Here is a 72,089-nt window from a genome sequence, read left to right as displayed (position 1 = left end):
AAACAACAACAAAAAACACCATTTGCGCTTTGGGTAATTGTGCTATTAAATGCAATTAATCTGCATTCATTAATTACAAAGCCTCTAATTAATTATTAATTTTTGTTCAAACAAGTCCCACCCCTAAGTAATAATAGAAAGAAAAACATTCAACTGTCTGTCATCTTTTAGCAGTAAATAAGAAAAAAAAAACGCTGTGCTAGACATGGATGGATCACTAATAGTGGGATTCAAATCTGAATTGCTGTGTGTTGCCCAGGGCGGTATCGGGGTGGGGGCGGCATCATGGCATTGGCCAAAAAAAGTTCTCAAAAGTTAACTTGGCGCAAATAAACACAACTAAACTTAAACCAACCAAAATGAATGTCAAGTGCACTCAGCTACACTGACCTGGTCCTCTACCCCTGAACAACGGAGTTCTTCTGTTTAAATACTCTCAAGCTATCCCAACAAAATAGTCTCCAATGGAATATTCCATACAGTGGGTAAAACAAAATAATAAAATCATCCACTTATTGATACTGCTTTATACCAGCAACAAATATACACTTTTAAAGTGTAGCCATTGCATTTTACAATAATGCATACAAAAATAAAGCAAACAAAACCCTATATTTGACTTTTATTAAATTACAACAGATTTCCTCCTCCTCTTCACCTGGTCCCTTCCTGTGTCATCTACAATAAATCAAGGCAGCACTTCCTCCTTTTGCTCCTGCAAAACAGGTTCCGAAGAAAAAACACTTCTAAAAAACAAATAAAATCTTGACTTAACAAAACTTGTCAGAGTTTATTTAAACAAACATGTTATATTAAGTCATCTGTAAAAGTGCAAAACATAAACAGACGCAGGATAGCAAATGTTTGCAGACTACAGAATAAAGATAAGCAGTGTTGGGAAGGTTACTTTTAAAATGTATTCCACTACAGAATACTGAATACATGCCCCAAAATGTATTCTGTAACGTATTCCGTTACGTTACTCAATGAGAGTAACGTATTCTGAATACTTTGGAATACTTAATATATTATCATGCTGTTTACAACTACATGAATGTCCTATTGCTGTGATTTATTACTGTTACTGAAGGTACGTAGTACGAAACGTAGTAAAGGGACCTCTGGCTAATACGTCCGGTTCCGTGTCGGGCTGGTAGCCGAAAACTAGCTTTACTTTGTTGTCTGGGTCAACTTTGCTTGCGGGAGACAGAGAGAGGCGTTGAAAGGCTGCTCCAACGGAACTTATTTTTTCCGGAGGAAAACACGAACACAGTGTACAGTTGAGTCTTAATAGCTTACTTACAAATGGGCTCCTCAGGCACTCTTCTTGGCTGCAGTGGTTATTATTATATTTACATGCTTCCAGCTCCCGTTTTTGCTCCGTGACAGCTCGGACTTTTCCTTTCTCTCCCTCCCTCGCTCACAGACACATAACGTGTATGGTAGTCCATTCTCCCTGCAGCACGGACTACACTGCCCATCAGGCTACATGCTTTAGAGCTATGCCTGTAGCATTCTGCCTTTTAGCTTAGCACAACAACAACAACAAAAAAGCGCTCTCTCACCCAGGAAACACGCAGAGAGAGAGCGTCACCCTGTAACCATGGCAACCGTAACGCTGCTGCCTGGAACAACAGAACGTAGCTGTCAAACAAACCCAAATAATCCTGACCCGCGACAATATGAAACAGGGAAGTACCGCCGTGTATTCCATTTATTTCAACAAAGTAACTGTATTCTGAATACCACCTTTTTAAACGGTAACTGTAACGGAATACAGTTACTCATATTTTGTATTCTGAATACGTAACGGCGGTACATGTATTCCGTTACTCCCCAACACTGAAGATAAGGTATGGCTAAATCAAAAGTAAAAGACTAAACCCTCTAGGCAAATGGTGTTCTCACACACTTAGTCACATCCACCCTCTTAATTCCTGTGGAAGCATTAACTGTGCCCTTTATTTTTCCACCCACACCGCTGATTATATGTTGCCTTCATTCTTGTTAAATAATGAGACAGTGTAGTATGCCACTTGTTGTTGTTCATTTGGCATTGTTGTGTACTTAGTGCTAAGACATGTTAAGCACCAGAATTTTTATGATTATTATTATTTTGTTATCCATCCACCCATCTTCTTCTGCTTATCCGGGGTCGGGTCGTGGGGGCAGCAGCCTAAACAGAGAAGCCCAGACCTCCCTCTCCCCAGCAATGTTCCCTCTAATTTTTAATGTGTCTGAGCGAACACACAAACTCCCTGAGCGATCCCTTGGACCACTGTGAGCGACATCAGATGTGTGCACTGTGGTCACGCCAGCATCTAATCCATCCAAGTTACATGGTTTATTAAAATAATCAAATTACAGCATTTACATTTATGTTAGACTACTTTTAATTAACTGCTTTAGCCCACTTACAATGAAAATGTAAAAAAATCTAGTCATTGACGTGTGCCGTATGTTAACACTATTGGAAGTAAAAATAACTTGAACTCCAATTTTGAAAACACAACTTTTAAAGCTCTGACTTGTATTATGAGTATGAGTCTGTGGTCTGGGAGAGAGTCCTGTAACTCTCTGTCTGCAAAATACAGTATATAATGACCAATGTTGAGCAATTAATTATATAGTTACTTCTTCAAAAAAGTAACTCAGTTTGGCAAACAACAAAGTTTTTTGCAGCTATTTATTTTTTTAAAATGCAGCCAAAGTGGTTTTTTAAACAAACATTTCAAACTATTTACAGAACAATCAGCTGTTCTGCATCAAATTTGATGCCACACAAATTATTTGTGCCACTCCAAAAAATAATTTCTGTCCACTATGAGATAAAGGAGAACAACAGCCTGATACCTGCAGGCCTGACAACAGGAGATGTATCACTCCTGTAACACCTGTAACATTCAGCAGTCGCCTCATTGTTCTGACACACACAACAAAACTACTGACTACACTACACACTAACTACACAAGATTTGCGCTAAACGTCTCAAATCTCACATCTCAAAACACCGCTGTCACTCCTAAAACTTCCCCCCGTTTCTTAACAACTAGATGCCACGCTGCCATATCATTTTTTGATTGGTCGACACGGTACTTTTTTCGACCAATAGGAAAGGGTGGGGGGTTTTTTGGTTTTGTTTTTGCTCACAGGTGGAGAGTGCTTTCGAGCGTTTTCCTTATAAAACGCCGTTTTTACCGTTTCTTCCCGCAGTAAATATAAACAACGATAGTATTCAGGAAGAAAACCAAACATTGCATATATTTTTATCATAACTCTGGTTTTACGTGGCCTATCAACACAATTTAAAAACTGGTATAAAGTCCACACTTTTTCCATCAATTGTTCCGTCTGTCCTGCTCACATCTCCAATAGTTATACACGTTGTCATTAACGTGGCTTCACTCCACATCAGCCACGCCGCTTTGCTAGCTAAAACACCGGTGTTGGCACATAAGGACACTGTCATAGCCTGTCAACCACATTGATTAGCTGCGTATATACGAATGTGAATCGCATTATTGGCTGGACTATGGGATAAGGTGGCATCGTTCTAATCCCATACAGGCGCAGCCAGTCACTTACTGACTAACACTGCAAAACAGAATTGTTGAAGTTTTAATTTCAATTCAGGTTAGATTTTTTTTTGTGCGCAACGCAGATTTTCTGTGCGCAGAGAAGGTGCCAGCAGTGTGCAATTGCGCACGTGCGCAGCTTAGAGGGAACATTGCTCCCCAGCTACCTTCTCCAGCTTATACGGGGGAACACCAAGGCGTTCTCTCCAGCGTGTCCTGGGTCTGCCCCGGGGCCTCCTCCTGGTGGGACATGCCCGGAACACCTCACCCAGGAGGTGCCCAGGAGGCATCCTTATTAGATGCCGGAACCACCTCAACTGGCTCCTTTCGATGTGGAGGAGCAGCGGCTCTAGTCTGAGTCCCTCCCGGATGGCTGAACTTCTCACCCTATCTCTAAGAGAAAAAGGCCAGCCACGAAACTCTTGCAATGGTTGTATAAGGATCAAATGGCCTGTAGCAATGGGCCAGACACCCCATAGTCCCTTATGCATCATAACTCTTTTGTTATGATGCATAAAACTTCAGAACTGAAAGGTATTGTTATTTCTTTTGAAAATGACTTCATATACAAATACAACATATAACCTGTCTGTGTGTTTTTATTACAAAGACTCAGTTTTGACAGAAGATCTAATATAATGGAAATTTTGAATGACTTTATGTCAACATAATGTTCACTCTCCTCAGTAAAGTATGTATAATATTCAGCTTGCAGAGGGTTTCCCATTTTTGTTACTTCAAAGAGATGAAAGAGAACTTCAGAGTTACATGTTGCTAGTACCGGGGTGGGCCCTCTTTTTGCCGTTAGAACTGCCTTAATTCTTAATACGATAGATTCAACAAGGTGCTGGAAATATTACCCAGAGATTTTGGTCCATATTGACATGACACCATGGCAGTGGCACATCCCAAAGGCGCTCTGTTTAATTGAGATCTCATGACTGTGGAGGCCATTTGTGAACATGTTTAAGAAACCAGTTTGAGATGATCTGAGCTTTGTAATATGATACATTATCCTGGTGGAAGAAGTTATCAAAAAATGGGAACACTGTGGTTATAAAGGCATGGGCATGAACAGCAAAAATATTCAGGTAGGCTGTCATGTTTAAATGATGTTCAGTTGGTACTAAGGAGCCCAAACTGTGTGCCCAAATGAACTCATAAACCATCAGCAGGAGCCGAACCACTGATACAAGGGAGGAGGGATCCATGTTCTTATACTGTTTAGGTCAAATTCTGACCCTACCACCCAAATGTCGCAGCCGAAATTAATCTTCATCATACCAGACAATGCGCACATACATTTCATTTCATTTATTTATTTTTTTCACACATGGTTCGACGGTATTTCATATCCTACACAAAAAACCATCATTCCCATTAATATCCATGACTTCCTCAAAAATAACCAAAAGCGAGTCAGCCAGGGAGAAAGTTTTTGATCTTTATAGGTCAATGACTTCATGTCCCTGGTACAGACAACATTTGATGTGACCGTGTTTTAATCTTTGCTGTTTATTATGGAAATTTTGAATGGCTTTATGTTGACCTTTTGATTTCATTTAATTTTCTGGTAACACTAAAAAAAATTTTTTTTCCACTAGCAAAAGGTGTTGAGTGGAAACCCAGTGACAGCCCCACAGGTTTTTCTTCTCTGTTTACACTTAATGACACCATGGCATGTGTTTTGTTACAGCTTCTTTCATACATTTTCTTAATTTAATTAGTGGCTGTCTTTACTTAGATTATCCTTTTAAACAATGCATTCTGTGGAAATGCAGTGTATAAATGCTGAATGAATTAGTCACCCACTTAAAACCCACACAATGTATTCTGGGTGTGCTGTCTATTATCAATAGCAGTCTTCAGGCTGGGTGTGTCCCTGCTCACTTTAAACATGCCTATCCTTAAAAAACTAAACCTGCAGTCAACCGTTTTAGCCAACTTCAGACCAATTTCTAAATTGCCCATTCTTCCTAAAGTCCTAGAGAAAGTTGAACTTCTTCAGTTTCAGACCTTTTTAGATCAAAATGGTATTACTAACATATTTCAGTCTGGTTTTAAAGTATACCACAGGGCTGAAACTGCTCTTTTAAACATTTTAAATGACCTTTTAACTTTTACCAATTTGGTAGATTCTGCCATTTTAATACTATTAGACCACAGTACTCATTATCCTTATTTCTCAACTGGAGCACTGTGTCAGAATGAAAGGGACTGCATTGGAATGGTTTAAATCATACCAACAGAAGTTTTTCTGTCAGACTGGGACAGAAACCTCACTTTCCTGTGGGGTCTGCCAAGGTTTCATTCTTGGCCCAGTCCATTTTTCAATTTATATGCTTCCGTTGGGCTAAACTTTTAAAGAACACATGGCATCTCATTTCATTGTTATGCAGATGACTCAGACATTTACTTGCCACTGAAAAGTAAATCTATGAGTCCTCTGAAGGCTTTATTGGACTGTTTAGAGGATCTTAAGACATGAATGGCCTTAAATTTTCTTAATTTAAATGAACGGAAAACAGAGGTCATTGTATTTGGCCCTTTACAAACCTATTAAAAAACCTTTTGAGGGACTTGTTAGGGGTTTTCTGATAGTACTCTAACTTTTAAAAGCAAATCAATGCTGTCATCAAAGCTAGTTTCTTTCATCTCGGGCTACTCGCAAAAGTGAAGCCACTCCTCTGTGTCAGTGACTTTGAGAGAGCTATCCATGCCTTCATTTAGGGCTGGGCCATATCATACCGTTCACGGTAATACCGGTGTAATTTTGGGTAACGATAGGAAAATGAAATATCGCGATAGAATATGGGTAAAACGCGCATGCGCAGTGCCTATGTTTACATACGCACATGATGGCGATGCAGAATGAGAAGAGCGAAAGTGGATCGTTAAATGAAACGGATGAACCAGAATTGGTTTGTAAAAATGCTGCAACTTCGGTGGTGTGGAACTGGTTTAGCTTTCGTCCGTCAGATACACAACAAAGTACTATTTTTGGTAGAGCATGCTAGCGGGCCGTCGTTATTACCGTGTTTTTTGGAAAATACGGCGCACTTAAAATCAATCCTTTGATTTTTCTGAAAATCGACAGTGCCCCTTATAATCCCGTGTGCCTTATGTATGAATTCTGGTTGTGTTTACTGACCTCGAAACGATTTTATGTGGTACACGGCGCTCGAAAATCTGTCAAATGTTTCAGTACGACTTTGCTAAGCTACGAAGCCGCACCGCTTGATGGATTGTCGGAGCATTGTGGCTATCGTATGCAGGCGCCTCGCGGAGTGATACGTACTGTGCTTCAACATAATATTACCGTATTGTGTGTGTATAACCTCTTTTTAAGTTTTGTGGATATTATACATGGTTATGCTGAGGATATGTTGGCCAATTTCCACTGGAAATGCCTTTTGGTTAAACTGTCAGCAAGGATTTGCATTTGCACTGTTAATTTTTATATAACTTTAATGCACATAAAAAACAGCTGCTTGTTTAAGTGAAAATACATTAATGGGGTTTTTTGCACTAATAAAGTTGTGGAGTTGTAAAATATTTTGTCTAGTGTCAATTATATCGTCAGTTATATCGTTATCGCAAATTTTCAAATGTATATCATGATAAATATTTTTGGTCATATCGCCCTGCTCTACCTTCATTTCATCTTGAGTTGACTATTCTAACAGTCTTTTGTAACCAACTTTAGAGATGTAAAGGTGAATTACAGCACAATTACTACTTGGGCTCGTAATAAGACCCTGACCAGAATCAGAAGGCACCGAATTCGTGAGGAGCCAAAGTATTAAGCAGCAATAATGACTCGGAGACTGTGTAACTTTTGAGTAGCCAGTCTTGTATTGTTACAAAGTGTAAAAAATTAGTGTCCAATTTATACAGGACAAAAAAAATATAAAATAAAATAAATAGTGTGCACACTTAAACAAAATAAAAGTACTCGTTGGGGCCCTTTAAGAATTCAAGTTATGTTGACAACAGCCAACTTCAAAGGTCCTTGTGAGTGTAATTGGAACGTGTGTATCCTCTTTGGGGTGGATCGTCCTCAAAGTGGTTGGCTCGCCATCTATCACGACTGGAATTTCGTCCTGGTCCTCGTACTTTCCTGTCCTCTCCAAAAACCTGACCTATAACCCAGGTCATAAAATGTACATTCTAATCAGTCTTTCTTTCAGATGCATTGTTTAAGGTTAAAATGTAAAATGAAAATATTGCATCAATCTCGTATTCATTGCATCAACATCTTAAATGTTATCAAATCTCACAGTTTCTGTTTCCTTTTTAGTTGTACAACATTCAATTTTCAAGTATATCAAATATGAGAACTAAATATCTAAGTTGCTCACATATTTCTCTACTCATGTAAACATTAATTAATACTTATGGTAAGTAATCATTGACATTCAAAATACAATATACCATAACAATTTCAGAACTATGTGCAAATAAGCAACAAAATACAAATGTGAGTTCAGTTCAGAGGTATAAAAGCAGTGTGCTTAATTTCTCCTCACTATAGGCCTATTCGTGAGAGAGAAATGCACTAAAAATTACCCTCTAGGTTACTTTAAACTCACAGTGAACTGACAAAAAAATAGCTTCAGAGCGGCTAAGGAACATATTGCTCACAGTTGCTCTGTTTCACAAAGCCGAACACACACTAGTGTCGGAATTGCAGCAGCTCTCCGGATGAAAGGTGAGTGGCTAGCCTTTGAAACACCGAGCTAGCATTAGCATGATCATGACGGTAAGTCTCTACAAGTTTTTTTTCTTCAGAATAACACTCGTCTAACCGACGTTGCTTCTCTCCTTCATCCAGCCACTTGACTCTGGACCTCCAGCAGGTAAGTATGCTGGCTTTCCTTCCTCTCAATTCTGAGTTTTTCCTGTCTTTCGTCCCTGCGTTTCTCACATGCCTCCACACCTGTTGCTGAGATGAGAAAACCCGGGAGAACCACGCACCTTCACCTCACTTCCTGGCTGACAGGGTCAATGCGGCCTGCGTAGGCTCTGATTGGTCCCTGAGCTAGGTGAGGTGCATTCAAAGGTCATAGGAAATATGTCTACAAAAGTAAACAGGAAGTGAAGCTGGGCAGAGTACACTGCAGTTGTTTTTATCGAAACTGTGTGTGACGTATAACAGAACTATATCATACGCATTCGGCTTGTAATGCTTCAGATCTGCAGAGGATTAGCCTCAGGCACATCTCTTTCCGGAAAGTAATGATTGAATAAAATAATTATAATACTTTGACCAACTGAGTCATGTTTTCTCTGACCAGTAAAAGAATAAAAGAACCGGATACTCTCTCTTCTCTATCATTGGTGTAAATGTGTTTTTTTTTCATCTGGGCTACACTTTATTCAGGTGTCAGTCTGTGATTGGTTTGCCAACTGCAGCTGGTCCAAAATGCTGCAGCATGGTTACTAACTGGTACACACAAGCGAGACAACATATCACCAATACTCGCATTGTTACATTGGCTGGCAATCAGTTTTCAAACTGATTTTGAGGTTTTATTATTTGGTTTTAAGGTATCGCATAGGTTAACGCCCTCAAAAACTGTGTTTTTCATGTCATTTGATAATTTTAGATGTACAGCACTTTGGTGAGCAGCTATTGTTTTAAATAGAACTCTAAATTATCTTAAATTTGACTTGACTTAAATTATGACAGAAATTTCATATGACACCTTGGGAAGGGCTTTTAATTCACCTTTAAATACAGAAACATATTTTTAGCTTTCAGTCATATTAACTATGTATATTTGGTAAACAAAGGTGTCCTTGCAGTGACAAAGCAAAATCTGTTAATCAAATCTTAAGTATTTAATTTTAGGAACTCAATTACATAGCCAAGTTTAATTCTTACATGGAAGGTGGCACCATAGCAATTATGGTGCCACCCGTTTCAATCAGAATCAGAATCAGAAAGACTTTATTTATCCCCAAGGGGCAATTAACAATGATTGATTGATCAATGATTGATTTTCCAATTAAAATTGATGTTAGCTTGAATAATGCGATATCGATTCATTAAATCCTGTATCGATTTTTTAAAATAGAAATGTATTTTGCCAGAAATGCCAGAATCTCAGGTTAAAGATTTCATTTCAACAACCACCAAACAGCTAACACAGCAAATGAGAGCAGATAAACAGATTACACACAAAGACGTAAACACAAAGTGCCGACCCGATGCATCAGAATCAGTGAGATGTTGGCTTTCTCACTCAACAGCATGTATCCTACAGGACACACCGTCGGGGCTGAAAGCCGATATATCACAGATTCTGATGCGGCAGGTTTTGTCACCCTCCGACCAAAATTCACTGAACCACAAGCAAAAGAAGATCCAAACATCTCTCTTTGCTGTTTTGCTTCCACCACGATAAAATCACACTTGCAAAGCTCTCTCTCTCTCTCTCAGTGTACTTCAAGAACAGTTTCCCATCTAAAAATCTGTTTTTTTGCATTATTTGCTTGCTTATAATATATATGCTGTTCAATACTGAAGAAATTTAAACTTTTTAAAATTATACCAAATTGCAAGACTCTTAGCTGCGTCTCTAATAAAGCCTCTGTAACTTTGCTCTGCTTCACTTCAATAGCATCAGGTAATGTTCATATGTTGATTCATGGTTTTCTTCAGTTTATGATCTACTGCAGAATATTTTAAAGGGGGTTATCTGCTATTAAAAGCCAGGCTAGGAAAATCTCCTTCGTGTTTTTCTGTGTTTTATCCTCAGTTACTTTGACACAAAGGCATCTGCTGTGATGCTTACACCTCTGATGAAGTCTCACAAGTGTTGGTACTGATAAATGATCAGAATTATAATATTTTTGGCTGTCTGAGGCAAAATTTCGAATCGAATCCGGCCTTTGTGAATCGGAATCAAATCAATCATAGAAATCAGTGACGATACCCAGGCCTAATTTATGCGTTTATGCATTTATGTTTTTGGCCTACATGAAACATCTTAATTGAAATAAATCATGGACTGTAATTTATTTGATCTTGATGTCCCAAAGGAAGTACAGCTGGGCACCAAACATTTTAGACAAGTTAGACCATATAAGGAGTTGTGAACAAGGAGTTTGTCACTATTAAAATCATTATTAAAATCTTTATTGACGTATGTAATAAAGATAACACTATGATTATTTACTGGTTTGTTTTACTGGTTTGCCCACATAATAGCTCTGTAAAAAGATAGGGCAGTCCATGGCAGTGTGGGAACTATGTACATGTACAAGAAAAATAAAAACTGTGAGACAAAGAAATCCCATTGCTCTACCACTCCTTAATGTGTCACAGTGTTATGAATAAATCTTCTCTCTTTTTTTGGTACCGGTACTGGTTTTATTTTGTTGTATTTATCCGTGACACCTTAAAGGTCGGTCCGTGAAAATATTGTCGGACATAAACCGGTCCGTGGCGCAAGAAAGGTTTGGGACTGCTGGCATAGTTGGTAAAAGCTGAAAGTGGTGCAAGGGGTGACCTGACACACACATAGATAGATATGCACACACACTGACATGTGGATTGCAGGGTTTTATTAAGTACAATAATAGAATACAAGCACACACATGCACATAACACGGAGCCAGTATAATATTTGAAACAAATGTTTAGCACTTCTAATTCACTACTTACTCAACCTGCTCTTCAAGTGCTATGAAGGGAATTAAACTTTAAAATTCCTCTGTGGGCATTATTAAACTAGGTATGGGGAAATTAAGGTTGGGTACAGTGATAAGTAATTAACTCTTGGATAACACTTGAACCTAGACAATTTTAAAATTCCTTACTCAGGCCTTTGTTACATTATTAAATCTCCTTTTTAATTAATGAGCACAATAACCCAGGTAAGCGTCATTATTCTATATGAACAAAAGTATGATTCATTGTTATGAGGAAACAAATGTGCTTTTAGACTATGTTGTGTACCTTACAGGTAAGACCAAAAACATTTATTGGAACTGTGCCAGTGCTGGCAGTACAAAAGCATTGCTGCATGGAGTCATGCAGCTTCATCTAGCTTCGTATTTGAGCCAAAGAAGAAGTGACAAGGTAATTCAGTTATTCTATTTAAACTAAAAATTATTTTCAGACTTCTCTGGGAGTGTTTTTGTTAATATATTAAGTCTATAGTTATGTTAATAAAGCCATGTTTAGATTTTACTGACAGAAATACAAATATTATTAGCTGGGAATATTTAAATAAAAAAAAAATTGTGTACATATACATGGTGTATGCCCGCTTAATGCTTTTAATATTTTATTATTCATTTTAATTTATGTATATTCATTCAGCAGGTTTGATTTTGAGCTATGGCGGGTCAAACCTTATTGTTTTTGCTGCTTTTGGTGATTATAGGTGAGTATTAAATAAAATCAGCCTAATAATTTATTGTTGTTGTATTGATTAGCTTATTGCTTTTTAACGATGTGAGGATTCTCAGATTTGTATTCAAACACATGTGTTTATTGTGATAGGCCATGTGAGTCCTCAGACAACAAGTACGTGAAAACTTTGATCACCTCTCTATAATTTATTAACATTCTCCTGGAGATCTATCTGCTATCAAACAATATAATTAGTTATTTGATCATACTTTGAGATTATACCAGTGGATAACAACAGAGACAAACTACTATAGTCACTGTTTTTTAATGAAGTAGCTTTAAACTCATGATTTATGTATGTACACTTGTATGTTTGTATTCATTTTTTATTACAGATCCTGTGACATCAGGTGAGTTAATATACTACTTTAAATTATAACTTAAGTTACTGAGTGCATAATTACAATATTGAGTAGCCTTAAACTTAATTCTTTTGTATGTATACATGTATCTATGTACTTATTTATCTGTCTGTTGTAACAGGTCCTGTGACATCAGGTGAGTTCATATATAACTTAAGCTCATGAGCTGATTGCATTGTTGATTCCAACAATGAGTGCCGTCAGAGGGAGCAATGTGTGTATTGGACACTTATAGTGTCTTTTTTTATTATTAGTATCAACTATATTACTTTATATTTATATTATATAGCTGCCACTAGACAAGCATGTAAAAAGAAGTGCTGTTCTTATAAACCAAGCAACCTATCATGTTATACAAGAACTCTATTATAGTAATCTACACCAATGCTTGGTATCACTGGAAATGTCACTTTTTTATAAACAGAAAACACTAAGAGATTTCTTTACTAACAGTAATCCAAACTTTTTCCTCTGGCATCAATGTTTTAGCTGCAGATTATTTTAATATAAGACTTACCTCATCAGGTGACTTTTTAGAATAATCTGATCTGAGTTCAGTCTGAGGCCACCACCTCCTTGTTGGTTGTAGTTTTCAGCTCTATAGTGCTCTGTTTTTGTGTTTCGATTTACTCTTCCTGCTATGAAAGGCCAAAATGCTTTTCAAAAGGATCCCCCCAAAAAGTGTAAAATCTATAAAAATCTAAACAAAAACTAAATGTGCAATGATCTGCAAAGTGTTCCTCCACCTTTTTCCTTTTAGGTACCAATTTTTTCCCCAGGCATTTGCTGCCAATGTCTCAAATTTTCTCAGATGTTTTGCTGCCATCAAATTTGAAATGAACCAATATATATATTTTAATGATAAAGTTCAAACTGTTTTCTATGTTTAATTTCAAATACATTGTAGGTTTCTCAGATTTGCACCCCCCCCCCCCAATTCTGTTTTTATTTACATTTTCTATAGTGTCCCAACTTTTTTGGAATTGGGGTTGTATTTATTAAGAAAGGAATCTGTAGGATACAGTGTTTAATCTTAAACTGCAACATAATTGGGAAAATCCTTTTTTACTCATTTAAGGTACCCTCTATTCAATATCTGGAACAACAAGCTCTCGGTCAGACGATGGAAGTTCTCCTCTTATTGTCCTACAGCGTCCTTTCCTGTATTTTGGACAGTCATATAATCAGATTTATGTAAGTAAAATATGTTTTGGAAAACTAAGGCTGTTACAAAATGCAGACGTATAAAATGTTCATTCTCCAGTTTGCAAATCAGTTACAACAGAATTGAATTGTACATGCTTAAAAAATAGAAAGATTTGCTGTTATGAAAGTAACAATTTATGTTCAATTTCTACATAATTTCAACATATGTTGAATGTTAAAAAATTATTAATACTGATAAGAGGCAGAGTACATTTAGGTCCCACCCACTGCTAACTACTAGCCTACTTGGTCACGGCTGGAGGCCGTCAGGCAGAATGCACTCAAGGTGCAGATTCAACACACAGGTACTCGAAGTGTGACGTGAAATAATTTATTTACAGTGACGAGAGAACACAGGCGAGATGTGCAGGGAGTTATTTGCAGGGGAGTGAGTGAGGGGACTATATACAACAGTGAGACAATACTATTTACAAACGTGGAAAACTATAGCTAAACAGCGCAGACCATAAACATGAATGTGAGCTGGGATCAATGGCTAATGAACACAGGTTACATGAACTTGAGCGGTGTGGACATGATTATGCAACAGGGTTCCAGGAAGTAATTCATAGTGCTGACATGATTAGGCGGGTTATGGGCCGGAGGTCAGAAACTTTGTTTGCAGGTGGAGGTGTGAGCAGGGGGGGAGGGAAAGACAGCTTCAGTGTTAAGGATATGATCCGATTCCAGTAATCCAAGTGAGTTGCCCTAGAGGCAGGTAGGTGAGAATGAAACTGGAGTCTGTGCAGAAACTGACGTAGGTGTAGCTATTTGCTAGCAGACCAGCAGCCAGGCTATGAACAGCTGTACTGGCCTTAAATACTGCCCAAGCTCCAGGCACATTTTCAGAGAGGAAAATAGGTCAACTCCACCCAGGGGAGGAGACACAAAAAAATACTGCCACTCACCCGGACCATGACATACTTGTCATTTCCATCCAAAACCAAAATATATAAAAAATAGTTGAATGTGTGGTGGAGTGTAGGGCCAATAATTGCTTATAAGAAAAATGTAGCTATAGAGCAGTGATGAGTTATCATAGACTCCAAAAAAAGATGGCTGGATGTAGCTTTTGGGTATGAAAGTGAAGTCACTGCAATATGTTCCTTAAATATATGTTTTTTTCTAATGACCACCAGGGACGACTCACACGGTTTCAAAAGAAAACAGTGTATTAAATTTTTTTTTTTAAAAACAACAACTTTCTTTTCCCTTCATCCGTGGCCACAGTAAAAACTTTCCTCAATCACTAGTTTCAAGTCTTACTTAAGAATTGTTCCTGATTTTGTTAATTAGCACATGTTTGTGTTTGTTTGGTAACATGTTTGGAAATGTGATTGTGTCAAAATATATCATTTGTAATCCCATTTTTGTGAATATAAATGAGAAGTTATTGTTGTGAAATGAAAATTATGCTTATCTAAGGCACTGTAGGGACATAAACATTAGAAATGGACAATTATAGCCCCTTATTAGACAGTTTGTAGGCAACATGATGACGTTAGAATACACCATAAATAATGAAAGTTTTGTGGATATGAATTATATGTGGCTGTTGTGAAATTAAGATCATATGTTTTTAATGAGGTTTTATAGATGAGCACAGGCTCAGCTACTAAACGTAATTTTAGCCTGCTGGTGTCTGATTGCTATACAAAATGATCTTTTGATGATATCCGAATAAGGGGTTTGTGGGCAAACGAACAGAGACTTTGTGCATTATAGCAAGATTTCTGTCCCAATAAAAGTGAAGAATAAAAAATTCATGGTATTTTTTTTAGATAAGAATTATATAATATTTCTGGTATGATCAACTGATCAACAACTGTGTCTGAAGTGTATTCCTGCCCACAGCTGATACTTGATTTATACTGATTTTTGCTGACAAGAATGTTTTTATTTGCTAGGTAAACCACAATGGGCATCTGACCTTTGATGCACCATGGTCTAGCTTCACCCCTCAACGGTTTCCAATACATGGATCCAGAGACATCATCGCTCCATTCTGGACAGATTTAGACAATAGACAAAATGGTCAGATCTCCTACAACCAATACACCAGTGGCAGTGTTCTCCGGCAAGCTACACAGGACATTAATCAATACTTTCCAGGACTCAATTTTAATGCAGACTGGGTCTTTGTTGCAACTTGGTATCAGGTGGCATATTTTAGTGCCTCTGGAGCAGTAAGTCGACTTCGAAATTATGCAATCAATATTAAGTATTTGGGTATGATACATATGAATATATATACTTTAAAAACAAGATTTTTTTTTCAGCAAACAACAGCCCAGGCAGTCTTGATATCTGGAGGTCAGTACTCATTTGTGATGACGAACTACGGAGAAATAGCCTTCACACAACAATCTGTACAGGTTGGTACCACTTAAAATATCTTAATATACTAAAACATGTTTGTTGTGGCCATCTCTTACTTTAGGTGAAATGCATGCATATAAATATATGAATGCAAAATAACCATGCAATTATTTTTAATAGTGTGACATGTCATTTTCAGGCTGGATATGACACAGTCCAGTCTACTCACCATTTTTCCATCCCTGGATCATTCTCACAAAACGCAACAGGAGAGTTCTCAAATTTCCGTCTCAGCAGCAATGTCCATGTGCCCGGTCGCTGGGCCTTCAGGACGGACCGTGGATCAAGAGGCTGTACTTTCGATGGTAAGGCCTGAACACAATAGCCAGCTGCAGAAATGTACTTATCAAAATTCTCTGAAAACTCCATGAAAAGAGTATTGTTATACAGTGAACAATAATCCTCTTCTCAGTCCCTTCATTTTTAGTGTCTCTCTGTGAAAATAATAACAGAAAATTCATTCAAAACCTTAAAAATTAAGACTGCTTGAGTAGTAAAAATGTTTTCAAGTGGAAGTAAAAACATTTAAAGTAGTTGTTTTTCTATTGTTTCAAAGGTTTACCCGTGCAGCTTGGTGATTCCTTCTGGAGTGACAGGACCTGTGCACAGAAGTGCACCTGTACCGCATCAGGCCTGCAGTGCCGCAACCAGCCGTGCTCCTTTTCACAGATCTGCCAGCAAACTTCCTTCCAGTTTTCTTGCCAGACAGTGCAGAGACGCACCTGCACCATAAGTGGTGATCCCCATTACTACACCTTTGATAACCAAGTGTTCCACTTTCAGGGCACCTGTGCTTATGTTCTCTCTGAGCAATGTAACAGTGGACTGCCCTACTACAGAGTAGAGGGCAAGAATGAGCACAGAGGCAGTACTCGAGTCTCTTGGACACGACTGGTGAAAGTGCATGTCTACAATGACACAATTGAGCTTGTCAAAGGACGTCGTGGTGAGGCGAAGGTATGGAATAAGAATCAAGTTTGTACTTACGGTGATATGCGTTTGTGACATGTATGTTTTACTCTTTCTGTATGCTGGTGTTTTTACAGGTTAATGGGAACTTTGCATCCACTCCATTCTCCCTTAGCAATGACACCGTGCAGGTTTATGAGTCAGGTTTTTCTGTGGTCGTCAGCACTGACTTTGGCTTAATGGTGTCTTACGACACGAATCATTACGTCCAAATCAGCGTGCCCTACACTTACCAGAATGCAACATGCGGCCTTTGTGGAAACTTCAACAATCAACCTCAAGATGACTTTCGCACACGCCAGGGCGAGCTTGTGAGCTCTGATGTGGTTTTCGCTGACAGCTGGAGAGCATCTGAGGATGATGACCCTGGCTGTGGGCCACAGTGTGCAGGTCTGGCCTGTGCTGGCTGCACTGCACAACAGACAGCATTGTACAGCAACACTGACCACTGTGGTATCCTCAGCAGTAGTTCTGGACCTTTTGCAGCTTGCCATCAACAACTTCCTCCACGGTCCTTTGTGGACAGTTGTGTTTATGATCTGTGTGTAGGAGGAGGGTACCAACCCATTCTCTGTCAAGCCTTAAGTGTGTACGCAAGTCAGTGTCAACAAAATGGTATTCAGCTGCAAAGCTGGAGGAGACCCGGCTTTTGTGGTATGTTAACCAATTATTTAAATGATTTCAAAATATTATTTTATTAAAATGCCACGAATGCTAAAATCAATTTTTTTTTCTGCTCTCTAGAAATCCCATGTCCAGCCAACAGCCACTTTGAGTCTGAAGGCACAGGATGTCCAGCTACTTGTATCAATCCCAACTCCACCCACAACTGTCCTCTACCTGCGCAGGAAAGCTGCATCTGTGATTCAGGCTACATCCTCAGTGGTGGGGTCTGTGTCCCTCATGCTGAGTGTGGCTGCAGCTTTGAGGGCCGTTACTACCGCTCTGGACAAACTGTAATACTAGACGAAAACTGTGGGAGGCGTTGTAGCTGCAGTTATGGCTCCATGACTTGCCAGCCTCATGGTTGTGGGTCATTTGAATCATGCAGGGTGGAGGATGGAGAAAGAGGATGCAGACCAAATAGCTATGAAACATGCTGGATCAGAGGCCCAGGGTCATATCAGACATTTGATGGACTGACATACCAATATCCTGGAGCGTGTCGATTGACACTTGCCAAAGTTATGGGACTGTCCAGTCACCCACACTTCATGGTGACAGCAGAAAAAGTGCCAAGAGGCCAGCAAGACTTTTCCAATGTGCTAAAGTTTGAGGCAGAGGGGACACAGGTCTCTGTTGAGATGGAAATAAATGGCAAAGTTCAGGTAAATGACAGAAATACAACTGAACAATCATTTTAGATTAATGTGTCATAATGAAAACAAAAATAAACCCCACAAAGACTTGCTTAGAGAAAGAATGAGTGGGAAACAAATCAGGAATGACCTGATCAGATAGAGTTGTATATAAGTACCATTAATAACTCTGTAAAGTAGAAAATAATGATTTACTTAAAAATACTTTGGAGATAGGGTGCTATAATATTGAATTATTAAGTAGAGATCAGTCTGTAATTATTTGAACATTATTCTACATTGTTGTTTTCACTGTAATAACTGAATGTTACCCCAGAAAATATGAACTAGGAAAGGCTACCTTTCAATACTCTCCTTTACCTTTTCATTGTTGTTTCTTTTCCCCTCAGGATGAATTCCTTGTTCTTTAGTATACTAAAGTTAATAATAGTAGAATTTCATTTTACGTTTATTTTCATTTCGTAAAATGTTATTAATTAACTGTTTTGTTTTACTGATATACTGCTTCTGCCCATCACATCATAAATACACAAATACATCAAATGTTAATGGAGCATCACGGTGGTGCGTTGATTAGCATTGTTACCTCACAGCAAGAAGGTCCTGAGTTGCATTCCAGCCCCCAGTTGACCCTGACAAGGATAAGCGAGAGAGAATGGGTGCATGGGTTAATTACAGTGGTGTATAACGAAGCAGTTGAAACAAATAGCACTTTAAAGCATAATTAATGAAAACAGTCAATATGTAAGATAAACAGAAGAGGACAGGGAGGCTGTTGCAGTTTTGAAACTCCATTAAGGAGAACCAGTTAGCTCTAAGAGTCAATCTGGAAAATGTTCCAAATAAAAATGATCTAATATGGTATCTCCCAACGGGTTCTTTGGTAAATAATCGTTATCCACAATAAATACTAAGATTAGGACTTACTGTGGAAATACAGATGAGCACTTCATTAACAATCAGCAAACTCATGATTCATTCTTTATTTGTTATGTAGTACCTAATATGGTCCTTACTTGAAAGTGTTATTATTATTATTATTATTACTAGTATAACTATTTAAATATCTTTTAGGTTAATGGTCAGCTGATCAGGCTGCCTTTCAGCACTCCATCCAACCGAATCCAGATCTTCCACAGCAGCATTTACAGTGTCATCATTCGCACTTCCTTTGGTGTAACTGTACAAACAGTCTGGCCTCACCTTGTCCGTGTCACTGCTCCTGGTGTGTACAGTGGTTCATTGGGTGGACTCTGTGGTGACTACAATGGTCATCCACACGATGACTTCCGCACACCCAATGGTGTCCTGGTCAACAGTTCTCAGGACTTTGGAGACAGTTGGCGAGATGGCTCTCTGGCTGCTCACTGTGTGGAAAGCATGAACCAAAATTCTACAACTAATTACAATTCTAGAGAGTACTGTGGCATTCTCAGCTCACCAGATGGGCCATTTGTACCCTGTTGGTCTGTGGTTGACCCAAGGCAGCAGGTGGATGTATGTGTGGAGATCATGAGGGGCTCTAGCGATCCAGCATCAACTTTGTGTGATGCCCTACGAGATTATGCACTAATGTGTCAACAGAGGGGTGTTGCCTTAGGGCAATGGAGAGATGCAACTGGCTGTGGTAAGCACTCAACAGTTTTTTAATTAACTCTAGCTATGATCTCCAAATGTTTAAAAATGCCTTTTTTATATTAACCTGTTTGTTTTTCTCCAGCACTAACCTGCCCGTCAAACAGCCATTATGAACTCTGTGGAACCTCTTGTCCTTCTGCTTGCCCCAGCCTCTCTTTCCCCTTCACCTGTGATACTGTGTGCCAGGAGGGTTGTCAGTGTAACAATGGTTTTATTCTAAATGGCGACCAGTGTGTTCCACCAACATCTTGTGGATGTTATCACCAAGGACGCTATCGCGAAAGTGGTGAGCAGTTCTGGGATAGTGAAGAATGTCAGAGCTTGTGTACCTGTAACGGCACTACAGGGAACGTCCGCTGTACTCCCAACTCCTGTGGCCCCCAGGAGTCCTGCCGTGTGGTGGAGGGCGAGTTTGGCTGCCATCCCAACCCTCATGGCACCTGCTCTGCCTCTGGAGACCCTCACTACATCACCTTTGATCGTAAGGCCTATGACTTCCAAGGAACCTGCCGCTATACTCTGGTGACCCTCTGTAATGCCACTGATGAGCTCAATCAGTTTTCTGTGGAAGCTAAGAATGAGGCATTGAATGGGCGTCCACTTTCAACAGTAGCTGAAGTTTTTGTGAATGTGTGGGGCTACGACGTGCATATGTCAAGGGATAGAAGAGGTTTGGTACAAGTAAGTAGTTAATGATATTGCTAATTAGATCATTGTTATGAATAATATCAGATTTATGAAGTAAATGGCAGCTACATATATTTTAGGGATATTTTTACTGCTGTGAAAGAAGAAAATAACAATTAAAAAGTAGAAAAACTACCCACTGATTTTCTTTGCATCTCTCTTCTAGGTGGATGGAGTAACTAGAAATTTACCTATTATCTTGAATGAAGGTAACGTGTCTATCTATGCAACAGGAACTCAAATACTTGTCAGCACTAATTTTGGCTTGAGTGTCACCTATAATGGATATAGTGCAGTGTTTATCTCCCTACCACCAAATTACAGGTACAATTCCCACCCATCAAAGCTACAGTCATTATTATTTGACATGCTTTAAAAACCAGGATAATCCCATCTACATAAGTCATTTATTTACTATTTATCCTTATGAAACTAACACAAGGACTAATGTTAACTGTTGTCATCAACACAGAGAAAAAATATGCGGACTTTGTGGAAATTTTAATGGAAATCCAAATGATGACTTTCACACACCATCTGGAACGATAGTCACATCTCCAGATGAGTTTGGGAGAGCCTGGAAGGTGCCAGGAAACTACACGTGCAATGATGGCTGTGGCTCCTCCTGTCCACAGTGTACCAATGAACAGCCTGCTAGAGATCAGTGTGAGGTGATCCAGGCAGCTGATGGGCCCTTCAGTTTCTGCCACGAGGAGGTGGACCCGGCACCATATTTCAACGACTGTGTGTTTGATGTATGTTTGTCAGGAATACAAGGCCACGATCTCTTGTGCAGTGCCATTGAATCATATGTCAGTGCGTGTCAGTCTGCTAATGTTCGAATCTATCCGTGGAGGGAGAACACCACCTGCAGTGAGTCAACATGTTGTTTTATTATATTTATATCTAAATTTACAAGAAATTTGCTAACCACTTAAGTAATTTGACAACACTCATTATATCCACATTGTATTACATTAAAATTAAATGTCTGATTATTGCCATTTTTCGCATTTCTCAATATTAAGCACTGGACTGTCCAGCCAACAGCCATTATGAGCTGTGCGGTACTGACTGTGGCCACACCTGTGCCAGTAGCATTGATGAAACCTGTGAGCAGTTCTGCTCTGAGGGATGTTTCTGTGATGAAGGCTTCATCAAGAGTGGGACCAGGTGTGTCCCAGTGGAAAGCTGTGGCTGCCAATATGATGGATTCTACTATGATGTAAGACATTAAAGTCAATAGTAAACAAACAACAGTGCCTATTATATAATGTCTATTATAGCTCAGTAATAATGTGGTAATATTGAGGTAACAAGGTGGAAACAAGAAGATAAAAATAGAGACATAGCAAATAATTGCGACTTAATTTCCAGAGTAATAACCAAGTGATCTAGTGAGTACTATTACATTTAAATCTAAGTAATAACAGATCATAAATTATAAGTGATAATATGGATACAAATGTATGTACATGAGCTAAAAAAAAAGAAAAGTAATAGTATAGTCACAATCACTAGCAATAAAACACATTTCATATATACTAACCTCATAATAATAGGGTAGCAAGATACTAATATGACTTTAGGTTTTAATGTATTAGGATACCATTACCGTATTGACATAATGCTGGAATTAATCCTATGTTAATAACCTTTTAATACAAGCTTCAAGAAATGTGATGTTACCTGGAAACACGTGGTAGTTTAGGTCTAATAACCAGGAATCAGAGCTGCAAAATGTAAAACATGCTAGTTCCATGTTAATAACCCAAAAAATCCAAACCGTATAAAAAATTTCAGGAAGCATGATGAATACCAGGAAATGTGGTAGTTTCTGTGAAATAGCAAGCAAAATGCAAAACTACAGTTTATAGTTTCATATAACTGAAATCGTAGGACCAAAAAATGTCTTGTTTGCTATCATATATTCAGCATAGTTATTATGACTATGTTTTATATTACAGCACTAGAAAGAAAATAATTCATATGTAGCTATACAAGCAGAATGATGCTCTAACTCTTTAAACTGCAGATTAAAAAAAAATCTCTTCTTAAATAAATGAATGCATTAAACAATCAGTTGAAGATTATACAGCTACATCAGCATAATTAAATACTCCTTATCATGCAGCTCTGTTCCACATATTTATTGAAATTGTGGCATTTAGCATCTGTCCTCTCTGTGGGAGAAAGAACAACAGTTACAACTAGTTGCTCTGTCACAATATTTAGTATATTAATAGTTGCAGTTTATAGTGATCTAGCAATTACTGCACTAAATCACCTACAATTAATGAAAAAAAGAATTCAGAATGGCATTTTAAGAACTATATTTGTTGTATCAATTTGGCTATAAATTGGTGTGGTGTGGTTCACAGGCTGGCGAGTCCTTCTGGACAGATGGTTGCTCCCAGAGATGTGAATGTCACGCTCCCAATGACCTGCGATGTTCTGCTGCATCTTGCACTCCTGCACAAGAGTGCTCCATCAGAGACGGACAGCTGGGCTGTTACGATGCCATGTCCACCTGCACTGTGTGGGGGGATCCACACTACATCACCTTTGATGGAGCAGTGGCTCATTTCCAAGGAACTTGCTCCTACATCATCACTGAGAGCACGAACCATGGCACTAATGAAACCCAGTTTCAGGTGATAGCCACCAACAATCACCGTGGAAACAACCGTGTGTCATTTGTGTCTGCAGTGGACATATACCTCTCAAATTATCCAGAAAGTGTGCACATCAGGATTGGACCCAATAAAAGAGCAATGGTACATACTAAGCTTTCTACGTTAATCTCATATCAGCCCTTGCATAGGAGGCACTTCCTCACTTCGCATGTCTCTCATAACTCTTGTTCTTCCAGGTAAATGGAGGAGAAGTGTCTCTTCCCACCACTGCAGGAACTTTAGCTCGGGTGGTAAGAGAAGGCAGCTACATAATCGTCGATGCACTTGACCTGGTGGTCCAGTTTGATGGCCAGAGTACTTTGTTGGTAAGAATCGCCCAAAACCGTCAAAACAGAGTCACAGGTATGTGTGGAAACTTCAATGGCGACTCTGGGGATGACAAAGTCTCACCCACTGGCACACTGGCACAAAATGACAATGACTTTGGACAGAGCTGGAAGTCAACAAGAAGCCAACCAGGGTGAGTTGTTTGGAACTTCTTTAGGATATTCCAAAATTAGAGTCTTGTTGACCTTCATCAACTCATATAACATAATGTCTTGCTTTGAATGAGAAGATTTTATGGACATTTTATGGACAACACAGCAGTACATTTAAGGACAACAGCATATATATTACATCCCAGTAAAAATAATAAATGTACTGTTGTGCTGAGTGTGAATTGGGAGTGTATATGTACAGGACATTTTACCAAAGTACACAAAGTTTCCCAAAGTGTTAAACATATAATGTCTTTTGATAGAGCTTAACAGGTTTTTCTTTTATTGTATCCTTGTCCCTCTTCTTCTGCAGAGGAGTCAGACCCCTGTGAACAGCTGGACTGCACAGAGTACGAGTGGTGTGGTAAGAAGGACGGTGTCTATGGCTGCTTCTGTGATGAACACCACCACCGAGGCAACAATGAAAGCTATGGTGAAGGAAGCTCCTATTTAATCCTTGTTTTATTTTTAGGTCATTGGCAATGGTACTGCAGTGCAGTTTGTACAAGAAAAATTGGATTTGTTAGTTATTTGTTTTCTTTTTCTTCTTTTAAAACTTGTATTAACAGACTCAACCATCACTTGTGCCAGTAGTTCAGGCACCATGTCTGTTTCCCGTTGTCAGCTTTTTGAGGCTGGGTTTCACTCTGATGCCCTCCATCTCCGAGATGAATCCTGCAATGGGACTCTTGAGTATGGACGACTGGTGTTCCACTTTGACAATGACAACCATCTGTGTGGGACAGCACTCAGGGTACAGTTACAAAACCAAAATATTACGGATAGTCACCGTTATTATACATGTCATGTCTTGTCATTTATATAATAAATGACATCATATTCAATTTGTAATGTTTTGTTTTTTTAATTTTAGAGCAACGGAACACATTTCATGTACGAGAACACCGTCCAGGGTGTTGTGGATCCTCATGGAAGTCTTATCAGCCACCAGAGGAGCATCAGTCTGCTTTTCTGCTGCGAATACCCTCTGAATCAGGCCCTGTCTATGGCTGTGGGCATCAATCCTGTAGAAAGGTAATAATAATAATACCATCTCCTATGCAGTATATACAATACTTACTTACTTAGTGTTTTATGTAGTTAAATGTGCACTCCAGGCATCCTTTGGGAACTTATTTTGAAACCCAGTGCTTTAAGATCACAATACTGACAATGAGACAAAATAAAAACATTGCTGCACATTAACATTACACTTTTTGATGTTCATGCATGTTAATAATCTTCATCATTTAGTAAGGAACTCATTTGTAGCATTATTGTGTTTTTTATAGCATCATTAGGAAGAAGATTACAACCGGTCAAGGACAGTACAGCATGAGAATGATCCCCTTCCGGGACCCTGGCTTCCGCTTCCCCTTCACGAGTGACACAAACATAGAAATGGAAATAGATCAGAGGTTATATGTGGAGGTGCGAACAGAAGGAGTGGATCAAAGCCAGATCTCCACCGTTCTGGACTCCTGCTGGGCCACGCCAGTCAACACGCCAAACTACCCCGTCCGCTGGGATCTTATTACTGCAGAGTAGGAAAACTTTTGCAACATCACCTTGTCTTAGCATACTTATTTAAAAACTTGAAAGAATCAGCCCCAGACAGACCTCTCCTCAGTTTCTCCACCAATTCTTCTCATAATGAATTCTGCTGCTTTGCTTTATAATCTGGGATATTTAAACATCTGCCTGTCTTCCAGGTGTCCCAATGAAGCCGATGGAACGGTAGAGCTGATTCAGAACGGCATCTCCACTGAGGCTCGATTCTCCTTCAGGATGTTCACTTTTTCCAACTATTCATCCATTTACCTTCATTGCCGGGTCCACCTGTGTCTTTTGAGACACAACAATTGTACAGCTGTATGTACCAATGTTTTTAATTCTTATTGTTTTTCATTCTTATCTTATAAATTAGAAACAGTTAAATTAGCAGAAGCCTCTAAACATTCTTTTCCCCTCAGCGCTGTTACCCGGGTTACCACAGGAGAGTTCGGAGGGACACATCTTTCCATGATACTTCATCCATCTCACTCGGACCGCTTGTTTCAAGGCCAGGAAGCAGAGGTACATTGAAGCTCTCATGTCTCTTCACGTTGTACTTTTATAGATGCCATAAAGTTTATGGACACATTAAACATAAACTTTGGTTCTTCTCTTGCAGACCCAGTGATGCAATTAAGCAGTGGCCAAGGCCAGGTGACACCTCTGCTGGCCCTGCTAGCCAGTTTGATCCTAGCCAGCATGCTGGTAACCCTGCTGGTCAAACGGTTTGCTCCCAAAACTCCAGTCTAGAAATTGCCAAAACTCTTGAAAAATGATCCATATTTTTTTTAAATCATTTATTATTCAGTTACTTTTCGATTGTATTTTCATCTGAGTGGCCTTTCTCTTGAGGAGTGTTTCTGTACTTGTGGTAAGGTGTGTAGTAAGTTTGCTTTAAATGTAAATGGGATAAAATATGCAGGATGTTATAGTTTGAATCTTCTTGTTGTATTCACTGTTTGCTGATAAGATTATTCTGTCCTTGATTTCTGTGTGTAGATTTTTATAATTAAATCTGTGTCATATTTAACATAATGATGGATAATGAGGGTCAAATCAAGCCAGAACAATAATCAACTCACTTAGATAAGTTGATGTTGACTCTGATTCTGCATGACACTGCAGTGTAAAGCAAATGACTGTGAAGAACTACCATGTAAAATGAACTTGAGACACACTAATATCAATATAATATAACACAGATGTGAACTTGTTTGCCTACCTCCCATGCAAAACATATTCTAGTCTAAATTCTCTAAGGATTAACTAATGCATGTAGTGGACCATATACTTGTCTCTCAGACACTCAACCAGCACCACTATGGATTTACAAAATAAAGTAATATGTGCAATACAATAAACTGGGTACCTACTGTTTGAGCTACAATTTAATATCATTACATGATTACTATTTTTGCTTCATTTTATCATTTGAAATAAAAGTTAATAAATGATTGCCTAAATGTATCACAAATCATTAAAGTAATTCATAATATTTAATAAAAATCTGATTATGAACAATGCCTATTTCTTTTCCCCAGTAAGAATATACAATGAAATGTGTTGTTAAATAAAGTGTCACTTAGTCATACTGTTATTGAAGGTGAAGGCCAAATTAGGAAGTTGATCTTTAGCACTTAGTTGTAACAAGCGATACTTTTATGGATTTATTTTATAGCTAAAGCTATTTGTACACAATGTGCTATATTTGCTGTCACAATTAGTGAACAAATCAGTGACTCATCTGTTAAAACCTTTGTGCTTATTATTTGAAACAGAAAGTAACAATGATCTCTTAAATAACACAGTTTTAGTTGTTGCTCATTGATTGTTAACCACATCTGTGCTCCTTTGTTTGCAGGTGGTACCTTTAAGATATATCTTAAAGGTACACACAAGGATGTGTGTGGATTCACACACACACACCGTCTTGGACTGTGTCCAAGACGCTTCCTGCACTGGGTATACTTTGACTCAAAGCCAGGAATGTTTGGGTTGGGTGAAAGCCAACTTGTCACTGGAGCAATGAATAACTTGAGCCTGCACGTGCCAACTAAGCACCTGTTCTTTCTCTAAGTAGGCTAATGGTGTACAATAATTGGTGACGTAAATACATAAGAGTTATATATTACAATGTTATATCATCCATATAACATTGTCATCATTGCCGCTCGAACATTTTTGGATAAATGTTATTTTTATCAAAGCTAAATTACAAAGATTATGTTATTGATTATATTTTGTGATTGATATTAGTTTCATTTCTCAGTAAATGAAAATGAAAGAATTACTGTGAGAAAATCAATTAGTCATTTCCTGGTTACTATGGTGTTACATGTAATCTGCATGGTAGATATTCAGAATCATAAAGATCACAAAGGCAAATGAAAAACAATACAACCATCATCAGAGTCTCTATCTCAATAAATCATGTTAAATTCTTCCAGGTTATCTCTCCTGATTGAAATAGCTTCTATTTCGTTTCTGCCTTGATTTCTATTATTTAAATGTTGGGTAGTTCATTTTTTTGTACCTAATCTGTACAGGTTTATTATTGCCAATCTAATACTGATTTGATTATGACAATTCAAACATTTGACATTTTTGGTAACATCTTTGTTTATGAGGCAGGTTTAGTATGCCAGCTTTTAATTGTTTCCTTATAAAAACTGACAAAACATATGCAACCACAGGATGGCTGTAGTTCAGGAGGTAGAGCAGATGCATGGTTCAATCCCTGGCTGCTCCAGTATGCATGCCAGCCATGCATGGGCAAGATCCTAAACCCAGACAAAAAAGTGTTTGTGTGAATGGGCTCACCCATCCTGGTGGAGACCCTGAAGTTCTTTACAACAAAACAAAAGAAGATTAAAAGTTAGTATGCAGCCACTGTCCCCCTTCATGCAAGACTTATATGTATGCAATAAGAGTTTGTCTCTTTATTCAGCTCTAAAATAAAACCTGCAACTCTGTGTGCTCTTTTAAAATGATAGAAAAGGCTGTGAAAAATTCGAAAACTACAAATAATCACTTCAAATAAGCTTAAAAAGACACTGAAAACATCATCATGTTTAAGAGAAGGGAAAATCCACCATGTATCACCTGATAAAATACTTTACATTTCTAAGACTTTAAAATAGCAATTTAAATTTTACAAGACTTAGAGTTTGTAATTTAATTCAGTTCAATTGTATTTATATAGAACAAGATCACAACAACAGCTGCCTCAAGAGCAAACCCCAACAATGGAGTGACCCAAGGATAACAACCATACATTTCTCTAAAATGTAAATCTGTAAGCCTTCACGTATAATGCATCTAGATAAAACTAATACCATTTAAGCCAAGAACAGTCCTGTAGTCAGCCCTTCATTTGCAAAGGATATCTTTTTCAGTTTTGTATATGAGAACTCTAGCCCACGTAGTAAAATTGGTATGGATCGGATCTGGCCCACACAGTGTGCTTACACATGGCCCACATACTGCAAAGAATGACAGCCCTTTAGTGGCCCAGATCTGGTTTGCCAGATGTGGCCCACACATGGACCAGCAGCAGATACGCTGGTGGTCCTGTACTGGCCCAGAACAGTTTCAGCTCTGGCCCCAGATGTCAGCCTAATGTGTACCTTAATCAACCTTAATAACAACATGTGCTGGAACATAATAGTGTGAAAGTAACATGAAGAATCTCTGTTCAGACAGTGAATGGACTGATTCCCATAGCACTTTTCCCTATCCCAGATTACTCAAAGTGCTCTATACAACATGTCACATTCACACACTTTCTGCTTCCTAACTACATTCATACATATTCACACTCTTGACATGCTGACTGGAGGAGCCAGGGATCAAACCGTTAACCTTCCGATCAGTAGGTGACCTGCTCTACCGCCTGAGCTATAGCCACACAGCGGTAAACATGAGTAAACCCTCACTAGGTTTTGGATACAGTGTACAGTCACAAACCTGTCAAACCTGCATTTGAAACGTTGGCTACCATAGCAGTATAGTATTGCAACATGGCATTTGGTTCTTCTAACTAAAACCGGAAAATAGGAACGTAACTAGTGCCATGTAGTGCCACCTGGCCCACATCTGGTTTACATACACCCAGTGGCGTGTCTAGAAAATTTTTGTTGGGGGGGCCAGGTAGGGGCACAGATTTGGAGAAGGGTGGCAGATGTAATTGGCAGATAATGTTAAAAAAAAATTCTACCAACAGTTAACCATCATTCAATAACCCTGTAAACCTAATAACTGAATTTGCTTTTGACTCTTATTAGAATGAGGTTTTAACCACTACGGTGCAAAGTTTTTAGATACTGCGTTGATGAAGTACAAGAGATACAATCAGTGCTTTGTCAGTGTTTACGCAGCATTGAAGGACAGCAATATTTGCATAGTATTTTTACTAACATATAATACACATATGTTTTGGGCAAAAACATTTTTGAATATTAAAATACGAACATTTTTAAAATACAATACAATACAAATACAATTGGCAAATTAGCCAATGCAAAACTTTATCTGCCTATTAAAAAAAGAAGATAATCTTCTCACAAACTGGTGTTTGATTTTGAAACAGGAAAAAAGTGGGGAAACAAATGAAAAGACTAACATTTGAATAAAACCTGAAAGCAAGTAAATACTTTCTATGCTGCCTTATGGTAAACTTTGGTAATATTGATGTATAAAGAACAACACTGGCTGATGATGAAATACAGTCAGCTGGCATGGTGACACTGCCAGTATTAACCTGCAGGGCTGCACTGGGACAAAAAATTGGGCATTTTGACCAGAGACCGGCCCACCAGGTATTAAAGCCATAAAGCCTTTGAATGAAAACGAACGCTGTTGTGACAGTGATGTACACTGTCTTGTTGGTTTATGTATGATTTCTATCAATTTTACGTCAGATAAAAACTTTGTTCGGAAGATTCAGATAATTATTTAATAAAAGCTAGATATTTTAAATGAGAATAAGTAAGAAAAGTATTTCTTTGTGCCCCCCTTTCCCTGTTAATGCCCTACCTGGCCCCCTGGCAACACTTTGCTAGACCCGCCCCTGCACAGTTACCAGCTGTCAGCTACTTAGAAAAGGATCCTGGTGTTATTTGTCTCTCAGAAACAGTTCATAACTTCAACTCATTCATGTCACCTAAAAGGTAAACCTGTTTCTCCATCACCTGTTCAGCTCTGATGAGTCAGTAAGGACATCTCCTGGTTTCATCTGCATGTTTCCCTCTCACCACATATCCAAACCAATATCATGACCAGTAGCTTTTACAGCTGTGGCTCCAGCAAACATCAGCTGATACTAGAAATTAATATTAAATAAATTCTAACAACAGCTGATCAAGCTTAAACGTGCTGCTGTTGTTTAGCGCAACATCCGCTGGTTTCCTCTTTCTGGCACAAAGTGGGCGATAAACAAACAAGAGAAAAGCTGATCAGCTGATCATTGATCAGTTTCATGATTGAAGTAGCAACAGGAGAGGGAGGGGGGAGAATGAGAGAAGAAGAGGCAGCTGTGCAGCAGAGACACATCCAGCTTTGTGTCTTTTTCATTATAGCTTAAGTACAGGACAAACTGCGTCTCTTCTCAGCTCAATACAAAACCTGTAATATTTTCTCTGAATGAGGGACCATTCAATTTTTAAGGAGCCGTTGGCAACTCTACTAACTAACCTTATGAATAAAATAAAGTTCACCATCAGTAACATCACAGCACCCACCCAGCTGTACAGAAACTCCGTCATGCTAGCTAGTACGCAGTATGAGACTGTAAAAAGTCAGCACAACGAAAATAAATTCCACCAAAACTTGGTTTATATCTGACCCAGATAGACTGCAGGTCATAACTTCTTACCTGAAGTTCAGTTCACCTGACACTCGGACTGGCGGCTGCTTCGGGTCTCTCCTCCTCCTGCCTACCCTTCCCTCATCCACCTGCTAGCCGCCGTGGAAGCTCCGCCATGCTCGATGGCCAGTCCAGCTATGTTAAACTGTTAATCTTTCGCCGAAAAACTGTTTTCTGTGGGGCTGTCTTTGCGCTTGGCTCTCCTACCTTTGCTAACATGACGCTCATAGCGCAGAAGCCGATGCTGCATTCACTTACACTCGGATATGTGAGCTTCACTGTGAAGACATAATCGTATATATTTGATATTTCATTGGATTTTATTGTTTTGGCTTCGGGGTGGCACCTGGGGTGGCCAGTCTGGTTGGGGGGTGGCCTGTGCCCCCCAGGCCACCCCGCTGGACACGCCACAGCATACACCCTGCCATGACACGAATCAGTCAGAAGTGCCAGCTTGATGCCGGATCCGGGCCAGACCTGTTTTCTATGAGCCTGGGCCACATAAACCAAACCACAATTGGGCCAGATGTGGAATTCCATCGCATAAACGGTGCCATCTATGCCAGACCTGGCCCCTATCCTGATGACATACGTCTTACCATGCCAGAAGTCAGCCAGCAGTGCCGGCTTGCCAGATCCGGGCCAGACCTGCACAGTCAGAAATAGGGGTACGGAAGAGGTACATTACTGTGCCCCAAGGTACAAAAATGACATTAATACAGTCTAAGGACAAATATTGGACCTCGGGGTAACTATCTGTACCTTTTTTAGCGTCTGAAAGGTACATACATGTTCCTTAATTGTGAAAAGTACTTATTTGTACCCATTCTTTCAAAAGATAAAGTACAGGTTAATTAAGCTCTTTTTGATTAGAGGTTTTTTTAAAAATTCTTTTTGACAGTAATTTATTTGCAACTGTATTGATTTAAGCATATATTTTAGTGTTTTTCTTTTACCCTCTGACCTGTCTTCCCCATGTGATGTTTTGTGTAATGTATGTATGGTCGGAGGGTGAGATGGCGCCGCCATTGCGTGCAATAGGTCGGCAGCCTTATGAAATTTCCCCCTTGTGGGACTAATAAAGGTATATCAATCAATCAATCAATCAATCAATCAATCAATCTTTTATTATTTTCATTGCTGTTGTTGTTTTTGTATTCCCTGAACCCCCCTTATTTTTAAGCTGCTTTAAGAACAATGAATTTATTTGAAAGAAAAAAAGTAAAAATGCATTTAAACATTTTTTTAAGACAGTGTTTTTTTTAAAGTATAACTATTTGGATGAATTGCAAAAAAGCACCCTCGGAGTGCCAGTTGAGCCCATCCTCACAACATCAAACAAAAAGTAGAAGAAGAAACTCAACGAATAGCTGGTGGATTCTAGAACTTTCTGTAAATGCAGCAGGTGCCATTTTGTTTTATCAACGGACGGAGATGGATTACGAACTTGCAAGTCCTGGTGTGCTCTGTTCACTTTCAACCGAGGAACTCTTAACAAAAATACAAGAGTGGGGCTTAGATGTCACCGAAGCTGAAGCTCAGCGTTTCAGAGGTAAGTTTTATTTAAAGAAAAACGTAGAGTAATTACTAATTATTGGTTTAGCCTAGCTTAACGTATATTAGCAATTTAGCTAGTTTCGGAACTCTCTTAGCTCAAATTATGTCTTTTTACAAACGTTTTTACAAACGTTTCATGTGTAAAGTTGAGGTCACAGTTCTGAAAAATGAAAAATGTGTACACACAGTATTTGTATAAGTTTGAACTTATATATGTGGTTCGGCCACAGTCTATGGGTTCGGTAACCCCTGCGCAAGCTGTGAAGACGCTGGTAATGAAGTATCCTTTCCTCAAGGATTGTGAGGGAAATGGTTATGTAAGTTAAATTTAAAATTTGCATAAGGTTCCTTCAAGATTACAAAGTAAAAGTGAAGCTTTTTTCGATCTTGTTTTGTTAGTAAGACAATCTGTAGCCTCTCAGTAGGTTTGTATGAAGTATGTTTACTGATTCTTTGTTGGGTGTATTTTGTGTAGATTGTTTTTACAGTAACTTATGTTTCTGTTCAACAAGCACACATGGCATATGTCTTTGAGACGTAAATTCAAATCAGAGCGGGCACCACTAGTCGACAGTGAGGCAGTGAGGAGTTGTAAGGAGAAGTTTGGTTCTACGAGGAGAGGGCAGCCTAATAAATGTCAACGAACAAGTCAGAGAAATGTTTGTCAGGTTGGTGTGAGGGACATCTTGAGCTATAAAATGTTCTTGCATCTGTTATTACATCTAAAACTAAGGATTAGGGATGCAACTGTACCCCTTTTTTCAAACCGAAACAATACCAATACTTGGATTAGAGCACTTGCTAATACAAAGTACCAGTGCTAATACTTCTACCTCACAAAAAATTATTAATTGGAAGGCGCTAAAAGAGGGTGAACTAGATTTAAAAAAAACAAAACATTTTAAATATGACTCCAAAACTAAAATTTCAAGTTAACAATTAAGATTTTATGTGAAATTATTTCAGAGTTTCCATATTTTAAATATTGGTTCATGGTATCGGTTAACTTTAACCGATACGAGTTCTTTGTGATGCACAGATCGTGTCAGCTCTAATTGTATATTTAGTCTTATGTTGGGTTTCTAATCTGTTTTGACTTTCTCTTCTCACTCTTGCTTTCTTTCAAGGGACCATGCATCCAAGGAGAGGATTTATTATCCATAGACGCCCACTTAAAGGTCTTACAGTGCCAATATCAGAAGATGCAACCAGATACCATGGTGGTTCATAACCGTATGCAGCAAACGTTTGCTTGGCGGCAAAAAGAAATTGCAGATGGTATGCCTGTGGAGGATGTGTTGAAGAAGTACCCCTTCTTAGGGATGCCTACTGGTGTAAGTCAGAAAGCTGAATTGAACTTGGAAATAGCTGTCACATTTAACATGTTTATAGTAGTAAATTTTATTTGCCCTTGACCTTGCTTTCTTCATCTGTCCCTCTTTCCTTTTTTTGTATGTTCATGTAACTTCTTACAGTATTGTTGTTAAATTCTATAAAAAAATAATTATGCAGCACCATACATAATTAATATCAACTTTAGATTATTTCATTTTCATACACTGTTATTTTGTACTGAAAATGAATTTTTTACTTGTAGCTGTGCAACGAACTCGGGTGGATCCAACCAACAACGGGTAATGTAAGCCAGCGATTTCGTGAAGGGCTCTCATGTGTTGCAGCAAAGGTGATTGACCTTACACGAGGGAAAACCCCACTGTACCAGCTCTACCTTGATGCAAGAGAGGAGGCTCTCACTGATGACCTACCAGGTATTTGCTTTTTTTTTTTAACTTCAAGGCTTCCATTTTATATAATTTTTATAGGTAACCAGAAATGCCAGATAAAATGCATGGGTGATCTTGTGTTTTTTTTTTTTTTTTTGCAGATCTTGACACAAGGGCTGCACTTTTATTCCTGCCATACGTCTTCAAGGAGAAACTGGATCTCTTTGTCATACTTGGAGAGGTGTGTGTATTAAAATATTTAGTCTATATAAAAGGAAAACAAATGTATCTTTTGTTAAGAGACTAAGATATTGCTTTCCTCTACCTTCTCTTTTGACTTCAAAGGTTCATCCTAAAACCCCCTATCCAACTGTTCAGCTACTTCATGAAGACTGGAAACCAGTGTTCTCCAGAAGCGCTCCAAACATTGTGAAGTTGGATGGCAGTGAAGTGTGCAGAACCTCGTGTATTTTTGAAGGAATCATCTCTTCTTTCTGCTTGTATTTTGTCTTCAACCTTGCTTACCCAAAACATCTGAAGAACACCCTGATTTTTCTCCAAAAGTACATTGTGAAAATAGATGAGGGTGAGGACCGGCCTCTGCCAATCACAGTCACCAGACAAATAAATCTTCTGTATTGACCACCATGCCTCAGCCATATCAGTGCTCCAAATGTGGCAGAAGAACCTTTAGTTTGACAAAGCTTATTCAGCACATAGGACTTATTCATTCCCATGACGCCAATTTTGATATAACTTGTGGACTCAGTGACTGCTGTTCTTCCTTCAAAAAATATGAATCTTTCAGACGACATGTGTATAGGAAACACAGAGAACAGGTGTTGTGTCCCCATAAAGACTTAGATGAAAATGAGCAGGAGGTAGTCAGTCCACACCCAAATGAATTTGCAAATGACATAACTGAAAATATTGAAACCCCTCCATCCTGGGATGAATTTTTGATAAATTTCAGAGACAGTCTTTTCAAGTTCATTCTTTTTTTTTTTTTTTTTTTTTTTTTTTGTCTGTCCCATTTGGTTCTTAAGCCGTCAGAATTGTTGTCTGAAGACCAACAAGGATACCAAATGGATTTATTTTGCCAAATGGATCATCATGGCATTGCCGTATTGGTCCATTTGATCAAACTTTGTTGTTATTATTTATTTTATTTTCAGTTGTTACAGATGGGACAGACATGACTGGGGGATAGGAAAGGGAGAAAGAAAGAGAGGAAGGAAAAGAAAAACAGAAGGGAAAAGGGACAGTGAGAAAGGGCACTTACAAAGACAAAGAGAAAGAAAAAAAAAAAAAATCTCCTGGATCACCTGTTGAGAGAAAAAGAAGAGAAGACAAGCAAAAAAAACCAAACAAAAACAAAGCAACATACTAAACACAACACCATCACGTTAATCTAGCTGAGTGTGAACAGCAGTAAATACTAAATATTGAAAGTTGTTGTGCAACACGCAGGACAGACAGCGCACAAGGTGCTTTGAAGTAGCAGCTAAGAAAGGTGTAGTTTATGTCTACGAACAGTGAACACCCGTGTGCACACCTGTGTGGATCAACGCGCTTGTATACAAAAGGTTTTCCCATGTAACGGTCTGCTAGAGGGTGTGGAGGCCCATAGCCCCGTCCCCCAGGGCATGAAGCAGGCATGGAGGAGATCCAGGCTCCAGACATCCAGAGGACCCAGAGTGCGAGAGCCCAAGGAGTACCACCGGAGGGGCATCCGTGCCACCTTCCTGGGAAGGGCTGAGGAGATCCCCAGACAAGGGGGTCACCCAGTAGCCACGGAGCAGAAGCCAGAGGGGGCTGCACCGGCGTGCCCGCCGGCTCTGCCGGCAGCCAGCTGTGCCAGAGTGAACCGAGTTGCAGGCCCCGAGGCCGGAGGCCCGAGGGCCCCCTTTGCCCCGGAAGAGGCCTGACCGAGCGACAGGCATCGGGCCCCGCCAAGTAGCCACCGGGAGTGAGCCGGTGCATACCTGAGCGCCCAGCCCCGGACACCAAGAACCACCAATGCACCAACCCCTGAGGGCATCAGTTACCAGCAGGGAGTGTGGTGAGGGGAGATAGGCCTCCACACTTGGAGGGCCTGGGAGTACCCAGGGAGGTGGAGTCTAAGACCCGACCTGACATATAGACACAGACAAACAGGCACACACAGACATAAACATGCTTTCCCACCCTCATGCACACATATACAAACACTCAGCACTCACCCAACGTAGGGATAGACATACATAGACATGTACACACAATCATACTCCCCAAACATACTCTATGCCCCGGGTCCAGGTACCCTCGCCCCCAGAGGGGGAAACGGCACCCAGACCCAAGAGATGTGACCCTTTCCCCCGGGGTGGAGGCAAGCAGACCGCCCCAGGCTCCGCAGCAGCAGGGAGGCCAATCGGACAGCCAACACCTCCTCCCAGCCCCCCGCCCCGATGGCTAGTAGAGAACGGGGGTGTGTGAAGACCCCATACCTCCCTCCTCCCGCTCATGTGTAGTGTTGCTGCGTGTTGTTCTACAGTGCATTTAAAACAAGGGAGGGCATGGTGCTGCTGCCAGAGAGCAGCAGGTGTTAGCACGGCCCCTCCCGAGAACCCTCAATGTCTACATGGATTTAAAATTGAGAGGTGGGCACCGGCGCCAGAGGTAGGGTTGAATACACAGACCGTCCTCTGGACGCCGTTAACGTGATCACCCTCAAGGCCCTATATATATATATATGTGTGTGTGTGTTATGAGAGTGTGAATAATGTGGATGTCTAAGTTGTGAAATAAAATTGAGGCACAGGTGGCCAGAAGGGGACAGAGGGGGGGGGAATGCCTCCCCTGCACCCTGGTGACACACCCGCACCCCAAGGCCCTACCTGTGTGGGTGGGTGTGGTGGAGCGGGAAGAGGGAGGCAGCCGGGGATGGGGAGGAAAAGAAGGGAGGGGCAAGATGCCCCTCCTTAGGGCCAGTTCCCCGGCTGACCCCAGTAGGCACCCCCGTCCTCTAGTACCCACCAAGGCAAGGGAGCCCAGGCCCATCCCGATCGGGGCCCACGGCAGCAGCACCGCTAAGCCCCACAGGACCTGGGGAAGCCCACCCCACCCCACCGCAGAGGAAACTATACCCACCCCAACATTCAATCATCTCCAGACTACACAAGACAACAGACACCCAGGTTAGGTTTATTCTCCACCTCTCCTGTGTCTCTCCCCCACCTGCAGAGTGGACTTCTGCAAGGATGGAACAACCTCCCTGCCAGTTGAAGAGTCCCCCAGTTAGGTCGATGCACCAGAGGCCCCCTGCGCCAGGGCTGAGCCCCCGTGCACCCACCGGCCCACAACCTCGGCGACACACCGACGAGGACCGAAGCCCCCAAGGCCCAGCCAGAGCCCCATCACCGAGACGAAGCACCCCCGAACCCCAAGCCCCCCGCCTGCCCCGGATCCACTCAGGGGCAGCCAGGCTACCAGGCCAGTAACCTACGTCCGCCAGTACAGACCATCCCCCAGCCCCGCTGCACGCAGCCACGAGGAGAACACCCTCTAAGAGCGACCAGAGCCACTCACCAGGTTATGACCACAACCCCCGGGTTGTGCCCTCCAGGGATAACGTCTCTAGGGGTTCTCCTGGCGCCCTAAGCCCATCCCAACCTCCACATCAACCACAATAGCGAAGGCAGGACCAAACCATGACCCCCCACCCCCACTAGGTGATGAAGCCGATCAAAGGAGCCCAAAGGGATTGATCAAATGTGGTGGCAGAGGCTGTATCAAGACTAATGTGATCTATTAGATGGTTTTTATATTGATTAGAATTAAGATTATTTTTATTTTTCCAGTTAAGGAGGACCGTTTTCTTGGCAATGCATAGGGCTGTAAAAACAATGTGGGCTGTGTTTATTTCTGCAGTGACCTCATCCAAGTTGCTCAGCAAGCACACTAAAGGGGAGGCTGGAATGTTACATTTCAGACACTTTGATAAGTCTTCACATATCTCACGCCAAAACTTCTGCACTGGTGGACAGAACCAAAGGGCGTGGATGTAATTGTCTGGTGTATTGCCTTGACAGTGTGAGCAGTTGTTGGAAGATGTAAAGCCCATCTTGAACATCCGATGACCTGTATAGTGCACTCTATGTAGTATTTTGTATTGTATTAATTGCAGACTGGGATTTTTAATCAATTTAAAGGTTTTTAAGCATACCTGAGACCAGAAGTTTTGGTCTAAGCTTACTGATAAATCTGCTTCCCACTTTGCAATAGGAAGGGATATTGATTCATCTATTTTAGAAAGTGTTCTGTATATTTTAGATAATAATTTGGGGGATTTAAGAGTAAGAAAGTGTACCGCACTTGGTGGTGTTTGTAATTCAGCTTGACTGAGGTTAAATCTCTTTTTTACTATGGATTTAATTTGTTGATATTCTAAAAATCTTTTCTTGTTGATCCCATATTGTGTAACTAGTCTGTCAAATGGAATAAATTCTGTTCCCTCTAATATATGTTCTAAGTATTTAATTCCTTTACAACTCCATTCTGGAAAATTAATCATATTATTGTTTTGTAATATGTCAGGGTTATTCCAGATAGGTGTACGTTTGCATGGGATTAATGAGGACGCTGTCATTTTTAGAAACTCCCACCATGCTGTCAGAGAAGAGCTGATGTTGATGCTTTTAAAGCATTCATGTCTTTTGATGTTTGAGCTGATAAATAGTAGGTCTGAAATTTCTAGATTATTACATAGTTATACATATTCAAGTTCATTCTTAAGTGCAGAGAGAAAAATTCTTTACCAGTCTCTGTTCAGGAAGAAATTGTGGAAGACGTAAATTTTCTGATGTGTTTTTTCAAGGAGAACTACGATGCTTTTATAGCATATCATTTAGAGAAAATGGGTCTTGACGTGTCTTTGTGTCCAGAGCTTAAAAATGTCCTGCATTCAAATGAATTTTTTGAGAAGGCTTCAACAGCTATTCGATCTCCTTATTTGGTCAAAGAACATTGCAAATCAAAGCTCAACATGACAGAGCCTGTTCATTGCAAATTAAGAGACTCTGTGGGTCATACAGTTGGCTCGTATTCATATGTGCCTGTTGATAAGGTGCTAAAAAATTATCTTTCTCATGAAGATATACAAGATCACATTTTTTCAAGTGGCAATTCGGAAACTGATGAATTTCTAACAGATTACTCTGATGGAGAAATCTTCAGACATCATCAATTCTTCAAGGATAACCCAAATGCACTGCGACTCCATTTTTATGAGGATGAATTTGAAGTACTTAATCCCCTAGGATCTAAACGATCCAAACACAAACTTAGTGCATTTTATTACACTGTAGGCAATTTGGACAAAAGGTACACTTCTCAGCAGAGACACATTCATCTAGCGTTATTGGTACGCTATTCTTTCGTTAAGCGGTGTGGTTGGCATGTTATCCTTAAACCTTTGCTTGATGATTTGGAAAAACTTTCCACTGATGGCTTTACTTTTACCATTGATGAAACTGAACACACTATTCATGCTGCTCTTGCAACTTTATCTTGTGATAATTTATCAGCTCACATGATTGGTGGTTTTTCTATGTCATTTAACACTGGTAGAATTTGTCGGTATTGCATGGCTTCTTATGAAGATATGAAACAATCCTTTGAGGAAGAAAGCTTTGTTTTAAGAACATCAGAGGTTCACCAGTATCATCTTGCACGAATCCAAGAATTTCCGGATGATAAAACAATATATGGTGTAAATAGTTCATGTCCTTTTGACAGACTGAGTTATTTCAGTGTTACGCAAGCTTTACCACCTGATGTAATGCATGATCTGTTGGAAGGTGTAGTTCCTCTAGTTATGAAACTAGTGATTTGTAAAGCCCACACTGAGAAGCATATTACAATTAGAGAGATCAATGAAGAATTGCAAAAAATTCCCATTGGTCAGAATGACAAAACAAACAAACCAGTACAGTTATCAGAGAGACTTCAGAGTGTTGGTATTGTTGGATCAGCATCTCAAAAGTGGTGCCTGTTCAGATTGCTGCCATTTCTGATGGCAGACCGTGTGCCACCTAATTGTAAATATTGGCATGTTTTTCTTCTATGTCGTGAAATAACAGAGATTGTAATGGCTAAAAAAGTGCGAAAAGAGAATATTTTATTGTTGAAGTTGCTTGTCCATGAGTTTCTCACAAAACTGAAAAGTGTATTTGGGGATGTAATTACACCAAAGTGTCATTATTTAATCCACTATGCAAGACTGATTGAAATGTTCGGCCCTCTACGTTTGTTATGGTGTATGAGATTTGAAAGTAAGCACCAGTATTTCAAAACGTTGTCCCGCAATTGTAGAAATTTTATGAACATTGCTACAACTTTGAGCAACAGACATCAGTTCAGACAGTGCTGGGAGTTTTCTAACAAAAGTTTACTTGGTGAATTTGAAAATGTTTTTGGAAAAAGTGTGACTACACCATTTTTGTCATTACCACTGGAACTGCAACAAGCACTGACAGTCTATTGTGGCTTTTCTGAAGTTGATAGTGCTAAGAAAGCTTTCCAGCGTGTGTCAGAAGTAATTGTGAACAGTGTCAAATACTGTGTAAGAGATGTGTTTGTCATTGATGTACTGCATTCAGAGAAGATTCCTCTGTTCTGGCAAATTAAGTACATATTTAATATTGACACAATGTGGATCTTTTGTGGAAAAATTCTCATTCCTCTGTTATATGACAACCATTTTCATTCATACAGTGTTAGAGTTGATAGTGAATGGACGTTGCTAAAACCTGGACAGGAAATTGATGTTGCAGCTTATGACACATACTCTGTTGATAACAGTTTGTATGTAACAGTTAAGCAATGTATTTAAGAAGGTAATAAATGTGACAAGTATTTTTGACTTTGTATCTTCAATTTTTCAAATCTTGAGAGGAAAAATATAGGAAATCTGTGTGTAGATACTGAACCTTTAGAAAGACATTTTTGTACTCCTTTTAGGGGTTCTTTTTTGTACTTTGTACTAAGGGTACAACTTTGCCCTTTAAAGTACAGGTTTGACGTGTAAAAGGTACAAATTACAAGGGTACAAATCAGTACCCACAGTTTAGGGTACAGAACGGTACCTTAGAGGGTACCACCCCAGTGACAAGACATTGTACCCCTATAGGTACATTTCTGTACTTTAATTTCTGAGTGTGTGCTTGCTACGTGGGAGCTCACATTGAGCAACAAAAGTAAAAAAGCGATACAGTCCAATCTAAAAAATATCTCAAGGAAGAGTTGTTTATGGTGGAAAATTGGTTCAAACATCAGCGAGGCTTGTGTTCAATTTAAAAACCCTGAAAACCTAATCCACATCTTACATTCAAATTAAACAATATGTTGTGTTAACAGCTCCTCTACTGATAAACACTGGTCCAGGGATTCTTGATACATGTTTCTGGTAGCCAGTGCACATGATATAATATCTTAATGATGTGGTTCTGTAGAACTGTAACAATAAGTGGATTTTCTTTGCCCCAAAACACCCACAGTCCTTTCTGGTTGTGTGTATTACTCTGTGCTTCATAAATATCTGGCAGCACTTATTCCTCAAACTGTGTTTAAAATGTGAGTTATTTGGTACATTCCTGAGTTTTCCAAAACATTTAATCCAGATTTGTAATCTTACTTATTTCATTAACATTTCTTTTAACCATTTTTAGCTAGATGGCAAACATATGAAAGACTCTTAAACCTAATTATACAACAACAGTGGTATAACCACTCTCAATAAAAGATGCCCAATAAACTAGTGTGCACCAAGCACCATAATGCAGGCTTTTGAACTTTATGCTAATGAGTACATGAAGTGTACCTCTACCTCTATAGATGAAAAGAGTCAGTATCATACCTTCTGGATCTGCTGATTTCTTTTTGATGTAGCAGCTCTTTTACTTAGCCTGTATTATCAACTGCAGATGATGAAATCCTCTTTGTTTGAGAAAATGTCCTTAAACTATTTTTGTTCCTACTTACTGAGTTCCCAAGCTATTTCTCTAATAAATGAATAAACTGTTTGAACAAGAAATCTATCATGGTATCATGGCATGGATGCATGATATTGCATCCATCTCACTTGGACTACTTGTTTCAAGGCCAGGTAGCAGAAGTACATTGAAGCTCTTATGCCTTCAAACTTATATTATTATAGATGACATAAAGTTTACCCAGTGATGCAACTGAGCAGTGCTTTAGGCCAGCTGACACCTCTGCTGGCCCTGCTAGGCACTTTGATCCTTGCCAGCATGCTGGTAACCCTGCTGGTCAAAAGGCTCGCTGCCAAAACTTTGGTCTAGGAACTAACCAGATAAAAAAGGATCAATAATTTTAAATCATTCATTATTCAGAATTTTTTAATTGTAATTTTTCATCTGAGTGGCTTTTTGTTTGAGGTGTGTTTCTGTATTTATGGTAAGGTATGTAGTACATTTTCTTTAAATCTAAAGAAAATGATATATGCAGTATCCTCCTAAGACCCGAACTCTATCATTTTTAATTTGTCTTTGCTATTTGGGCTGATTGGGACCTGATGAATGTAAAAACAAGGAATTACGTTATTTTTTATTTTTTTTAAACTTGATTATTGTTTCCACATGTTTCCACATTATGTCCACATACGAGGACATTTGCTTTAAATTTCAATAGAACAGTGGCAGCATAATGTCCTCGTAAGTGGATATCAGGCCCTTGTAGAGCAAAATTGAGTATTTGGTCTAGACAACCCAAAATGTGATGTCTATACTACATACTGCATACTGCATACTACTAATACTGCAATACAAAGCAAATAATTGTTGCAATAATAAATGTCAATAATATAAAAATGAGGGACATCTATGAATGTGTTTGCCTGCTTCCCGTGCAATACATACTACATTTTAGAGACCATATCCTTGTCCCTCTCTCTCAACCAACACCAAACTTACAAAATAAAATTACATTTGCATTATATGCGATATGTTTGTGTGACATTTAAATATAGTTACATGTTACTATTTATGCTTGTCAATAATCATCAAGCAAGTGTTGAAATTTTGAAAATCATTAAAAAGCTTATATTTAACAAGTTTATCTCACAGATCTTATCTGTCTTGCTGCAGATAAGAACATCTGCAACGAAACTATGCAATAAAATATGTTCTGTTGATAAATTCTAGGATGTGTCATGGAGCTATAAGTGCATCAAAACCAAGGGGGGATTTTGAGTATGTGTTTCTTCCAAATATGAATCAATCTGCCACTGTATCAGCTGGAAAAAAACAAAACAAAGGGAAGGGTTTTTTTTTTTTTTAATGGCTGTGTCACAGTCTGGGGCAGACTGTATGTGTTTGCAAGAGAGGACTCAAACGCAGACCAAAAACTGAACGTGACGTGGATTTAACAAAAAACAAGCCTTTTATTGAGGCTAGGAAACCAGGAACAAACAAAGGGCATAGGTGAAACTAAACAATAACCTAAACTGGGTGAACTAAAACTAAACATGAAAAAAACCTTAAACATGGTGAACTGACATGGCTACCTGAAGTTGTGACGTGGATGCGCAGACGACCTGACAAGGAATGACTGAAAGCACACGGACTAAATACACACAGGAGGATAATGAGGGAAGTGGGAACACATGGAGAAACAGCTGACACACATGAACATAACGATGTCACAAGGAGAGAGTAAAACTAAAAACATTGAACATAGGAACACAGGACCCCTTCAAAATGAAACAGGAAACAATGACACGCAGACATGACAACGTGAACTTGACAACATAAGACTCACAGACATGAAACACATGAAGGGCAAGGGAGACTTCACAGGGGTTGAAAACACAAGGGGGAACTAATAAGCAAATGAACATAGGAGACCTAATGAGCTTAAACATACAATAAACATCAAAAGAACTAAAACTCAAAACACTGGGTCATAAGACCCAGGATCGTGACAGGCTGTAACGTTCCTTACGTGAATTTGTAGGATAAAAATTTTCAGTTTTGGACTTTTGAAGTTATTTGTACACAGTGTGCTCTCTTAGCTGTTACATTTCACAATCAGCAAACAAAACATTTTACCAGATGAGTCACTGTCAGTTCATACTGATCATAAACCACACCTGTGCTCATTTGTTTGAGGAACGAGTGGCACGTTCAAGACATGACAAGTTTATCTGAGAACAAAAAAGGCTTGGCTTGATAACACTTGGATTTTGATTTAATGTTCAGCTTTTACTAATGCTGGGTTTTTTCCTCCTTCCTGGACAATAAAAAATATTTTCTGTTCCAAGTACACTGCTGTTTTTCACAGCCACATCGCAAAATGTCACAAAATAGGTTACTGTAAAATGTAAAACTAGTACAGTGAAGAAGATCATATAAACCTTGAAAAAAATTAAAATGATAGTTAAAGAAATACAACATTAGTCACATGATAAAATCTAGCTTCTCTATAAGAAGATTCTTTATGTATCTGTAATACATAGTGAGCAATAACATGTCATAATAAAATGTCAGTCACCTCTGCACTCATTTCCTAGAAAAATGAAACCTTTAAGACATAATAACTTTATTTGAGAACAAGAAAGGCTTGGCTGGATAACACTTGATAAAATGCCCAACTTTAACTGGTCCAGAGTGTTTTCCCTCGCTTTCTGAACAATAAGATGTTGTTGCTGCAAAATCATTGCCCCTTTTCATAACCACATAAAACATTTAATAAAAATCTTAGTGTAAAATGTACAATGAAAGCCATAAACCCTGAAAACAACACCCATAAAACTACAAAAGAAATGTTCAAAAGAACAAAACTATAGACTGGAAGTAGTAAAACAATGCAACATTTGTGGCATGATCAAATGTAGCTTCGGGCTAACAAGGTGTACTAAATGTTTATGATAACTGTGACAATTTATTATAATATATAGAGAGAGCAATAATATTTAATGCAAGTATCACAATTGCTACTTCTGTTCACATAAATCATATGATTACTGTAATCCTGAGTGGATTCACAAAGGACTTGAAATGAACAATAAACTCAGATGATTCTTTTCATTATCATTATGCAGGTGAATATTGATATGAATATATTTATATTATACACTATAATGAATATGCCATTCAATCAGTCTTATAGTTCCTTATCTGTGCTTAAATTTAGGTATAAACCTGACAGTTAAAATGCAATGCATATTCATTTAATTTTTAAATGAATAAAGATGCTGTTTTCAGAGGTACACTCATGATGAGTTGAAAAACAGTGCTTATTCTCTTGCTGTACTGTGCCATAATGTGATATGTAATACAGCAAATGCCTGAAATCGAATCAAAAGCAGGTACATAGGTAAGAGCACAAGGAAGTACAAATATGAAATATTGCTCTACAAATGATTAACAGTGAGGGATTTTTTCGAGCGATAAAATGGCTTAAATGTGTTACCGACCCCTGTCATGGAAACAGTAAACTACTGGAAAGCCCCATCATGAGGACACATTATCCTGCTGGAAACGTCCGTCAGAAGATTAGTAGACGGTAGTTATACAGGGATGAACATGATCAGCATTGGTGTTTAAACAATGCTGTGCCCAAACCCCTCATGTTGATGTGGATCTGGCCCCTAAATGCAGTCCGAAACGTGGGCATGTCACGATTTTCAGTGGCAGAGGACCCAAAATGCAAAGGATGAGAGGCGAAACTAGATTTTTTTTTAAAGCATGCTGTTTATTATGGCCGATAACAAAACATTAAACAAACAAGAAAACCAACTAAACGAGAAACTAATCACAAAAACCTAAACTGGGAAAAGAAGAAACATTAAACTTGGAAAGCCTGGAAATCCCTGAGCAGTTGAGACATGGAGGCACGTCGACAAGGGACAATTGGAAACTGACACAATATATACACATGAGGAGAGACAAGGTAAGTAGAAACGTGGGGAACACAGCAGGAATGAATTAGACATGACGAAACACGGGAAGCAAAACTGAACACACTGAATGCAGGACGAGACTCTGTCAAAATAAAACAGGAAGTAAAACACTAAGACCATGGCTGTATCTCAATTCAGGGCCTGCATGCTTTGGAGGCTGCATTTGAAGGCCGATTACGTCACAGCGACGCGATGAAGGCTGTCCCAATTTGAAGGCTGCTCCAAATGAAAAACGCGTCCTCCTTTTCCCCAGATTTGAAGGATAGGTCGGGTGTATCCTTCATGGCCCACCATATCCCAGAATTCATAGTGCAGCCCAGCCAATTCCAGTTTCCAGCAATGCGGCAGCTACTTAGTTGTAATATTACTCTTATTAAACTCTTTTTAATACTTTATTATTTAAATTATTATTTATAATATTTGTATAATAATATAATAATGCTTTTCAAACATGGCAATGGGAAAGAAGCACAGTTAAAGAGTCTGAAATATTACTCTTTCTGGGTGACAAAATAACATATTTTCAGGTGAGAATGTAGCTTTGTAAACTTCAAATATCTGCTTGGTTTATCAAGACATCACATATTCGCAAAAGTGCTCCGGTTTTCAGAGACATCTGTTACCCACCAGCTCGTAAGCTGACTGGGTGTTCAAAGCTCACTAGAGCTGGCGAGAACACCGGACTCCCGGCACATCGTTTTCACATCGCCCCGCGGACTTTCTCTACTCAGGTTAAACATGATATATAAGTCTCTTAAATAACTTAAAAATGTTATTGTTTGGCTTCTTTCAGTGTTTATTTGTTCCTGAGTAAATCAGATTGGCTGAGATTAAAGTTATAGTTTTCAAACAGCTGAATTGTTATATTTTGTATTTATATTTATATTTCACATATTTTTCCTGTTATGTATAGTCAACATAGACAAAAACAAGCCAGACTTTCGATTTTCTTCATGCAGCAAATTTAATGAGGAAAAAACATTTTATCTTCCTCCACTCCCTCTTCCTGACTGTGAGTACAGTATTTACCATCACTAATATTTTGAGAATGATCTACTATGTCAGCAGTAAACCCTTTGTCCGAGATCTGTATCTATGGCTGTTAAGAGATTTTTACTTGTTTTACTATACTTTTATAAAGCCTATGTTTTACATCTTTAGCACACATATTGCTGCAGTGGAAAATAACCACTCTTGTATAACTGCTTGTGAAACCAGTGTTTCAACTACTTTTAGAGAAAAACAGGAAACGCCTAAGGAACTTGAAACAAGAAGATTATGCCATATTCACGAGGACGAAGACATGCAGAAGAGTTATCGAAAGGGGAAGTACGCCTTTGCCCTTGTCAGAGTTATGAAACTATACATTGTGTAAACGAGTGTATAAATAAAGGCGGCGGACTACAGCTGGGTGTGAGTCTCACTCAGAGCTCTCACCCATGTACATGTCTTAACAAGCTTGTCATCTCTTTCCTTACTTACTGAAACGAAATGCTCATGACAATGGCTGTTAAAGTTGCTGCGTGACTATTAACCACGGTAACGGTACCTGACGTCACTCTTCTCTGAGCATCCTATGGTGGAGTATTAGATTACATTTCCTAGGTAAATAGCCCCAACTATATAAAGCCTTGTGTGTCCTCTGCAGTCTCAAAGGAGTATGAGAGACTCACAACTAATATTATGCAAAGATTTAACAGATTCATCTGAATTTAGCTCTGTACTTAGGTTATACATAAAAAACAAAATTTTCTTTGTTTAATGAAGAGATCTGATTTGACAGAATGGCGGGTCAAATCATGTTTTTTGTGTTGCTTTTGGGAATGACAGGTTAGTAGTTTTATTTATGTTCCTTCAATACATTTTATGGTGTGTTTATTTTTGCCAAAGTGATCACTCAAAGTTTTTGGATCAGAAATTAAAATCTTGCAATCGTAGAGAACTTGTCATCATTTTCTGTATTTTCTGTTTTTGTTTCATGTGCAGGTGTAGTCACTACTCAGGCTGTCAGTAAGTTTGCATCTTTTCAAAACTTTCTCTAAAGATTTGACTTTCATCGTTTTATCATCAATTTATATCAGCCTCATATTTACACATTCATAGGAGTAAACACTGAAAGCCTGTGAGAAATATGTTTTATATGTATGTTTGGAGAATATTGACCAAATGAGTCTGTCTGAATCTTTTTTCATGATCTACCTAATTGCTTCTTAGGACCTCTTTACCCAACATCTGGAACTGTAAGCTCTGCGGTCGATGATGGAAGTTCTCCACAGATTACCCTGCTAAGACCTTTTTTCTATTTTGGGCGGACATATAACAGTATTTACGTATGTAAAATTAACATTAACAATTCATGTACCACATATGTACCATACAAATATTTTGCTGTCTAATTAAATTTCCTGTCACTAACTGCAATATAAAACGTGGTTTGCAAAAGAAAATCTCAATCTGTTTATCTAGATGTCGTGACAGGAAATACTTTTTTTCTTTTCTTTTGTTTCCAGGTCAATCATAACGGACACCTAACATTTACTGGTCCACTAAGTGAATATAGAAGTCAGAGGTTCCCACAAGGCATCAGAGACATCATTGCTCCATTCTGGACAGATTTAGACAACAGAGGAAATGGTCAGATCTACTACAACCAATACACAAGTGGAACTGTTCTCCAGCAAGCTACACGGGACATCAATCAATACTTTCCAGGACTGAACTTTAATGCCAACTGGGTCTTTGTTGCAACATGGTATGAGGTGGCCTATTATCCCACAAGTGGAACAGTAAGTCAGATTGCTAAATTCGGAAATAAATTATGTGCTTATGTGTGATGTATACGTGAAAGTCTGTTGCCTACTTTACTAACTCGGGAACAGTAGGTTAGTGTAATCTAGTGTCATCTTCCAGACATAAAGACATAAATTCCTGTGACAGATTTCATACAAATATTCTTTTTGAATATTGCGCTTTTTAAAAAAAAGTGATAGCTAAAGATGGCCTAAAGCATTTCATACTAAGAAACTAAGATGGTTACGGTAATAGTAATTATCTGAAATCTAGACCATTCAAATTGAAGTACGAATGTCTTATGAATTAACACATTTGATACAGTGATACACCAAAAGCCTATCATAACAAAATTAGGTGTAAATCCAGCAGAACACTGATCAAACAGTACATATAATAGTAGAATTCATATTTTCCAGCGCACTACTGTCCAAGCTGTGCTGATCTCTGGAGACCAACATTCATTTCTGCTGATGAACTACGGTATAATAGCCTCAACAACACTGAACATTCAGGTAAGACCTATTGCAGTTAATACTCTGCATATTTACTAATGAAAAAACATTCATTATTTCTAAATGCATTAATCATATTTTTGTGACTCACATTTGCAGGCTGGTTATGATACAATTGGCTCCACTCACTATTATGTCCTCCCTGGATCATTCACTAGTGCTGCATCAGGGAGTAACTCAAATTTTCGTCTTGGCAGCAACGTCAATGAACCTGGTCGCTGGGCCTTCCGGACAGACCATGGATCAACAGGCTGCACTTTTAATGGTAAGACTGCAGGATACAGAGGACAACTGCTTCTGCAACCTTTATGTTATATATCATTACAGTCATGTGCAACTGTAATAGGCAAGGCAAGAATTCTAACCACAGTGCATTAAAAGTACGGTAAAGCAATGAGGTATAGGTTATTAATGTGAAAGTCTCTGACTGTTTTTCCTTAATGTTGTTGGAATCAAGAACTAATGAAGGAGTTTCAAAGAGAAATCAGCTTTCAAATTATTAGTTGGAGGCTTAAAATACATTCTTCCTACCTGCCTAAAGGATGTTTAGCTCAAGAATTCAGAGGTTTGGAAAAATTTGAATGGTAACATAGGTCATGCAAAGAACAAAGAATGATAGCCAGAGAAGCTGTTCCCAACAAACTGACTTATCCTAAGGCAAGATTCACATGGACACATTGCTTAACACAGATTACTTATCACAGTTACTTCTTCATTTTGGTGCCAAACTGCATAAGGAACTATCTCCCTCGCTCAGGATATGTCCACTGATAATGTGATGTGATTTAGTGGTGTCTGCACTGGTGTTTGAAAAGTTTCATATTTCAACACAAGCAATGCATGCAAAGCAGACAATGAAAACTGAAGTGGATGAGGTTTCCCAGTACATTACAGTTGGACCCTTAAATATGAATCCTGCACCAGTTGTACTTTGGTTGCCAGGAATCATTGGGTTAGGTGAAACTCAACTTGTTTTTGAAGCAATAAAGAGTGACTTGGCCCTACACCAGTAAGCTGCATACCTGTTCTTTATCTAAGTAGGTTGACGTTGTGCAATGAGAGCTGACCTATATACAGAAGTGACACAATTGTGATGCACATCACACACCAATGCTTCTGGGACATCTTTTGAATAATTATTTCACAGAATAATAATTTACACTTTTATTGCCCAGCCTCATTTCACACATATTATTGTTATTGCAAGTGGTTAGTCTGCTAAATCACAATGCATTGTTATATATTTCATTCAGGATTCAGAGCTCATCACAGTACGGAAACAACTTTAGTGAAAGTTGCAGATGGCCTCTGACAGTGGAATCATCTCTGTACTTGTCCTGCTAGACCTCAGTGGAGCGTTTATTAACAACAGTATTTTATTGCAGAGATTAGAGCAGGCCATAGCAATTAAGCCCGTGCTTGAATCATGTCTATCTAATAGACTCCAATTGGCTCATGTAAATAGGGAGTTGTCTTCACACTAAGGTTAACTATGGTGGAGTTCCACAGGGTTCTATGCTAAGACCAGTTCTGTTTACATTATACATGTTTCTTCTAGGCAGTATCTTTCAAAGGCATCGTGTACATTTTCCCTGCTACGCAGATGATCTCCAGCTCTGTCAATGATGCCATAAGACTTAACTGTAGCCTTAAAGACATAAAGACCTGGGTAACCTTCAGTTTCCTGCTTCTAAATTCAGATCAAACTAAGATGATTGCACTTAGCCATTAAAATCTTACAAACATGATGTCTAACCAGATGCATACTCTGGATGGGACTACCTTGGCCTTAACACTAACAGAAATTTTGGAGTTGTTTTTGACCAGGTTATGTCCTTCACTGCTTGTATTTAACACATATTTAGGATTGCTTTCTTGCATTTCTACGGTATCTCTAAAATTAGAAACATCCTATTTCAGAGTGATGCTAAAAAATGAGTTCATGCATTCATGCGCTTAAAGGCTGGACTACTGTGATTCGTTATTATCAGGTTGTCCCAAAAACTCACTGAAAAGCCTGGAGTTGATCCAAAATGCTGCTGTACTGACAGGGACTAAAAACAGAGAACATATTTCTCCCTGTTAAATCCAGAATCAAATTTAAAATCCTTCTCCTCATATATAATCAGGGCCCATCTTAATCTTAATATTATCTTAATACTTAATGCTCTTATATTAATGCTTATATTAATGCTCATATAAAGTGCCTTGAGGCAATTACTGTTGTTATTTGACACCATATGAAAAAAAGGTGTGAACGTTTTTTTCCTATAGCTTTATGAATGTAAATGTCTGGAAATTTTAAACTAGGCATAAGGGACATTTCCTTTTATTCTTTTTAAGGTGAATTAGTGCAGCTGGGTGCTTCATTCTGGAGTGACAGTACCTGTGCACAGAAGTGCACATGTACCTCAACAGGCCTGCAGTGCCGCAACCAGCCGTGCTCCTTTTCACAAATCTGCAAGCCAGCTTCCTTCCAGTTCTCCTGTCAGACAGTGCCAAGAGGAACCTGCACCATAAGTGGTGATCCCCATTACTACACCTTTGATGACACAGTGTTTCACTTTCAAGGCACTTGCACCTATGTTCTCTCTGAGCAATGTAACAGTGGACTGCCCTACTACAGAGTAGAGGGCAAAAATGAGCACAGAGGCAGTACTCGAGTTGCTTGGACACGACTGGTGAAAGTGCATGTCTACAATGACACAATTGAGCTTGTCAAAGGACGTCGTGGTCAGGCTAAGGTTGGTCATTTTGATTCTGGATAAATACTACACTTTATGACGAGATATAGTTTTCTCACTTGTTGCATTTGCTGGTTTTTTACAGGTTAACGGGAACTTTGCATCCACTCCATTCTCCCTTAGGAATGACACCGTGCAGGTTTATGAGTCAGGTTTTTCTGTGTTTGTCAGCACTGACTTTGGTTTAGTGGTGTCTTATGACACAAATCATTATGTCCAGATCAGCTTGCCCTACACTTACCAGAATGCAACATGCGGTCTTTGTGGAAACTTCAATGGCATTCGTAGAGATGACTTTCAAACTCGGGAGGGTGAGGTTGTGAGCTCTGATGTGGTTTTTGCTAACAGCTGGCAAGCATCTGGGGATGATGAGCCTGGCTGTGGGCCACAGTGTGCAGGTCTGGACTGTGCTGTTTGCACTGTAGAAGAGACAGCATTGTACAGCAACACTGACCACTGTGGTATCCTCAGCAGTAGTTCTGGACCTTTTGCAGCTTGCCATCAACAACTTCCTCCACAGTCCTTTGCGGACAGTTGTGTTTATGATCTGTGTGTAGGAGGAGGGTACCAACCCATTCTCTGTCAAGCCCTAAGTGTGTATGCAAGTCAGTGTCAACAAAATGGTGTTCAGCTACCAAGTTGGAGGAGACCCGGCTTTTGTGGTATGTTAATCACTTTTTTTGCATTATTTCAAAAATATTATTGTATTAAAATTCCACTGATGTAAAGATCGATGTTGTTCTCTTATGCCTAGAAATCCCATGTCCAGCCAACAGCCACTTTGAGTCTGAAGGCACAGGATGCCCAGCTACCTGTGTCAATCCCAACTCTACCCACAACTGCCCTCTACCTTCTCAGGAAAGCTGCATCTGTGATTCAGGCTACATCCTCAGTGGTGGAGTCTGCGTCCCTCATGCTGAGTGTGGCTGCAGCTTTGAGGGCCGTTACTACCGCTCTGGACAAACTGTAATACTAGACGAAAACTGTGGGAGACGTTGTAGCTGCAGTTATGGCTCCATGACTTGTCAGTCTCATGGTTGTGGCCCACTTGAATCATGCAAGGTGGAAGATGGAGAAAGAGGATGCAGACCAAATAGCTATGAAACATGTTGGATCAGAGGCCCAGGGTCATATCAGACATTTGATGGACTGACATACCAATATCCTGGAGCGTGTCGACTGACACTTGCCAAAGTTATGGGACTGTCCAGTCACCCACACTTCATGGTGACAGCAGAAAAAGTGCCAAGAGGCCAGCAAGGTTTTGCAGGAATTCTGCATTTTGAAGCAGAGGGTATACACGTATCTATTGAGATGGCAAGGAACAGTAAAGTGAAGGTAAGTGAATGGAACACTTACTTAAAATTATGTTCTTCCTTTAATTATTTATTTATGTGTACACGGACACAATACTGTTTAAGTCTTGTTAACTGCAAAAAACTGGATGACCCTACAGGTTAATGGTCAGCTGATCAGGCTGCCTTTCAGCACTCCATCCAACCGCATCCAACTCTTCCACAGCAGCATTTACAGTGTCATCATTCGCACTTCCTTTGATGTAACTGTACAAACGGTCTGGCCTCACTTTGTCCGTGTCACTGCTCCTGGTGTCTACAATGGTTCCCTGGGTGGACTCTGTGGTGACTACAATGGTCATCCATATGACGACTTCCGCACACCCAATGGTGTCCTGGTCAACAGTTCTCAGGACTTTGGAGACAGTTGGCGAGATGGCTCTCTGGCTGCTCACTGCGTGGAAAGCATGAACCAAAATTCTACAACTAATTACAATTCTAGTGAGTACTGTGGCATTCTCAGATCACCAGATGGGCCATTTGTACCCTGTTGGTCTGTGGTTGACCCAAGGCAGCAGGTGGATGTATGTGTGGAGATCATGAGGGGCTCTAGCGATCCAGCATCAACTCTGTGTGATGTCCTACGAGATTATGCACTAATGTGTCAACAGAAGGGTGTTGCCTTAGGACAATGGAGAAATGCAACTGGCTGTGGTAAGCATTCAACTGTTTTTTAATTAATTCTAGCCATGATCTCCAAATGTTTAAAAATGCCTTTTTTATATTAACACGTTTGTTTTTCTCCAGCACTAACCTGCCCGTCAAACAGCCATTATGAACTCTGTGGAACGTCTTGTCCTTCTTCTTGCCCCAGCCTCTCTTTCCCCTTCACCTGTGATACTGTGTGCCAGGAGGGTTGTCAGTGTAACAATGGTTTTATTCTCAATGGCGACCAGTGTGTTCCACCAACATCTTGTGGATGCTATCACCAAGGACGCTATCGCGAAAGTGGTGAGCAGTTCTGGGATAGTGAAGAATGTCAGAGCTTGTGTACCTGTAACGGCACTACAGGGAACGTCCGCTGTACTCCCAACTCCTGTGGCCCCCAGGAGTCCTGCCGTGTGGTGGAGGGTGAGTTTGGCTGCCATCCCAACCCCCATGGCACCTGCTCTTCCTCTGGAGACCCTCACTACATCACCTTTGATCGTAAGGCCTATGACTTCCAAGGAACCTGCCGCTATACTCTGGTGACCCTTTGTAATGCCACTGATGACCTCAATCAGTTTTCTGTGGAAGCTAAGAATGAGGCATTGAATGGGCGTCCACTTTCAACAGTAGCTGAAGTTTTTGTGAATGTGTGGAGCTACGATGTGCATATGTCAAGGGATAGAAGAGGTTTGGTACAAGTAAGTAGTTAATGATATTGCTAATTAGATGATTGTTATGAATAATATCAGATTTATGAAGTAAATGGCAGCTACATATATTTTAGGGATATTTTTACTGCTGTGAAAGAAAAAAATAACAATTAAAAAGCAGAAAAAAATAACCACTGATTTTCTTTGCATATCTCTTCTAGGTGAATGGAGTAACTAGAAATTTACCTATTAACTTGAATGAAGGTAACGTGTCTATCTATGCAACAGGATCTCGTATAGTTGCCAGCACTAATTTCGGCTTGAGTGTCACCTATAATGGATATAGTGCAGTGTTTATCTCCGTACCACCAAATTACAGGTACAATTCCCACCCATCAAAGCTACAGTCATTATTATTTGACATGCTTTAAAAACCAGGATAATCCCATCTACATAAGTCATTTATTTACTATTTATCCTTATGAAACTAACACAAGGACTAATGTTAACTGTTGTCATCAACACAGAGAAAAAATATGCGGACTTTGTGGAAATTTTAATGGAAATCCAAATGATGATTTTCACACACCATCTGGAACGATAGTCACATCTCCAGATGAGTTTGGGAGAGCCTGGAAGGTGCCAGGCAACTACACGTGCAATGATGGCTGTGGCTCCTCCTGTCCACAGTGTGCCAATGAACAGCCCGCTAGAGATCAGTGTGAGGTGATCCAGGCAGCTGATGGGCCCTTCAGTTTCTGCCACGAGGAGGTGGACCCGGCACCATATTTCAACGACTGCGTGTTTGATGTATGTTTGTCAGGAATACAAGGCCACGATCTCTTGTGCAGTGCCATTGAATCATATGTCAGTGCGTGTCAGTCTGCTAATGTTCGAATCTATCCGTGGAGGGAGAACACCACCTGCAGTGAGTCAACATGTCGTTTTATTATATTTATATCGAAATTTACAAGAAATTTGCTCACCACTTAAGTAATTTGACAACACTCATTATATCCACATTGTATTACATTAAAATTAGATGTCTGATTATTGCCATTTTTCGCTTTTCTCATTATTAAGCATTGGACTGTCCAGCCAACAGCCATTATGAGCTGTGCGGTACTGACTGTGGCCACACCTGTGCCAGTAGCATTGATGAAACCTGTGAGCAGTTCTGCTCTGAGGGATGTTTCTGTGACGAAGGCTTCATCAAGAGTGGGACCAGGTGTGTCCCAGTGGAAAGCTGTGGCTGCCAATATGATGGATTCTACTATGATGTGAGACATTAAAGTCAATAGTAAACAAACAACAGTGCCTATTATATAATGTCTATTATAGCTCAGTAATAATGTGGTAATACTGAGGTAACAAGGTGGAAACAAGAAGATAAAAATAGAGACATAGCAAATAATTGCGACTTAATTTACAGAGTAATAACCAAGTGATCTAGTGAGTACTATTACATTTAAATCTAAGTAATAACAGATCATAAATTATAAGTGATAATATGGATACAAATGTATGTACATGAGCTAAAAAAAAAAAATTAGTAATAGTATAGTCACAATCACTAGCAATAAAACACATTTCATATATACTAACCTCATAATAATAGGGTAACAAGATACTAATATGACTTTAGGTTTTAATGTATTAGGATACCATTACCGTATTGACATAATGCTGGAATTAATCCTATGTTAATAACCTTTTAATACAAGCTTCAAGAAATGTGATGTTACCTGGAAACACGTGGTAGTTTAGGTCTAATAACCAGAAATCAGAGCTGCAAAATGTAAAACATGCTAGTTCCATGTTAATAACCCAAAAAATCCAAACCGTATAAAAAATTTCAGGAAGCATGATGAATACCAGGAAATGTGGTAGATTCTGTGAAATAGCAAGCAAAATGCAAAACTACAGTTTATAGTTTCATATAACTGAAATCCTAGGACCAAAAAACATCTTGTTTGCTATCATATATTCAGCATGGCTATTATGACTATGTTTTATATTACAGCACTAGAAAGAAAATAATTCATATGTAGCTATACAAGCAGAATGATGCTCTAACTCTTTAAACTGCAGATTAAAAAAAAATCTCTTCCTAAATAAATGAACGCATTAAACAATCAGTTGAAGATTATACAGCTACATCAGCATAATTAAATACTCCTTATCATGCAGCTCTGTTCCACATATTTATTGAAATTGTGGCATTTAGCATCTGTCCTCTCTGTGGGAGAAAGAACAACAGTTACAACTAGTTGCTCTGTCACAATATTTAGTATATTAACAGTTGCAGTTTGTAGTGATCTAGCAATTACTGCACTAAATCACCTACAATTAATGAAAAAAAGAATTCAGAATGGCATTTTAAGAGCTATATTTGTTGTATCAATTTGGCTATAAATTGGTGTGGTGTGGTTCACAGGCTGGCGAGTCCTTCTGGACAGACGGTTGCTCCCAGAGATGTGAATGTCACGCTCCCAATGACCTGCGATGTTCTGCTGCATCTTGCACTCCTGCACAAGAGTGCTCCATCAGAGACGGACAGCTGGGCTGTTACGATGCTATGTCCACCTGCACTGTGTGGGGGGATCCACACTACATCACCTTTGATGGAGCAGTGGCTCATTTCCAGGGAACTTGCTCCTACATCATCACTGAGAGCACGAACCATGGCACTAATGAAACCCAGTTTCAGGTGATAGCCACCAACAATCACCGTGGAAACAACCGTGTGTCATTTGTGTCTGCAGTGGACATATACCTCTCAAATCATCCAGAAAGTGTTTACATCAGGATTGGACCCAATAAAAGAGTAACGGTAAACTATCTATCACTTTCATAGCATTCTACTTAGTCTAATCTGCACAAAAGTAACAACACACACTTATTGCATCTCTTGTCCTCTCAGGTAAATGGAAATGATGTGTCTCTTCCCACCACAGTGGGAATCTTAGCTCAGGTGGTAAGGCAGGGAAGCTACATAGTGGTTGATGCCTCTGACTTGCTAGTCCAGTTTGATGGTCAGAGCACTTTACTGGTCAGACTGGGCCAAAACCGTCATGACAGAGTCACAGGGATGTGTGGAAACTCTAACAATGATCCTTCAGATGACAAAGTCTTACCCAATGGCACACTGGCACAAAACGATAATTATTTTGGACACAGCTGGAAGTCACCCACCAGCCAATCAGGGTGAGTTGCAATGGAAATCACTACTGATGCTTCAACAAGGCAGTAGCTGATGCCAGTATGATTTGTCTTTTCCAGATGTGGCTCCACTGATGAAGATGATGATGGACTGAATGACTGCACCTTTAGAGAAGAATACTCCCAACTCTGCAGTGTCATCACCAACACCACCGGTCCATTCAGCGCCTGCCACCTGCACTCTGACCCCGAGCCATTTTTCTCTTCCTGTGTCTACGACCTCTGCCTCTACACTCCAGCCAATGGCATGCTGTGTTCCGCTGTCTCCGCCTATGAGAGAACCTGCTCTGTTCTGGGGCTAGACATCCCCGACTGGCGCTCTGCTTTGCATTGTGGTATGTTTGTACTGCTCAAATGAGACATTTAATAAAAATTTAAATCATTGCCATTCATCACTGATGATCCTTTCTCTGTGTCTGCAGATGAGTCAGACCCCTGTGAAAAGCTGGACTGCACAGAGCACGAGTGGTGTGGTGAGAAGGACGGTGTCTATGGCTGCTTCTGTGATGAGCACCACCATCGGCCAAACAATGAGAGCTATGGTGCGGGCTAATTAAACCTTCAGTAATATCTGTAGTGTATTTATTGCATTAGTCAGCCTTTATATTAAGCAGTCAAGTCAACAAATGTCTTTCAAATCAGTATTGATGACTCAGCTTTAAAAAATCATGTCATAACGCATCAGATTGTGTTTCTCTCTCCTTCTTAGACTCGGCCATCACTTGTGTCAGTAGTTCTGGCACCATATCTCTGTCCCGCTGTCAGCTGTTTGAGGCCGGCTTCCACTCTGATGCCCTCCATCTTCGAGATGAAACCTGCAACGGGACTCTTGAGGATGGTCGACTGGTTTTCCACTTCAACAATGATGACCAGCTTTGTGGGACAATGCTGAGGGTAACATTAGTACATTGAAGGAACCTTCTGGGCAGCATTTTTAATTTTTGAAAACATGCTTAAAATCTTTTGTCTTCTTACTCTTAAGAGCAACGGGACTCATTTCAGTTATGAGAACACCATCAGCGGGGATGTGGACTCTCATGATGGTCTCATAAGTCGTGAGAAGAGCATCCACCTGCACTTCTCCTGTGACTATCCTCTGACCCAGGCACTGTCTATGGATGTTGGCATCAACCCTGTAGAGAGGTGATAACCACAACACCATCTGGCTTACATTTTTTGTTTTTTTGCTTTTTGGTTATATGACATTGTGGTTGCTACTTTTCCAAAGGTACATAGCTCGCTAAGCTTTATAGAAATCTCAGTGTTTGATTGTCTTCATGACTAAATGACCATGTGAATCACCAGCATTTTACCCTGTCTTTGTTTAATACAAACGTTGTTCTAATGTGCTCAGTTTTTGTACACCCACTCTGTCACCTCAATTTGTTTTGATCATTTCCAATTACTTTCTACAATATGTTCTAATTGGTGGTTGAACGCTTTTATATGTAATTTCTTCTAGGCTGTATGACCCTATCTTTGTAATGCTGTTTATAATAAATTCACTTAAGAGTTACAGTGCTTTTCTATTAATGCATTAACTGTGTATTTCCTTCATTTGTGTTACATATTTTTGTATATATTTTGCTACAGACTGCACACACACCTGACCACTTTATGAATTCCAAATCCTGAAAACATCTTGTTTTATCATGTTTTCCTGTAGCATTGTAAACAAGAGACTTCCATCTGGTCTGGGCCATTATCATTTGAGGATGATACCCTTCCGGGACCCTGGCTTCCACTTCCCTTTGACCAGAAACAGAAATTTAGAAATGGAAATAGATGAGAGGTTATACATTGAGGTTCAGACACAGGGAATCGATGAGCGGCAGATCTCCACTATTCTGGACTCTTGCTGGGCAACGCCTGTTAATGATGCCAGCTACCCTGTGCGCTGGGATCTCATCACTACACAGTAAAGAAATTGCCTTAACTATTCTTTTCTTGTCTTTTGTGATGGGTGAACTTTAATCATCTTCTTATCATAACTAAGTTGTTTGCACATTAACACTGCAACTTTCGCATTATGCTGTTACCTAGGTGTCCTAATCCAGCAGATGGCACAGTAGAGCTGGTTCAGAACGGCGTCTCCACCGTAGCCCGTTTCTCATTCAGGATGTTCACCTTTACCAACTTTTCATCTATCTACCTGCACTGCCAGGTCCACCTGTGTCTTTTGAGACACAATAACTGCACAGCTGTACGTACTACTTATAACTATTTGTATTAACACTGGGAAAAAATCTTTCATACCACTTATTGGATTCCTTCATCTGCTGAAATCACCCTGCTTTCCACAGCATTGCTACCCAGGTTACCATGCAAGAGTGGCGAGGGATATTTCCTACCATGACAGTGAAGGCATTTCATTGGGACCGCTAGTATTGAACACAGGTAACATTTTTACAACACTGGCAGTCTTGTAGATGATACAGCTGCATAATCAGTGGATTGTGATACTTGTATTCATGAGCCAAGTTTCAATTCACTGTAGATCTTGGTTGTTTTCTTACAGAAAGAAGAATGAAAGCAAGCAGCTCTCCAGGCCTCTTGACATCTCTGGTGACCCTGATAGTCTGTTTGCTGACTGCAAATATTCTGATCTAGAGAAATCAAGTTAATGCACAAATTACAGCAAACTCAGCAGTCGTATAATAACTGAGTATAAATGTAATAATTAAAACTAGAATCAGAAGACTTTTTTTTATATATACATAGAGGAATACTGATGGTCTGAAAAGTGGATGTTACTGAATATTTGACATCTGTGAAAATGCTTCTTATTTGCTCCGAGTGCTCCTGTTTGTAACTGCTGCAGTTTTTCTTTGCAACACTGGAGGGCAGCATCTAATCAAAAACCTATCTTGTATGCTTCTGTTTCCAGTTCATGAGTTTTAACTTCAGGTCATTCAGGTTCATTTTAACATGGTTACATCATGATTTATTTTGTAGTATTCATTCATTCATTAGCAAATATAAAAATAATGAAGAAGAAATGTATGTGTGAAATATGAATGTCTTGTAAACTGTGAGAAAATACAGTCTGAATTGATTGACAGTTTTGCTTTCTTTTCTCTTTTTGAAAGTAAAAATGTTACTACATTGCTTTCTATTCACTTTTTGAATTCACAAAGAGGGCTCTTCATGTAACTGTAATAAAGGAGGAAAACTCCATTTTAGAATCACAATAGATATTTTTTATGCAAAGGACAAGTAAACAGTAACCACAATCCAATCTAAACGGTCACTACAAGGTTCCCGTTTCACGTGATAGAAACTATGCATGATACAAGAGATCGAGGGTGATTTATCAGTCGATATGTCTCAATATTGTGGAATGTGACCTACAGCAAACATAATACCAGTTAACACACACGCACATCATGAAATTTATCATTGGTGTTGTGATACAAGTGTTCAAAGAAGGGCATTGTGTCCAGAGGAATAAACGAATGCTTGATAAACTATAGCAAAGATATCCTGGACACGCAGATCAACGTGGGTTTGTTTTGTAAAGATACATCTTGATATACGAATGCTACTTCTATAGAGGTAAATAACCAGTGACTTGTGGCAAGTAAATATAACATAAAGAACCTTTAATAACATTATCGATCTCGGGGACCGGACCAGAGTGGGCAAACATGACCATCTGTTTTTAGGTAATATAGTTCATCCTAGTTGCTTTGTTAATAAAGAAGGATACACAGGGAGCTATACTTTGGGGCATAGTATTTATCAGTCTGTAAACTGAATGCCACTCCTACCCAGCCAAACCATTCTAGCCACAATTTTAGAAGGCCCAGTACACCAGAGAGTATTATCAACTAATGCAAGCAACAGGGCGTCACTTAAAGGGCAGGTTGCTGGCTATAATGCATGAGCATTTTGTTATTCTGCTTCAATCTCGAAACTGATGTAAGGTGTTCAGGGAATGTCTCATTAAGTAAAACTTGAAATGTAAGAATGGAAACCCATTTCATAAATCCTGTACCTCCCTCAGCGATTTAAAAATTTTCACAGTGAGTACCACCTCATAAAATATATGGCTCTTGAAGTAGCACCCTTATGACCGACATTAAAGTACATTAATATAGGCCAGTTTAACACCACATACAGTTTACACGAGATAATTTTTTTCTTATATGAATGTTATTTATTTTAACTGTCATAAAAAAGGATGTGACGAGTGATAATAATAGAAACTGTACTGCATTAAAACATTCACAGCAGGTGGGAAATCCAATCTTTAAGTGATGACCTGGTGAAACATTTCGGTTCAAACAACTTTACATTTATTAAGGTTGTTGTGTTTTTAACATGTTTTAATGCTTTGTATCTTGTTCTATTTAATGTGAACAAGCCCCTAAAAAAGTCAGTGATCACTGACAGTTATCGCTCTCTTGGTTTTTATCATCACTATTCATTTTAAATACTGCCGCAACCTCCAGGCAGGATTTCAGAGAGGAAAATAGGTCAACTCCGCCCAGGGGAGGAGACACAAAAAAATACTCCACTCACCCGGATCACGACATACTTGTCATTTCCATCCAATACCAAAATATATAAAAAAAATAGTTGAATGTGTGGTGGAGTGTAGGGCCAATAATTGCTTATAAGAAAAATGTAGCTATAGAGCAGTGATGAGTTATCATAGACTCCAAAAAAAGATGGCTGCATTATAGCAAGATTTCTGTCCCAATAAAAGTGAAGAATAAAAAAATCATGGTATTTTTTTAGATAAGAATTATATAATATTTCTGGTATATTTCTTTGAAATCTGCCTGAAGGAGATACCCAAACACACGCCCACTCAAGAAAGTTGAAATGCTTACAATTTGTTCCAGAAGAAAGTATTGTTTATAAAGAAGCAATGCAAGCAATATTGATACTGGACCAATATTACCATGATGATGCAGGAACAAGACCAACACACGGATATCAGATCCGCCATTTCAATAATAACTGATCAACACCTGTGTCTGAAGTGTATTCCTGCCCACAGCTGATACCTGATTTATACTGATTTTTGCTTACAAGAATGTTTTTATTCTCTAGGTAAACCACAATGGGCATCTGACCTTTGATGCACCATGGTCTAGCTACACCCCCCAACTGTTTCCAATGTATGGATTCAGAGACATCATCGCTCCATTCTGGACAGATTTAGACAACAGAGGAAATGGTCAGGTCTACTACAACCAATACACTAGCGGCAGTGTTCTCCAGCAAGCTACACAGGACATTAATCAATACTTTCCAGGACTCAATTTTAATGCAAACTGGGTCTTTGTTGCAACTTGGTATCAGGTGGCATATTATCCATTGACTGGAACAGTAAATCACCTCTTACTAAATTATGCAATCAATATGAAGTATATGGTTATAATGCCTATGAATATATATACTTTAAAAACAAGAAGTTGCTTTTTTTCAGCAAACAACAGTCCAAGCTGTCCTGATATCTGGTGGCCAGTACTCATTTGTGCTGATGAACTATGGGGAAATAGCCTACACAACACGTTCTGTACAGGTTGGTACCATTTAAAATATAATACAGTAAAAACATATATTTTAAATTTTTGTGGCCATCTCTTACTTTAAGTGAAATGCATGCATATATAAATACAATATAACCATGCAATTATTTTTAACAATGTGACTTGTCATTTTCTGGCTGGATATGACACAGTCCAGTCTACTCACCATTTTTCCATCCCTGGATCATTCTCACAAAATGCAACAGGAGAGTTCTCAAATTTCCGTCTCAGCAGCAATGTCAATGTGCCCGGTCGCTGGGCCTTCAGGACGGACCGTGGATCAAGAGGCTGTACTTTCAATGGTAAGGCCTGAACACAATAGTCAGCTGCAGAAATGTAGTTATCAAAATTCTCTGAAAACTCCATGAAAGAGTATTGTTATACAGTGAACAATAATCTTCTTCTCAGTCCCTTCATTTTTAGTGTCTCTCTGTGAAAATAATAACAGAAAATTAATTCAAAACCTTAAAAATTAAGACTGCTTGAGTAGTAAAAATGTTTTCAAGTGGAAGTGAAAACATTTAAAGTAGTTGTTTTTCTGTTGTTTCAAAGGTTTACCCGTGCAGCGTGGTGATTCCTTCTGGAGTGACAGTACCTGTGCACAGAAGTGCACCTGTACCTCAGCAGGCCTGCAGTGCCGCAACCAGCCGTGCTCCTTTTCTGCCAGCAAACTTCCTTCCAGTTCTCCTGTCAGACAGTGCCAAGAGGAACCTGCACCATAAGTGGTGATCCCCATTACTACACCTTTGATGACACAGTGTTTCACTTTCAAGGCACTTGCACCTATGTTCTCTCTGAGCAATGTAACAGTGGACTGCCCTACTACAGAGTAGAGGGCAAAAATGAGCACAGAGGCAGTACTCGAGTCTCTTGGACACGACTGGTGAAAGTGCATGTCTACAATGACACAATTGAGCTTGTCAAAGGACGTCGTGGTGAGGCGAAGATATGGAATAAGAATCAAGTTTGTACTTACGGTGATATGTGTTTGTGACATGCATGTTTTACTCTTTCTGTATGCTGGTGTTTTTACAGGTTAATGGGAACTTTGCATCCACTCCATTCTCCCTTAGCAATGGCACCGTGCAAGTTTATCAGTCTGGTTTTTCTGTGGTCGTCAGCACTGACTTTGGCTTAATGGTGTCTTATGATGCATATAGTTATGTCCAAATCAGCGTGCCCTACACTTACCAGAATGCAACATGCGGTCTTTGTGGAAACTTCAACAATCAACCTCAAGATGACTTTCGCACACGCCAGGGCGAGCTTGTGAGCTCTGATGTGGTTTTTGCTGACAGCTGGCAAGCATCTGGGGATGATGACCCTGATTGTGGGCCACAGTGTGCAGGTCTGGCCTGTGCTGGCTGCACTGCAGAACAGACAGCATTGTACAGCAACACTGACCACTGTGGTATCCTCAGCAGTAGTTCTGGACCTTTTGCTGCTTGCCATCAACAACTTCCTCCACAGTCCTTTGTGGACAGTTGTGTGTATGATCTGTGTGTAGGAGGAGGGTACCAACCTATTCTCTGTCAAGCCTTAAGTGTGTACGCAAGTCAGTGTCAACAAAATGGTATTCAGCTGCAAAGCTGGAGGAGACCCGGCTTTTGTGGTATGTTAATCACTTTATTTAAATTATTTCAAAATATTATTTTATTAAAATGCCACTGATGTAAAGATCGATGTTGTTCTCTTATTCCTAGAAATCCCATGTCCAGCCAACAGCCACTTTGAGTCTGAAGGTACAGGATGTCCAGCTATCCCAACTCCACCCACAACTGTCCTCTCCCTGTGCAGGAAAGCTGCATCTGTGATTCAGGCTACATCCTCAGTGGTGGGGTCTGCGTCCCTCATGCTGAGTGTGGCTGCAGCTTTGAGGGCCGTTACTACCGCTCTGGACAAACTGTAATACTAGACGAAAACTGTGGGAGGCGTTGTACCTGCAGTTATGGCTCCATGACTTGCCAGCCTCATGGTTGTGGGTCATTTGAATCATGCAGGGTGGAGGATGGAGAAAGAGGATGCAGACCAAATAGCTATGAAACATTCTGGATCAGGGGCCCAGGGTCATATCAGACATTTGATGGACTGACATACCAATATCCTGGAGCGTGTCGACTGACCCTTGCCAAAGTTATGGGACTGTCCAGTCACCCAAACTTCACGGTGACAGCAGAAAAAGTGCCAAGAGACCAGCAAGACTTTTCCAATGTGCTAAAGTTTGAGGCAGAGGGTCACAGGTTTCTGTTGAGATGGAAATAAACGGCAAAGTTCAGGTAAATGACAGAAATACAATTAAACAAAATAAACCCCACAAAGACTTGCTTAGAGAAAGAATGAGTGGGAAACAAATCAGGAATGACCTGATCAGATAGAGTTGTACATAAGTACCATTAATAACTCTGTAAAGTAGAAAATAATGATTTACTTAAAAATACTTTGGAGATAGGGTGCTATAATATTGAATTATTAAGTAGAGATCAGTCTGTAATTATTTGAACATTATTCTTCATTGTTGTTTTCACTGTAATAACTGAATGTTACTCCAGAAAATATGAACTAGGAAAGGCTACCTTTCAATACTCTCCTTTACCTTTTCATTTTTGTTTCTTTTCCCCTCAGGATGAATTCCTTGTTTTACAGTATCCCATATGGAAAAGATATATATAAATCCTATAAAGTTTGTATCTGTCTTGTGTGAAACTTGTATGAAAAGCATAAAAGTGTGAAAATAGATATAAGATCCCTTGAAAAATTATATAAATGAAACTTGTATGTTTTTGATACTTACTAAAACAATATATGAAAGTAATGAGAAAGTGGCCACTTTCATGAGTAAATCATATAAGCCTTATATGATTGACTATATGAAGTAGGCCACATCTTATGCAAGTCTTTTATAAGTTTTTACTATTTCTTTTCCATATGGGATACTAAAGTTAATAATAGTAAAATTTGATTTTACTTTTATTTTCATTTCGTAGAATGTTATTAATTAACTGTTTTGTTTTACTGATATACTGCTTCTGCCCATCATATCACAAATACACAAATACATCAAATGTTAATGGTGCATCATGGTGGTGCGTTGATTAGCATTGTTACCTCACAGCAAGAAGGTCCTGAGTTGCATTCCAGCCCCCAGTTGACCCTGACAAGGATAAGCAGGAGAGAATGGGTGCATGGGTTAATTACAGTGGTGTATAACGAAGCAGTTAAAACAAATAGCACTTTAAAGCATAATTAATGAAAACAGTCAATATGTAAGATAAACAGAAGAGGACAGGGAGGCTGTTGCAGTTTTGAAACTCCATTAAGGAGAACCAGTTAGCTCTAAGAGTCAATCTGGAAAATGTTCCAAATAAAAATGATCTAATATGGTATCTCCCAACTGGTTCTTTGGTAAATAATCGTTATCCACAATAAATACCAAGATTAGGACTTACTGTGGAAATACAGATGAGCACTTCATTTTTATCAGCAAACTCATGATTCATTCTTTATTTGTTATGTAGTACCTAATATGGTCCTTACTTGAAAGTATTATTATTATAACTATTTAAATATCTTTTAGGTTGACGGTCAGCTGATCAGGCTGCCTTTCAGCACTCCATCCAACCAAATCCAACTCTTCCACAGCAGCATTTACAGTGTCATCATTCGCACTTCCTTTGGTGTAACTGTGCAGACGGTCTGGCCTCACTTTGTCCGTGTCACTGCTCCTGGTGTCTACAGTGGTTCACTGGGTGGACTCTGTGGTGACTACAATGGTCATCCACACAATGACTTCCGCACACCCAATGGTCAACAATTCTCAGGACTTTGGGGACAGTTGGCGAGATGGCTCTCTCTCTGCTCACTGCGTGGAAAGCATGAACCAAAATTCTACAACTAATTACAATTCTAGTGAGTACTGTGGCATTCTCAGCTCACCAGATGGGCCATTTGTACCCTGTTGGTCTGTGGTTGACCCAAGGCAGCAGGTGGATGTATGTGTGGAGATCACGAGGGGCTCTAGCGATCCAGCATCAACTCTGTGTGACGTCATACGAGATTATGCACTAATGTGTCAACAGAAGGGTGTTGCCTTAGGACAATGGAGAGATGCAACTGGCTGTGGTAAGAATTCAAGTATTTTTGAATTAATCCTAGACATGGTTTCCAAATGTGTAAAAATGTCTGTTTAAAATTATGTTTAAAAATTCTCAAGTGAGACACATGGAACAGTGAGTTTAACACGTTTATTCATTTGGGTGAATAAACTGACAAAATCTCTGCCGAGCCTTTTTATACTCTTTTCATTAATGTGAACCGGTCCACACTTATCCTGAGAAGATAAAAGTGACTTTCTCACACATTCTTTCAAAAAAACAGGTTCATTACATAGCATGCTAGAACATAATGCTAATAGTACTTGAATAACAGATAGCAAAGAGCACGACATAACATGTAATGAAATAGACAGACAGAGAGACAGAGAGAGCTCATCTAAACAGAGCCTTGCATAATTTTCTGAAAATTTTCTATCAAAAATTAACACGTTTGTTTTTTCCACAGCACTAACCTGCCCGTCAAACAACCATTATGAACTCTGTGGAACCTCTTGTCCTTCTGCTTGCCCCAGCCTCTCTTTCCCCTTCACCTGTGATACTGTGTGCCAGGAGGGTTGTCAGTGTAACAATGGTTTTATTCTCAATGGCGACCAGTGTGTTCCACCAACATCTTGTGGATGCTGTCATCAAGGACACTATCACGAAAGTGGTGAGCAGTTCTGGGATGGTGAAGAATGCCTGAGCTTGTGTACCTGTAACGGCACTACAGGGAACGTCCGCTGTACTCCCAACTCCTGTGGCCCCCAGGAGTCCTGCCGTGTGGTGGAGGGCGAGTTTGGCTGCCATCCCAACCCCCATGGCACCTTGCCAGTTTCAGTCACAGCAGGAGTTTTCGTGAATGTGTGGGGCTATCATCTGCACATGTCAAGATACAACAGGGGTATGGTAGAGGTGAGCGGAACTGTTTCTGAACAATTACTCATATTTTACATCTTCAAAAGCAAAATTTAAAGCCACAGACAGTTGCAGATGAACCTACCAAATGAGACAGACCTCTCCTTAATTGCAAGTATTGTTTTACAATGTTCAACGAGAAATTGCTATATAGGAATGTTAAAGATAAAGTAGTCTGGAAACAGTGATGCCATTACACATTTTTTTCACTAGAGAGCATGACTGTTTAACAGCACTTTGTACATGTATTTGTTATTACACCAACAACAAATAACTAACTGTTAAAGAGCCTTGTTAAATAGTCGTTGTGTTCTTTAGCATTGTATTGCAATCCTATTTAACTCTTTCATATCAATATTGAAAAAAGGCCAAATAAATACAGTATCTCTGAGGAACAAAAATAAATGTTCTTCTTTTTCCCAATTTTTTCTTCCCATGTCCTAGGTAAATGGAATAACACAAAATGTACCAATTTTCTTGAATGGGAGTCGAGTATCTATCTTTGCCAGTGGATTTCAAACAATTGTCAATACTGATTTTGGCTTAAGCGTCATGTACGATGGATGGAGTACAGTTTCTATCACTGTGCCTCCAAATTACAGGTATTTGCCATTCATCTTTGCTCAAAATCAGCTTGTGTTGCAATTACTCACACACTCACAGCTTTAAAAGAGTTCCTAGTTGTACACTACCACACTTTTATGATATAATTCCAATGTACAGGATTTTTCTTGGTTCAGAATAGTCTTTTGGGGTGTCCCATAAGATTGATAATCCTCCCTACAGTAAAACCAATGAGTTTGTTTTATCTTACTGTTCTCATCAAAAGGGGAAAAACATGCGGACTTTGTGGAAACTTCAATGGAAATTCAAATGATGACTTTTACACCCCATCTGGAGTAACAGTCGCATCTCCAGATGAGTTTGGGAGAGCCTGGAAGGTGATGGGCCCTTCAGTTTCTGCCATGAAGAGGTGGACCCGGCGCCATATTTCAATGACTGTGTGTTTGACGTGTGTGTGGCAGGAAATCGAGGCCATGACTTCCTTTGCAGGGCTCTTGAAACATATGTTAGAGCCTGTCAGTCCGCTAATGTTCGAATCTACCCTTGGAGACAAAACATCACCTGCAGTGAGTCAAACTGTCATTGTGTTGCTGATATAGTATGAAGTACAATTTAATCAGATAAGTTTTTTTTTTTTTTTGGATCTAAATTTATGATTACATTTATTTTTAACCATGTGGCATCCATCTTTTGTCTTCTTGTTTGTTCAGCTGTTGACTGTCCAGCCAACAGCCATTATGAGCTGTGTGGTACTGACTGTGGCCACACCTGTGCAAGCAGCAGTGATGCCACCTGTGAGCGGGCTTGCTCTGAGGGATGTTTCTGCGATGAAGGCTACCACAGGAGTGGAACCAGGTGTGTCCCAGTGGAACGCTGTGGCTGCCAGCATAATGGATTCTACTATAATGTAAGTTCTACAAAGGACCATAGAGCTATATAAAAGAAGGACATAGTTTCTTCATTTCAAGGATTTGAGCAGATAGTTAACAATGACAGCTCGACACCAATAAATTTATGGTGTACTTTGGCAAACACAAAAGTTTAATAATTTGACTGGTGGTTTGATCCCTCCAGTCTGCATGCCAAATATCCATGGGCAAGATGCTAACCCCAAGTTGCTCTCTGATGCATTCATCGGAGTATGAATGTGTGCGCAGATCAGATAGAAAGCACTTACCTATAAAGAGCACAGAATAAAAAGGGATTGAGTGAATAAGGCAAGTTTTGTGTGCTTTGAGTGATCAGAGTAGAAAAGTGCTAGATAAAAACCAGACCATTTACCATCAGCTTTGTGATCATTCGTCCTCTTTTTGTTACATTTTCTCACACAGGCTGGCGAGTCCTTCTGGACAGACGGTTGCTCACACAGATGTGAATGTCACACTCCCAATGACCTGCGATGTTCTGCTGCATCTTGTACTCCTGCACAGCAGTGCTCCATCAGAGACGGACAGCTGGGCTGTTACGATGCCATGTCCACCTGCACTGTGTGGGGGGATCCACACTACGTCACCTTTGATGGTGCATTGACTCATTTCCAGGGAACTTGCTCCTACATCATCACTGAGAGCACGAACCATGGCACTAACGAAACACAGTTTCAGGTGATAGCCACCAACAATCACTGTGGAAACAACCGTGTGTCATTTGTGTCTGCAGTGGACATATACCTCTCAAATCATCCAGAAAGTGTGCACATCAGGATTGGACCCAATAAAAGAGCAATGGTACATACTAAGGTTTCTACGTTTCTCTCATATCAGCCCCTGCATAGGAGGCACTTCCTCACTTCGCATGTCTCTTATAACTCTTGTTCTTCCAGGTAAATGGAGGAGAAGTGTCTCTTCCCACCACTGCAGGAACTTTAGCTGAGGTGGTAAGAGAAGGCAGCTACATAATCGTCGCTGCACTTGACCTGGTGGTCCAGTTTGATGGCCAGAGTAATTTGTTAGTAAGAATCGCCCAAAACCGTCAAAACAGAGTCACAGGTATGTGTGGAAACTTCAATGGCGACTCTGGGGATGACAAAGTCTCAGCTCGCCTCTGTCAGTGCGCCCCAGGGTGGCTGTGGCTACAATGTAGCTTGCCATCACCAGTGTGTGAATGTGTGTGTGAATGGGTGGATGACTGGTTGTGTAAAGCGCTTTGGGGTCCTTAGGGACTAGTAAAGCGCTATACAAATACAGGCCGTTTACCGTTTCCCAATGGCACACTGGCACAAAATGACTTCCTGTGTCTACGACCTCTGCCTCTACACTCCAGCCAATGGCATGCTGTGTTCCGCTGTCTCAGCCTATGAGAGAACCTGCTCTGTTCTGGGGCTAGTAATCCCTGACTGGCGCTCTGGTTTACTGTGTGGTAAGTTTGTGCTGGATAATTAAGTGATGCCTTTTGATAGAGCTTAACAGGTTTTTCTTTTATTGTATCCTTGTCCCTCTTCTTCTGCAGAGGAGTTAGACCCCTGTGAACAGCTGGACTGCACAGAGTACGAGTGGTGTGGTAAGAAGGATGGTGTCTATGGATGCTTCTGTGACGAACACCACTACCGAGGCAACAATGAAAGCTATGGTGAAGGAAGCTCCTATTTAATCCTTGTTTTATTTTTAGGTCATTGGCAATGGTACTGCAGTGCAGTTTGTACAAGAAAAATTGGATTTGT

The 72,089-nt window shown here is 39.6% G+C and overlaps 2 protein-coding genes and 1 pseudogene across 5 annotated transcripts; all 3 read left to right on the top strand.

Moving 5' to 3' along the window:
• Nucleotides 1–11,883: 11,883 nt before the first annotated feature.
• Nucleotides 11,884–61,494, top strand: LOC100707335 (alpha-tectorin). 2 transcript variants are annotated; one of them, XM_019362608.2, is made up of 26 exons: nt 11,884–11,972; nt 12,092–12,115; nt 12,337–12,351; nt 12,485–12,499; nt 13,442–13,557; nt 15,477–15,755; nt 15,849–15,944; nt 16,088–16,253; nt 16,505–16,905; nt 16,995–17,571; nt 17,662–18,245; nt 19,311–19,863; nt 19,957–20,555; nt 20,728–20,885; nt 21,034–21,434; nt 21,590–21,786; nt 22,943–23,338; nt 23,434–23,717; nt 58,378–58,652; nt 58,740–58,859; nt 59,027–59,211; nt 59,300–59,460; nt 59,984–60,235; nt 60,361–60,520; nt 60,621–60,714; nt 60,815–61,494. In XM_019362608.2, exons 1-26 carry the CDS (start codon nt 11,927–11,929, stop codon nt 60,925–60,927), a joined length of 6,267 nt encoding a protein of 2,088 aa, XP_019218153.1. In that variant the 5' UTR covers nt 11,884–11,926; the 3' UTR covers nt 60,928–61,494. The 2 variants fall into 2 exon arrangements, with proteins under 2 accessions (XP_019218153.1, XP_019218154.1); XM_019362609.2 differs by lacking the exons at nt 11,884–11,972; nt 12,092–12,115; nt 12,337–12,351; ... (13 more) ...; nt 22,943–23,338; nt 23,434–23,717 and adding exons at nt 47,797–47,998; nt 48,177–48,223; nt 48,380–48,403; ... (12 more) ...; nt 57,533–57,928; nt 58,019–58,302.
• Nucleotides 32,964–41,335, top strand: LOC109203249 (sterile alpha motif domain-containing protein 3). 3 transcript variants are annotated; one of them, XM_019362610.1, is made up of 6 exons: nt 32,964–33,027; nt 33,838–34,044; nt 34,308–34,479; nt 34,596–34,675; nt 34,780–35,423; nt 39,197–41,335. In XM_019362610.1, the coding sequence occupies exons 5-6, from the start codon at nt 35,082–35,084 to the stop codon at nt 41,303–41,305; spliced, it is 2,451 nt and encodes an 816-aa protein (XP_019218155.1). In that variant the 5' UTR covers nt 32,964–33,027; nt 33,838–34,044; nt 34,308–34,479; nt 34,596–34,675; nt 34,780–35,081; the 3' UTR covers nt 41,306–41,335. The 3 variants fall into 3 exon arrangements, 2 of the variants coding, with proteins under 2 accessions (XP_019218155.1, XP_019218157.1); XR_003221437.1 differs by having other exon boundaries at nt 32,970–33,027; nt 34,780–35,150; nt 40,836–41,335; XM_019362612.2 differs by lacking the exon at nt 39,197–41,335 and having other exon boundaries at nt 32,970–33,027; nt 34,780–35,350.
• Nucleotides 61,495–63,990: 2,496 nt separating the features above from the next.
• The window catches only part of LOC100691342 (IgGFc-binding protein-like), a 10,127-nt pseudogene continuing 2,028 nt past the window's right edge, over nt 63,991–72,089 (top strand).

The sequence above is a fragment of the Oreochromis niloticus genome, linkage group LG8, assembly GCF_001858045.2.
Source record: "Oreochromis niloticus isolate F11D_XX linkage group LG8, O_niloticus_UMD_NMBU, whole genome shotgun sequence".
Classification (NCBI taxonomy): Eukaryota; Metazoa; Chordata; class Actinopteri; order Cichliformes; family Cichlidae; genus Oreochromis; species Oreochromis niloticus.
This window is presented reverse-complemented; position numbering and strand designations above follow the sequence as displayed.

Coding starts and splice junctions, on each gene's coding strand:
- LOC100707335 (XM_019362608.2), top strand. CDS start 11,927: ATGGCGGGTCAAACCTTATTGTTTTTGCTGCTTTTGGTGATTATAG. Junction 20,886..21,033: donor TCCCTACCACCAAATTACAG/GTACAATTCCCA, acceptor TCATCAACACAG/AGAAAAAATATGCGGACTTT. Junction 60,521..60,620: donor GACACAATAACTGCACAGCT/GTACGTACTACT, acceptor TGCTTTCCACAG/CATTGCTACCCAGGTTACCA.
- LOC109203249 (XM_019362610.1), top strand. CDS start 35,082: ATGCCTCAGCCATATCAGTGCTCCAAATGTGGCAGAAGAACCTTTAGT. Junction 35,424..39,196: donor TCAGAGACAGTCTTTTCAAG/TTCATTCTTTTT, acceptor TACATATTCAAG/TTCATTCTTAAGTGCAGAGA.